Source organism: Arvicola amphibius, chromosome X (assembly GCF_903992535.2).
Source record: "Arvicola amphibius chromosome X, mArvAmp1.2, whole genome shotgun sequence".
Taxonomy (NCBI): Eukaryota; Metazoa; Chordata; class Mammalia; order Rodentia; family Cricetidae; genus Arvicola; species Arvicola amphibius.
The window spans coordinates 109788373-109860461 of NC_052065.1; the positions used below are offsets into that span (position 1 = coordinate 109788373).

Consider the following 72089-nt stretch of genomic DNA (forward strand, 5'->3'; position numbering starts at 1 on the left):
AGCTGTTGCTCCTTCCTCAGCATTTAAACAATTTAAAGAGAGCATAATAACATACAGTATCAAGATTCTCTGTGTATTTTCCATCTTTACCTCTATTTCTTTTATTTTTACTTTTAACTTTTGGCTTTTTGAGACAGGTTCTCTGTATATTTTTGTCCTGGAATTTTCCTCTGTAAACCAGGCTATCTTTGAACTCACAGAGATCCGTCTGTCTCTGCCTCGCAGGCCATTTTCTTTCTTTCTTTCTTTCTTTCTTTCTTTCTTTCTTTCTTTCTTTCTTTCTTTCTTTCTTTCTTTCTTCCTTCCTTCCTTCCTTCCTTCCTTCCTTCCTTTCTTGCTTTTTTTCTTTTTCTTTTTTGAACTTTAATCTTTAGCCTGTATATATTTTTAACATACTGTAAACAATTTAGAGGTTTTATTACTCTTTGAATCTCTCTTTATTGTATATCTCTCTTTTTGTGACCACATGGGTCTTTAATTTGCTAAGGAATATGGAGAAGTTTTCTTGCCAGGAAGCAAGCTGCAATAGTGTATTCATAAACAACAGTCAAAAGCTCCTATGGCATTTTCTTGCCAGGAAGCAAGCTGCAACAATGTATCCATAGCTCCATAGTCCAGCCCGCCTGCTTGAAAGTCAGAGTTTTCCCTGGCAGGAAGGCCCAGAAAGCCAGCATTTTAAAACAGCCCAGATTTTTTCTGGTAAGGCTGAAAACCCAAATGTTTTACTCTAGTCTTTTTTTTTTTAAGCTTTTAGGCTTTATGTGGATGTAGTTATCCACGCGGGCGCCATTCTGTAACATGAGGGGCCTGTTTGTCGCTGAGTTGTGCTGAACTGTACATCCTTCTTGCCTTGCATGGATGGTGGTATCCTGTCAAGACCCTAAAGGCATGCCAGTATAGACGCCTAAATACTAACAGATGAAACATTCTGTTGGATACTCTGCTGGCTGTGCTGTTTGTAGAGACCCCTCACAGGAACCATGACCCCTGTCTCATTATGAAAACACCTTGGACAAAAGCAAGCTCTACAAAATATCTCAACAAATTCTTCGAAGCTGTCAAATCCATCAAAATTTAGCCTATACTACTCTAGTCAACCACTACTCATGTACTGACCTGTTAGGCTTCACTTAAGGTGAGTGAGCAGAGAAGACACAGACAGCCTGGGCGGGCCTTTCCTTCATTTCTTTTATACCAGCAGTAGAGGACCTTGATGTATTTCTCTTCTGATCAAAACTGCATTGTTTTTTTACTACACTTTCTAAAGGTCCAGGTTATATTGATATCTGTTTTGTTTTGGGCCCCCCATTTTCTTTACTTTTCTTTTTTATTTATTTTATTTTATTTTTTTGGTTTTTCGAGACAGGGTTTCTCTGTATAACAGCCCTGGCTGTCCTGGAACTCACTCTGTAGACCAGGCTGGCTTTGAACTCACAGAGATGTGCCTGCCTCTGCCTCCTGAGTGCTGGGATTAAAGCTGTGCACCACCACTGCCCAGCTGTTGTTTTTACAGGAATTCTTTTACTTTGAGTCACCATTGCAGAAGTTTTCAGCATATCATGGAGAAGGAACAGAAGCAGCTCAGTTAGTTCATGGCTACAGTAGTATATGGTAGAGGCTTTTCCCATTACAGGGAGCAGAGAGAACGCCACAGGAGCAAAGTTGCTACAAAAGTCATTCCCAGTGACCCACTTACTCCAACTAGGCCCCTCATCCTACAGGTTCTACTTTTTAAACTTTTTTTTTAAATGTGTCACTATGCAGCTCTGGCAGCCTAAAACTCTCTATGCTGAACTCATAGAGGTCTGCCTGCCTTTGACCCTGGAGCTCTAGAAGTAAAGGCAGTGCAGCACCATTGCTGGCCGTGGTTCTGGGTTTGTTGTTGTTGCTGCTGTCTTGTCTGTCTGTCCGTTTTATGCATGTTTGTATGGGGAGTGCATGTACACATGTATGCATATGTGTCTGGAGGCCAGAGGACAACCTCTGATGTCATCCTCAAAAATGTTGTCCGTGTCCTTTGAGACAGGTTCTTTCATCAGACTGAAGCTTATCGATTTGGCCAGAGAGCCCCAGGGATTCTTGTGTTACCTCTTCCCGCACTGGGATTGTGGATCAACACACTAGGCATTTTAATGTCAGTTCTGAGGCTCAAACTCAAGACTTCCTGCTTGTGAGGGCAACCACATTAGCGACTGAACTGTCTACCCAGTCCTTGCTTTTGTCCTTCTAGGCTGCCACGCTTATACTAGCAACATTTGGAAGCGGGCACTTCCCTTTCTTTTATTTAGAATAACTTGAGGGGAGGAAATTAGAATAACTTGATGGGAGGAATTAGAATAACTTGAGGTGCTTACAGAGTCACCAGCTGGCCTTTCTTTTCTGAATGCAATTCTGGTTTTGTTTGTTTGTCTGTTTGGTTGGTTTTTTGAGACAGTTTCCTCTGTGTATCTATCTCTGACTCACTCTGTAGTCCAGGCTGGCCTCAAACTCACAGAGATATGCCTGCCTCTGCCTCCCTGAGTGCTGACATTAAAGGTGGCAATTCTGTTTTTAACATTTGGTTCCCATGATAAATTGTGCATAGTAATAGATGTCATTACGATGTTTTCATTTGGGAATATGTTCATCCTCTTCCACTACCTTTCTCTTGTTCCCCTCCCACTCCTGCCAAACCCCTTCTTCTCAGCTAGTCCCTCTACTTCCAAATTTAATTTTTGTTTTGTTTGGTGACTTGTTAAAAGCTGAAGCGGTCCTGTACTGTCCCGTCTTGTAAAAACTGATGGTCCTGTAGCTCCCATGCCGCTACAAGACCATATGTGAGCTGGGAACCAGACTTGAGACTTAAAAACACATAGACAGAGACACAAAGAGAGACAGAGACATGGACATGGGTCATCCTTAATACAAGAATGCCAGTGCCCCCTTTATTTGCTCAGGGGCAACTTATATAGGGATCCTTAGCCACGCCTAGCTCTCAGGATCTTTCAGCTGCTGACTCATCAGCCTGACATCAAGATCTCCTGCTCAGAGGAGCTGCAGGTAAAGAAAGTCAAGTGGCCAGGGATCTATAGTTCCCAATAGTGACTCGAGGAGCTTAATGAAGGTTACTTATAAAACAAAGAGCAGGGGTAAGGAGTTTTACGGGAATACGATCCACTCACCAATGGCTATGCTACTGAAGAAAATGTCTCCCCATTCCCCAGCAACCATTAACTGCTTATAGAGCCTCAGGGAGGGGTAAGACAAGTGAATCCCTCCCCCAGGCAACTGTTAACTGTCTTTAACTCCTTCGAAAAGGATGGGGCTTTGTGAGTTCCCCACCCCCAGGCAGGAACATGGATAGGTCCAATGTCAGGCAGGTCTTCTTCAGGTAATCACATTTGCTGAAAGTTCACGGGTGTGGTGGCCTTGTCCTGAGCAGAAGACAGCCACCATTTCGCAGCCTTTCTTCGTTCTGGTTCTTACATTGTTTCTGTCTCCTGAGACATTCCCTGCACCTTGGAGGACAGTATAGATGTCCCATTTGGGGCTGAGTGAATAAAATTATTTAATTATCCATGGGCATCCCTTGCTCTTTGTGCTTCTTCATTCTGAGATTTTATTTTCTCTGAATTTGCTCAATAAATTTTGTATTGCAGGGTTTTATTTATTTATTTGGTTTCTTGAAACAAGATCTCACTATGCAACTCTCCTCTGCCTCTGCCTCTGCCTCTGCCTCTCTGCCTCTCTGCCTCTGCCTCTCTGCCTCTGCCCCTCTGCCTCTGCCTCTCTGCCTCTGCCCCTCTGCCTCTCTGCCTCTGCCTCTCTGCCTCTCTGCCTCTGCCTCTCTGCCTCTCTGCCTCTCTGCCTCTGCCTCTGCCTCTGCCTCTGCCTCTCTGCCTCTGCCTCTGCCTCTGCCTCTGGAGTGCTGCAACTAAAGGCATGAGCTACCATGCCCAGCTCACTATTACTTTTTGCACAGTTAATCTGTTACTGTCCTTTTCCCCTAGAGCCCTGTCCTCCTACTTGAATATACTGAGTCAGATTATCTGCTTCCTGGATATCATATCTTCCTATTTCTTGTTTTAGTCTCCAAGTTTAGTGGTGTATATCCCCTGGTTGCTTCCTGATAAGGAGTGTTAGAGAAAATGTATTTATTCACCCCTAACAATTGATATTCTGGCTGAAGGCAGAATTCTATGTTGGAAATTATAGTCAATACGAATTTTAAGGCATGGATTCATTGTTTTTCATCTCTACTGATAATTTTAGAAGTTCAATGTTGATCTTACTCCTGATCTTTTGTGTGAAAGCTTTTACTCCCTTCCCCTTTTAGAAGCATGTTAAGGTCTGTTACTTACTTCTGTTATTCTTAAATTTCACAGTGTTGTGTTGTTATGGAAGTGTTTCACACTTTATGACACAGCCTTTTCTCTTATTTCTCTGAGAATGCTAATTACAGTAGAAGGATAGTGACTGTGTTTACAGGATTTTTTGTGGGTTTTTTGAGACAGGGTTTCTCTGTGTAACAGCCCTGGCTGTCCTGGAACTAGCTCTGTAGACCAGGCTGGCCTCGAACTCATAGATCTCCACCTGTCTCTGCCTCCTGAGTGCTGGGACTAAGGGTGTGTACTACCCAGTGCATTTACAGGTTTTGCTCCTGCATTGTGTCTGTTTTCTCCGTGCTCTCCCTTTCTGTTTAGCTACTTTAGCCTCTGGCTTTCACATTGGAAATGTCCTTGAACTGTTTCAAATCCTTGATGATTCATTTATATTTAGTATAAGGCCCCAAAAAGTTGACTGAATGTCCAGCCTGCTTGGAAGAGAGACTGGTCTTTGTTGTACAGAAAGACAGAGAGATGCTTTTTAATTTTTTTTAATTCTTTGATAAGTTTATACACCATACTTTGATCATATCCACCTCAAGCCCTAACCCCCAACTCCTCCCAGATCCACCTCAGCTCCCTAACCTCCAACATCATGGCCTGTCTTAATATTTGTAATTTTTTATGTGAGTGTTTTTCCCACATGTGTGTATTCCACATGCATGACATTCCCATAATAGTCAGAAGAGGGTGTCAAATCTCCCAGAATTGGAGTTACATAGGGTTGCTACTTGCCATGTATGTGCTGGGAACCAAACCTAGATCTTCTCCAAGAGCCACAAGTGCTCTTAATTGCTTGCCAACTCTCCAGCCCCAACTGTTGTTTGTTTCTTGATATGTTTTTAATAACTCATGGACTCCAATTTGTGCTGCCCATAATCTCCTGGATGCGTTTACCATCACTGGGGATTGATCAACCTTTCAGGGTCCATACCCATAAAAAAAAACTGACACCCCCTCCCCTAGAAGCTGTGAGCTGTCTGTAGGTCCTCAGTTTAGGATGCAGACTTGTTCCCACCTCATGCTTGAATGTTGACTGCATTGATCTTGTGCAGGTCTTGTGCAGGTGGCCAGAACATGGTGAGTTCCCGCGTGCCGCAGTCTCTTCATGTTCAGAAGACAGTTTCACTCCTGTCCTCCTCGACCTCTGGCTCTTCTTACAAATTTTTCCACCAACCCTCTCTGCTGCAGTGGCCCCTCAGCCTTGGGGATGTGATACCTAGGTTCCATTTGTGGCTGAATACTCTGTTGACTCTCTTTGAAGTCTGTCCAGTTGTGGGTTTCTGTGTTAACCACCATTCACTGCACAAAGAAATTTCTCTATTGAAGTCTGAGAGGAGGATTAATTTATGTGCAGAGACATGAATTTAGAGAAAGTTTTGGAATGATGCCCATTTTGTAGAATAATAATAGGTTCTCCTTTGGGACCCGTGAGTTTCCTAACTATGGGTTCTTGACTAGATTTATAGTAAGTACCACATATGTGTTTACGTAGCTTCTCCAGCTTTTCCCATTCCTACCGATCCCCTTCCTCTCTCCAAACAAATATTCCTTCTTCTACTTTCATGTTCTTTTGTTGTTGTTTGGTTGGTTGGTTGGTTTTTGCAAGACAAGGTCTCACTATGTAGCTCTGGCTGTCCTGCAACTCACAATGTAGACCAGGCTCGCCGCTGTGGCACATGCCTGTAATTCTAGCACTCAAGAGGCAGAGACAGGCAGAGGTCTCTGAGTTTGAGGCTAACCTGGTCTACATAGTGAGTTCCAGGATAGAAAAAGAAGAACACTGTTTCGAAAAACCAGGAAAATAAGGTATATGCCACTATGCCCAGCCTCATGCCTTTTTGTATGACCCAGACCTAATGAGTTTATTAGGGTTGCTTACCAGGGCATGGTGATGGGTTATTCATAGGAGCATGAGCCGCTTACAAATAACTATACCACTGAAAAAAATCTCTCCCAGCAACCATTAACTGCCAATGGCTACTCAGAAAAAGATGGTACCTTATAAGCCCTTCATCAATTTTCACTTACATGTTTTTAGTCTACTTTAAAAGCTTTTGGTAAAGAACATGCAGAAATGAACAAGTCATTAGTGTATTGTTCAACTAACTTTTACAAACAAAACCAACTGTATAATGAACATTCAAATGCCTCTGGCTCAGTTTCTACGAGTAATAAGCTTCTTTTGCTGGAGCAACCTATATAAAGCATTCACGGTAGTCTATGGAGTATAATGAATACTCTGCTGGTGCTAGGCACGCTCATTAAGTGACCTAACTTTAGAAATAGTGTTCAATGTAAGAGTTGTTTCCTGGTTTCAACGAAGGTAGAGTCTATGTTCGATTTTTTTTCCCATTTTCTATTTATTTATGTTTATGAATTTGTTTTCGGAGATAGGGTTGCACTATGTAGCCTGGATGGACTGCAAACTCATGGCAATCAACCAGAGGTATCAGCCTCCAAGTAGCAGAATAACAAGCACAAGCCACTATAGGGAACCTTTCCCTTATGCACACCAAGCAGTTATTTAATTTTGAGCCATAACTCCAGTTTAAATCTTAAGTAAAACAAACAATGCAATGGGTACCAAGTGAAAAGAAAGGATTTCCTTCCTTCCTTCCTTCCTTCCTTCCTTCCTTCCTTTCTTTTGCGTTTCTTTCTTTCTTTTGTTGTTGTTTTGTTTCTCGAGACAGGGTTTCTCAGTAGCTATGGAGCCAGTCCTGGAACTTCCTCTGTATACCAGGCTGGCCTCAAACTCACAGAGATCCGCCTGCCTCTGCCTCCAGAGTGCTGGGATTAAAGGTGTGCGCCTCCACTGCCCGGCCAGAATGGAATTTCTTAAACATCAAGAATTTCAAACAAAAGAGTAAAGAGCATCAAAAAGCCAGTGAGTGGACAGGGGATGTGAAAGGATGATTGGCAGTGGTGTGGGGGGGATAGCCATCAGCGAGTATTATAGTCAAATTGTTTCCCCTAATTATGAATGGTGGGGCATGCCTATAATTCCAGTCAGGAGGCTGAGGAAGGAATATCACAAGTTTGAGGATAGCCTGCGCTACATAGCAAAAGCCTCTCAGGAAAAGGCAAGGGGAAAAAGAGAAAGTTGTTTCCCTTAGAATTCAGGAAGAGTGACAGATTGACGTGACACAGACAGATATGCATCATTGTGTCTTGAAGGCCCTGAAATGCGTTAAAAAAAATAAAATGAAATAAGCCATACACATCTACAGGAATGAAGAAGCCAGACTTGGTAGTGCATACCTTTAATGTCAACACTTAGGAGGTAGAGACCAGCGAATCTCTGTGAGTTCAAGGCCACTCTAGTCTAAAACTTGAGTTTCAGGACAGCTAGAGCTACATAAAATTGTCCTGTCTTAAAATAAATAACAATAATAATGAATAAAAGAATGAAGAAAATGTACTTATTTGCAATGATATGATTATATGCATTCAAAATCTAAGAAGTGCAATTTAAATTTTTTTACATCCTGACCGCAGTTTCCCCTCCCTCCTTTCCTCCCAGTCCCTCCCCATCTCCTCCCTTCTGCCCCCACCCCCACCCACTCCTCAGTTTCTCTACAGAAAAGGGCAGACCTCCCATGGATATCAACCAAACATGGCATATCAAGAAGCAGTAAGACTGCACACCTCCCCTCTTATTAAGGCTGAACTCCACAGAGTAAGCGTCTATTGTTTAGATTTGCCTAGCATTTCTGCTTGCCAGCTGCCTTTGGAAATCTGCTCAGACAGGCAATTTCCTCACCCTGCACCTCACAGCAAGGCAGCTACCCCAGGATGAAATAGCCACAGTATTAAATGCTGCTAGACCCTGTAGCAACTTCAAGGAGTAGAGATAAGACCCAGACTAGAGATATGACTTTGCATTTTTCTAAATCAGAACAGAGAAGTCCTTCTCTCTCGGGTTTGAATTGCTTTGCTTTGTATTGAGACAGGGTGCTGTGCAGTCCAGCTGTGACGCCAAGGTTGACCTTGAGCTGCAGATCCTCCTCTGTCTGCTTCCCACGTTTTGGCAGGCGTCATCACACCAGCTTTTTTTTTTTTTTCAGCTTCCAACTGTAAAGTAAGGCTGCTAGAATCCCTGGCGTATCTACCAAAGACTCTTGGAGGCACATGCCTTTAATCTCAAGATCTCTGTGAGTTTGAGGCCAGCCTGGTCTGTAGAACTAATTCCAGATCAGCCAGGGCTATACAGAGAAACCCTGTCTCAAAAAAAAAAAAAAAAAAAAAAAAAAAAAAAAAAACACCAAACCAAAAGAAACAAAGACTCTTAAGAGAATAAAGCTATATAGAGAGAAACTGAGATAAGAGATGAAGAGATGGAGTGTGAACCAAGATAGTACTTGAGTTCCTGGATCTAGTTGGGACTGAGGGTTGTGGTGTCCGGATATATAAATCAATCAACTTCATTTTCTTCTTAAGCTTATTCAAATTGGGTTTCTGGCACTTGACAAAAGAGTCCCAACAAATACAAGTTAGTTGAGAGATCATCAGAATCTCATGGCTTTCCCCCTCCCCCAACTTTTAAATATGTATGTATGTATGTATATATATATATATATATATATATATATATCCATTATAAAATGCCTTCCTTTTTTAAGTTATAATGAAAAGACATTTATTCTTTGATCTTAATTCTGGTCCAAATTTGAGGGATCAAGTCTGATGCTGACCATTGCTAAGGCATTAATCTCCCCTTTGTCTTGGTTTCTAACTTTTATTATAAAGCATTTCAAACATGCTGAAAAGATTAAATTAGAGCAAACACTGATATAACCACCACCATTTCTGCTTACAATTCTATTATTCTATTGCAGTCTTTCCCTTATCCAAGCAATAATCACATTCACATATCACATTCCTGCACATGAAAGGAGTGTATGTGAGATACTAAAGGCACAGATAAAACTTTGAGAAAATTCTACTCCTTGTAGACCAAGGACCAGGCAAGAAGTATCCTTGTAACACAGAGAATTTTAGAACTGATAAACTCCAGTCAAATGCCAAGGAAAATTTTTTACATGACCTACTTGTGGATGAGTTGGAGAGCCCTAGAGTCATACCCGTGGAGGTCTATGAGAATCTCAACTTTGTGTCTTCCTCCATCCTTAGCTCTCAGTGGAGACCCTGTAGGGAGCCCAGTGTCCCCTCCCTTCTAGCTTACTGTTGTGTCAATGGAGACCTAGCCAAGAGTGAAGACACATTACTCTCCCAGTGATAATGAAGCCACCTGTCTTCTTGTCTGTCACTTTAGGAACTTTGTCAAAGCACATAACAGCTTTGTGACCTCTTGGTGTCCCCAAGGTTACAGTACTGTGAGAGCAAGTATAAATCAGTCTTTGGGAATATATCAAATTATCGCATAGTTCTGAGAGTTTTTATGTTTGCTGGGTTTTTATTTTGTTTTGGTTTTTGAGACAAGGACTATATGTAGCTGACGTATTCTAGATTGGCCTTGAGCTCAGCCTCCAGCTTCGGCTTCGCACTGAATGCTGAGATTACTTCAACCACAAAGGCAAGGCTTCATTTTGATTGGCTACGACATCACACAAACCCTTTGTTGTTCAGAAACGTGATCCTGTATGGATTGGTCAGATCTGCTGTCAGTTATCAGAGAGTACTTATTACGCAGCGGGGGTGGGTGGGTGCGTGGGTGCGTGGGTAGGTGGGGTTTGACACCAGTCTGTTCTCCATGCTGTAGTGGTTTCATTCACCGATGGATGCCTTTGCGAAGGTCTCTGTGATCACACATTCATGTGTGAGAGCTCGATCACATGAATGATAGAACAAAAGAATTTTTGCTGTTCCTCCAGTGTAAGTTAAACAAGCCTTCTGAGAGAGTGAAAATGTTTGCTTTAGAAACTAGGAAGGTGGGCCAGATTTAGGGCCTCTGAGTGGAGACTGATTTTGAGCTAACTTTTTATTCTCACTGTTGTATTGAATGTCATTATCAAATGTTTAAAGTGTTTCAAATGTTTATGTTTATGTTAAAATGTTTATGTTATATTAAAAGGGGTATGTTACTGGTGATGTGAAGAAGTTAGGGCGAAACTTCTTAGAATCAGTTAAGTGTGTTGTGTGAGGGAAAGTCCATAGCCAAGGTTCTGGCACAGAAAGATCCTCAGTCACAACAGTATCTTGGGACGGAGGACGGAGGACAGGTCAAAAGAAGCTTGGAGGACTGGAAAGAGCACAGTCAGGAAAGTGTTTTCGGTAAACCCAAATGGGAGAACCTGAGTTTGGATTGTCCCCTTCCTCAAACTCTTCCCTTGGGAAGGTGAAGATAGGAGGATGCCTGGACCTTCCCAGCCAGTAGTCCAGTCAGGGAACTCCAAGTCAAGGAGCTACCCTGACTCGGAACAGTAAGGAAGAACCTGGAACCTTACACTACCCTCCACTTAATCCTGACCCCACCCCGGTTTCCACAGGCTCCTCCCCCTCCCTCCCACCTCTCACTGTCCCTCGCGTCCCCACCCTCCCCACCTTTCCCTTCCCCTCCTCTCTCCCTCCCTCCCTCCTCTCTCTCTCTCCCCCTCCCCCCCCCCCCCCCTCCCCCCTCCCTCCCTCCTCTCTCCCTCCCTTCCCCCTCCCTTCCCCCCCCCCCCTCTTTGGTTTTCCAAGACAGGGTTTCTCTGTAGCTTTGGTGCCTGTCCTGGAACTCACTCTGTAGACCAGGCTGGCCTCGAACTCAGAGATACACCTGCCTCTGCCTCCCAAGTACTGGGATTAAAGACATACGCCACCGCTGCCCGGCTTATTTTATTTTTGGAGACAGGGTTTCTCCGTGTAACAGCCCTAGCTGTCCTGGAACTCCCTCTGTAGACCAGGCTGGCCTTGAACTCAGAGATCTGCCTGCCTCAGTCTCAAGTGCTAGGGTTAAAGGCATGTTATACAAATCTGACTAGGCATTGTAATTTAAAACAGCAGGCTAGAGTTGGAATTCCAATTTCAGATATTAAAAAGAAAACATGTTTTACTTTCAGATCATCTTTACATGGAAGAGGAAAATGAACTATATGAGTTGTAATGTAGGCATGAAGCCTGGGGTTCAGCCCCAGCATGTAAGAAAAGCCGAAGTAATGGAAGGCAATAAGGGGGAGCGGATGAATAGTCTACCCAAATCTGAGGATTTTCTTAAAACTGCCTTACAAGTGAGTTCTCTGTTTTCTCACAGCTCCCAAAGAGAGGATGTCATATCCAACTACGTCTAGAGAAAGAAGAGAGAAAGACTCCAGCTCAGAAGATAACAGTGAGTGAACTAGTAAAACCTAGTTACAGCCATATGGTTGTTACCCAAGCGGCTAAGCAGGGTGTGAATGGTAAAATGACAAAAGGAGAAGGCGGGAATGCATTTCTCCAGGGGAGGACCGTCAGAGGACACTTAGGCTTTTGTTATTTAAAGTTTAATGAAATTTTGCATTGTTTATTGTGTGAGCCAATCAACAGTCATCAGAAGATGGAGTCATATACCAACGTATTTCTGAGGGGTCATATTATAATCTCTCACAAATTCAAATACACCTTTCACTTGATCTAATTCAATTTCAAATATATCCTGTGTAATATTCATTAGACAGTGTTTTTGGTTGTTGTAAAATGTTTAAAACAGTGTACTTAAAAAAGAAATATGCAACCCTAAAAATGGTTTATCCCTAATATGAAAAAAAATTCTTAGCATGCTTTATAATCACCTTCTTTTTTTGAATCTGTGAGTTTGAGGCCATCCTAATCCAGAGTGAGTTCCAGGGCAGCCAGGACTACACAGAGAAATCCTGTCTCAAAACAACAAAGTACAACTCTGAATTCTGTTTTAACCCAAATACAGCCACAGAAAATATGCAAAGGAATGCGTATAGCCCTGATTCAATAAAACTTTATTTACACAGACAGCAAAAAGCCAGAGTTGGCACACAGCTCACAGTTTTCCAAATGATGATTTGTTCATTTGAATTTCTTTTTTTGTTTGTTTGTTTGTTTTTTTTTCCGAGACAGGGTTTCTCTGTAGCTTTGGAGCCTGTCCTGGAACTAGCTCTTGTAGACCAGGCTGGTCTCGAACTCACAGAGATCCGCCTGCCTCTGCCTCCCGAGTGCTGGGATTAAAGGCGTGCGCCACCGCCACCCAGCTTCATTTGAATTTCTTATACATTAGTAGCATAGTATTCTGGTTTTATCGGGTCCTATTTTGCATGTTATCGGGTCCTTTCTCTCCTTTGGAGGTTCTCAGCTTGATTCCTAAACCACTGCAACTCATGTAAGGCCACAGCTTCAAGAGAAAGTAGGATTTATGACTAAGCATTAGTGCTAAGGGGCCTAGGAATTACTAGCAGACAGGGGAGAGATGTGGCCTTGCTTCCCCTCTTTAGTGCTCCAGCATCTAATTAGGATGGAAAGTTGTGCCTTAGTAACTGGGCTCCTGATATTTGGCCCTGCTGAGTTCCCTCTCTTCTAAGATTTAAATGTGTCCCTTATGTTCTTCCTTGATGCTCTCAACCCCCTTTCATTCTTGCCTGGTCAGCTCCAATGTTTTCAGCTGAATTTCTTTCTCAGAAGGTGATGCTCACTTTTGCCTCTTTTCTCCACTTCATCCCATCAGTCTTCATTTCTGCCTCAGGCAGAGCCAGCAGTCTCTGGCAAAATTCCTTTCATGACTGCCTGGTAGTAATTGGCTCCCTCACCCACTAGGCCAACGGAGAAGATTTTGAGAGCAAGGGTTGTTTCTGTGTACTCTGCAACCAGACTCTAATGGGCTCTCAGGCAAGGTTTGTTTACTCAGCATTTACCTGGATTTTGCTGGGAGAAGGAGGAGGAGCTGATTTCTCCCTCTCTCTGGTTGAAGGTCTAGCCAGGGAATGAACTGATTGTCTAAAACAAAATAGCACTCTTGGCTGATAGGTGTATTTCTTGCTATGTTCCTTCTTCATAAGGATGGGAACTACATGCAAGCTTGGTCTTCATATTAGCTACTGTTCTCATTGCTGTGACAACACACATACAGCACACACAGCAGCTTAAGGAAGGAAGGGTTTGTTCTGGTTCGGACTGAGTCCATCATGGCAGAACATTTCTCTTGTGCTACCGGGGATCAAACCTAGTGCTTCATACATGCTAGGCAAGTGCTCTACCAGGTCAAGATTTAAACAACAACAGAGAACCCCCAAAACTTCCCTCAGGTGATTCTATTGTGAAATCAGAGGGAACAGCTGATTTAAATTTAAACTTGCCTTGCTTGTGAGACAAAACCCCTGAACCCATTATAAGAGCAAACATTAAAGCAGGGGGTGGGAAATTGTGGTAATCATTGATGAAGTGAGCAGAAGTATAAATGGGGCCCAGCAGCTCCATGGTAAGTGAGTGCTTGGCATCACCATAGGGAGAATTAATCTGTGACTGGTCTAGTTCCCTCCATCAAATCCTCAGAGAGAATGGCCTGGTTGTTTCAGTTTATAAATCTGCCTTTACAGCGGTCCACAGCCATGACTGATGAAGTCTCTGAGTTGAGAAGCTAAAGGTTCAAATGTTTTCAGTGCTCAGTCTCTGGTTTTATTGTTTGCATGCATTACATTTATCATCTAAAGGGCTTTACCTAAATAGTGGATCATGATCCTTCATTATCTGTCCATTTTATTTTTATAGTTCTTATTTTGTTTTCGGACAAGGTATCACAATGCCCAAGCTGACTTTAAATTTGCTGTATTGCTGAGATTGGCTTTGGACTCGTGATTCTTCTGCCTCTGGTTCCCAAATGCTGGAATTACAAATATTCACTTCTACTCCTGTGTCTCTTTATGTGTCTTGAGACAAAGGCCTATATAGCGTAGACTGGCCTCAATCACATGATTCTCCTGACGCACATATCTTTTTTTTAGGTAGAAATTTATATTTTAATGTTTATAAACAAAAAAAGACACATCAATTTGATGATGCTTACTCTTCTATCCCACAGAACTTCATACTATTGCCATACAAGCCCTTCAACTTTGCAGGATAATGAAGTGTCTACCACACTGGGTAACTCAGTAGCACAGCACCCAAATATTTGGCATAAGTCCTTAGTTATAATCACTAGCATCCAGCTTGAGTCTTGAATTCTTAACTCTGAAACTGTGGGAGTACAAGATAAGACATCTATGTAAATCATCATAGTAAACCCCAAGCACTGTGCTCACATATTCTTAAGGCTTGTTTCAGGGACATTCAGTGTCTCCTGAACAAGCAATCTCTTATTTTCAAGGAAAATCCCATTCAGTGTGTAACAAAACTTCCACAAGTGTCTCACTGATAGCAAGTATGATTTGTCTGAGAGGGCCTACAACCAAGTACCCTGGGGAATCTCCATGATCAAAAAAGGGAACAGCCAGATGTGGTAGTTCACTTCTCTAATCCCAGCCTCCAGGAGGCTGAGGTTGGCAAAGAGCTGTGAACAAGACTAGCCTGGGTCACAAAATGAAACCATCTTATCTCACAAAAACAAACCAACCAACCAAACGAAAAGCCATCAAAATGTGTGTGTTTGTGTATATATATTATAGAAATAAGGGAATGAACAGTAGAAAAATAGTCTTTGTTTATGTTTTCCTGTATGCATATAGTTACTTTTATAAAGGCTGCTTAAAAAGAATACCAATAATACATGTACCTCACTGTAATAAGTGTACATTGTAAAGTTTAATGAATGTTTCTGAGGCAATGAGTTGAACTCACAAGATACAAGCTTCTTTATGTGGAACACATTTTAAGTGTATGCTTTTTTATGTTACACATCTTGACTGTTGTGTGGTTAGTGAATTCAACCTCTTGGAGAATTTCCACAAATTTGTCACTCAACGTGTAAGCTGCTTGGGAGCCTAGGCAGGAGAATTGAAATACAGTATGAGCTACCAAATAAGTTCATCTGGCCTGAGAGACTTAGCCAGACCTTGTCCACAGTTGCTGGGGGTTGGGCTAGTGAGATTCCTTTCCTCCAAGAGGTCCTGCTAGCAGTTAATGGTTGCTAGGGAAAGAGTGACAATTAGCAAGCACTGCCCTGTGCTGAAACACAGATTTTTTTCCCCCAAGTCACCTTGCAGGTCTGGTTTTCATCTTTCATGGGCCCTTGGGGCCTAAATTCCATTAGAGCTTTTGTCAGCCACTAGCACAAAGGTGCTGGCCAGTTTTGTTTTTCATTGAGATATCTTCTCTTTAGTTCAGCCTGGGCTTGAACTCAAAGCAATCCTCCTGCCTCAGCCTCTTTAGTGCTGGAAATACAAATGTGAGCTGTCACACTCAGCTTAAGATGGCAACTTTCTGGAGAATTTGCATAGTAAGGGCTTTTCAGGACACCGAGGCCTGTGGCCTTCTGGTTAGAAAGGTGATTTACTTGCAGTGTTCATTCTTAATTACCACTCGAAGCTGTTCTTACTCTACCCAGTTCTCTCCATATGAAAGCCTCACCTTGTTGCCCACTGTTTCCTATATGATAGACCAAATGTTTGGTGTACCAGACTTTTTTTGCATAGGGTTTTAGGCTATATAGCTCAAACTGGCAAGCCTTCTGCCTCTTCTTCCAAAACAGTGGGATTACAAACATGTAGAACCACAGCGGTCCCGGACACTTTTGAAATTTCATTTTCCATATTTCAACCTGACATCCTAGCTTCTAGTCTCATTGCTCTTTACATTAGATAAACAAAAACCTTTCATAGCTGAAAACTACACTTCCTCTCTCCTCTTGCCAACTCCCATTTTGAGATCTAGCATGAACATTGTGTTTATCTTGTCTTGACTATTCCAAACGTGCATTTCCCCGCAGTAATTTCTATCCCTTAAAAAAAAAACCAATAATATTAGAGAAGTTTGAGACTTTTTCCTTCCCTGGCTTTTCAAAGGTGGGTTTCTGGGGTGGCATAGAGCATGTGAACTGTTCCATACAAGCTGCTTACTATTTCTGCACTTAAAACGCAGAAACAATACACTGGCAACTATAGTTTTCTTTGAGTTTGTCTCTCCTGCTGAGAATACCCTAAGATTAACTTTTGCTGTCTGTGAGTCTGTGTAGTCCAGCCTGGTCTCACACTAGCTGCTTCAGCCTTGGCCACCAGAATGCTGGAAAGAGAGGGATTTGTCAGTGCGCTGGCTAAGAATGCCCCCCAGATTAAGTTAGGTCCTAAGGACTTTCCAAGTTTTCTAATCCCCAGGTCCCTACCCGGATAAGTGGTATTTTTGTCTAAGCTGGTCTCTGACAGGTTTATTGCTGGCAATTTAACCAAATTCGGAGGGTTTTTTGTTTGTTTGTTTGTTTGTTGAGAAAGGGTTTCTCAGTAGTTATGGAGCCTGTCCTGGAATTTGTTCTGTAGACCAGGCTGGCCTCAAACTCACAGAGATCCGCCTGCCTCTGCCTCCTGAGAGCAGGAATTAAAGCCATGCTGTCACCACCTGGCGCGAGGTTTTGCTTTTTTTTTTCTGCCAAGAATCACTTGTAAAACTTGGTTTCATGAAACACACTGGTAAGGAAACAGACTTTTGCCAATATGAGAGTTTGTAAGTGGAGGAAGTAAGGCTTAGCTTTGGGCTACAAATTACTGAGTTACTGACTGATGGGGTGGGAGGACGGACCCTGAAATTGTGCTGGGTGGGGCTGTTACTTGGCCTTATAAGGTACCCCTCCTCTCGCCAGCCATCTTAAAAATGCTCATGGCTTTACAGCTGGTGTCATTATAGAGACAATCAAAATGCGGGCCCTCTGGGGTGTTGTGTCACAGACAAAACCCAGCCATGTGTTGCTCCACCGAGTCGAAAACTTTTCCTTCTCGCCTTTTCTGCTCTCTGAACACAGGGCTAGCCCTCTCTAGCGAAGGCAAACTTAGGCTTTCCCGATCTCGAGTTCCTTCCGTGTCTCTGCGCTCCACCTCAGTCCTGTTTCTCTTTCAAAGTTTCCCATCCACTTACTTTTTTCTTCCCACCCTCTTCTTTTCCCAGCTAGTTCAGCCCGCCCCTAGCATGCACCACCTACTCAGCCTCACGGGAGCCTTCCCGCTTCTTCGCCCGTCCCCCCCACCTATCTCCCCGCCCTCCTCAGGTTCAGAAACCTCCAATCAAGAGGGCCGAAGGTGTCTCCAGGACCCGCCCCGTCCTCCCTATCCACCTCTTTTACCCCCCGAGCTCCCTCCCCCACCCCCCCCACCTCAAGTCCAGCGGACCCCAAGGCTTCAGGATCAGAGAGCTATGAAAAGTGTCTGCCCAGGCACTTCCGGTAAGGACGCTGTGGCGCGAAGCTCCCCGCGGGACCGTTAAGGAAGGGGTGACTGGTGGTGAGGGTGCCCCGATGAGGAGGGTGCTGGCAGGGAAGGGGTGCGCGAGCCGGAGCTCGGCCGAGCTGCCCGGAGCGAGCGAGCTTCGCGGGCTCTTCAGCCGCCTCGCGGCGAGCCGGCACCCCCGCCTCCCGAGCCACTCGGGTCCTCCTCTTCACCCCCCACTCCGCGAGGGTGACGCCGCCTCTCCACGGGCGCCGCGTGACCGGAAGTGGCGCCATCTTTAGCCTCTTGTGCTATTGACAATAACAAGCCTCGGCTCGCTCCCCCTCCCCCCTTCAGCCCGGCGTCTCCCCTCCCCGAGAGGGAGAAAAGGAGGAGGAGCTGCAAGCTTCACTGGTTCCCTGAGTCTCTCCAGCAGAAAGTGGGGGAGAGAGGCCGACCAGCAGGGGAGGGGGCACGGCACAGCCGTTTACCTGTCTGCCTCCTTCGCTTCCCTCCCCCGCCTCGTTCTCACTGCCGGTGGCAGCCTATCTGCCTTCCCAAGCCCTCCCATTCCCCGCGGTGTGCCCCCCCCCACTTTCCTTCTCGTCCTCTGTGTTTCTCCTCTCTTTCTTCCCTTCCCCCTTCAGCATTGCCACTTATCCTCCACGCACGCAGGCACATAAACGTAGGTTTTTAATGCTCTGCCTGTTGACCCCGCTATTTTCATGTTTCCAACAGGTTTTTCTTCCCCCAATCCCTCTGCTGCTGCTGCTGCTGCTGCTCAGGAGGTCAGATCAGCCACTGATGGTAACACCAGCACCACTCCGCCCACCTCTGCCAAGAAGAGAAAGTTAAACAGTAACAGCAGTAACAGCAGTAGCAGCAGTAGCAGCAGTAACAGTAGTAACGAGAGAGAAGACTTTGATTCCACCTCTTCCACCCCTCCACAACCTAGAGATTCGGCGTCCCCTTCAACCTCGTCCTGCTGCCTCGGGGTTCCAGTGGCCACTTCCAGCCACGTACCGATACAGAAGAAGCTGCGTTTTGAAGACACCCTGGAGTTTGTAGGGTTTGAAACGAAAATGGCTGAGGAATCTTCCTCCTCATCTTCCTCATCATCGCCCACTGCTGCAACCTCACAGCAGCAGCAGCAGCAGCAGCAGCAGCAGCAACTTAAAAATAATAAGAGTATATTAATTTCTTCTATGGCTTCAGTGCACCATGCAAACGGCCTGTCTAAATCATCTTCCACGGTCTCTAGCTTTGCTAACAGCAAGCCTGGCTCAGCTAAGAAGTTAGTGATCAAGAACTTTAAAGGTAACCAAGGCCAAAATCCATAATCACTTGCTAAAAATTTGACACTTGAGCAGTCACGTGCGCTGTTTATGTTAATATATTAAACAGTATAGAGGTCGCCTAATGTTTTATGCATAATCAGTGAGTGGAAGGGAGGCCCTATTTTTGGTAGCGGGTTCCTTTTCTGGGGTGTTTGTGTCCTTGCTCTGAAGCACACTCTTTAATGTTTCCGTGCAATGTTTTTGAGGTCTGTTTCAATCCATTATATCTTATCTGTTGTTCCTTAAAACACAGGATGGTGCGGATTTTACAGGTGAGAAACTTGTCTAAAGAGGAACATTTTAGGTGCATAGTGAGTCTTGGTACTACTGAGATTTTTATTTTTTAGGCCAAATACTCCAGCCCCTAAAAATGCAGGTACAAGGTTGATAGTTTTATGTTCGAATGAAATTTATAGTTAGGTTCTTAGTATAGAGTACTGTGTTTGTGAAACTCACTGTGGGAAGAGTATTTGCTGAAAAACCTTTGGGTTTTTTTTTTCTGTATTTCTTCCCAAAGGTAAAGTCTGAGTGAAAACGGCTGTGTATACACAACAGCAGGGACTCGACCACAAAAGCTAGAAATAGTTAACTACATCTTTCCTCACGAAAACGTGCGTTTCAAGGGTTGACCTGCAGCTATTAGGAAATTGGAGCATGCTGTGTTTGAGATTACTGATTGGGAATGTGATGTAGGCACCAGTGAAAATATAGTCAGCATTTAAAATGTATTTGAGCTAAGTTCTTATCTGTTGAATGTATCTCTGTTTTTCTGATTTTTTTTTTAACCATCCTCAGCTAGCGTGTAATAGATGCTAGGATGTTTCTTAAAGATGGGGAAGTAAATGAATGAACTTAGGTTTTACCAGAAAGTGTCCTGTTCCTAAGTATTAGCATGGTGTGAATTGGTTACTCTGTGCCTGTGTTTGAAATGTTGCTGTGGAAAAGAGCAATGTGCTATTTATCTCGCGTAGGGGCTTATAGTATTGTCTGTTTTTAACCCTTTCTCTTTTTGTATTACCCTCTTTCCATCCTCAGGCTCTCGGGTTACATTCTTTTTGATTTACTAGTAGAGCTTTCTAAAGTGAATATGAGCTGTATCTACAAATTCATTCATTATTTCACTTAAAGATAAATGATTTAATAGGGAAGGATTTTTTCAAGAAATGAGCTGTGATCCTAATTGCATTTGCAAATTAATTTCAGAGACTTTATTTTTCTTTCTCCTGAAGGCATTAAGGCATTTGGAATCTTTAATTTGTTTCACTTATCGCTGGTGAATAAAGTTTAAAGTCTAGATTAAGATTTCTTTTCAGTCTGAAAATACCTTATTGGTTCTGGAGTCATTTGGGTGCTGGTTTGTTTTTAAATTTTCATTAAGTTCCCTCCTTTTCTGTGATTGTTGCATAATTAGGGAGTCAAACAGACCTAGATTGGAATCCCAGCTTTGCTGCTGACTAGCTATGGTGGCCAAATAAGTTCGAGACTCAGTTTCTTAAGTTGTAAAATAGAGGTGTTAATATTCACTGTGGGCATTTTATTGGGAGAATTTCTAAGAAGTTTCTAAAATACTTTTCACATATTACGTACTCAGTGTTTTAAATCTTCACTACAAGATTTATGTCAGCTTCAGTTTTACACATGCTAAAATGAGATCAGGACTGCTATTTTTATCTATCATTCTTGAATTTTTTGAAGCAATACAATCAATAGGAGAAAAAAACGTTTACCTTCAATTTTCATAGGTGAGTCAAATGACTTAATAGTATTTTGGCATCTTAAATTTTGTTTATACTGAACTTTTAATACTGAGTTACAATAAATACTCAATATTACTTTAATATTGAGGTATAATAAAGTTCCTAAAATAGCAATGCTGTTCTATTTTATAGTTCTTTAGTTACCATATCCTGAATATTTTCTAATAATTTTTTGTATATTATTTAGATAAGCCTAAATTACCAGAAAACTATACAGATGAGACATGGCAGAAGCTGAAAGAAGCAGTGGAAGCTATTCAGAATAGTACTTCAATTAAGTACAATTTAGAAGAACTCTACCAGGTATGTATTAGTGTATAAAACCAGATTTGACTAATGTCAGTCAAGATGGCATGCATTTGTATTTTCCTTCTTTAAAGATTTTTGTGTGTGTCCGTGTGTCCATGCTGAAGCATGCGTGTGCCTTGATGACCAGAGGCTTAGGATGCCTCTAGAGCTGGAATTAAGTGGTTGTGAGCTACCTGACAAGTGGGTGCTGGGAATCAAACTTGGGTCATGGAGGAGTGCTCTTAACTGCTGACCCATTCTCCATACCCTTGTGTTTTAACTTTCTGAAATATGTTCTGTAGTAGATTCTTTGTTTCATTACTAGTTAATTGGTACCTTCCGTTTTATGGTCACAGCACGTAGCCTTACTTAAACTGGGGATACATAATTGGGCAGTTCTGATAAGAACTCAGTTACATTTTGGTGTAGTAGAGGTATGAACTAAACTATAATGCTATAGCAGAGATCCTAGAAGTTTTTTCTGTGGGATGTTATTTCTGTTGTGGCATTCTTGCTTAGTTCTGTTACCCACCTTTAAGAACGGCCTCATGACATGCAGCTTTTCACATTCTCACATCCTTTGTTCTGACTTCTTTTTTTTTTTTAAATACATTTATTCTGTGTGTATGTGTATGGGTAAACCATGTGTGGAAGTCAGAGGACAACTTAGGGGATTCAGTTCTTTCCTTCCGCCCTGTGGGTCCCAGGGATTGAATGCAAGTCATTAGGCTTGATGGTAAGTGCCTTTACCTACTGAGCCATCTTGCCACTCCTCACCTCCTTTAAAGAACTTAATTTAGGGATGGAGAGATGGCTTAGTTGTTAAGAGCAGTGGCTGTGTTCTTCCAGAGGTCTTGAGTTTCCTGAGTTCAATTCCCAGCAGCCATATCGTGGCTCACTACCATCCATAATAAGATCTGGTGCCCTCTTCTGGCCATAGGCATACATGCAGACAAAATACTGTATACATAATAAGTAAATAAATCTTTTAAAAAAAGAACTTAATTTAAAGAAAAATTGTGTTTATATGAGAGAGAGTGTGTGTGGGGGTGTTAGTTGACATCTGCATCATATAACACATGTGGAAGTCAGAGGACAACTTGCAGAAATTAAACCCTTCTACCATAGGTGTCCTAGGTATTAGACTCAGGCTGGCAGGTTTGGTGGTAAGCACCTTTACCTGATGAGCCATTTCCTTGGTCCTACCTGATTCTTTTTTTCCCCTCGAGACAAAACTTTTCTATATAGCTTTGACTGTCCTGGAATGTAACATGAGGAGGCCAGGCCTGCTTGTTTGGGTTTCTGTCCTGCACGGTACCCCACAGCTGGCAAGCCCCAAAGAAATAACACAGAGATCTCTATAAGTTACAAAGCTGATTGGCCCATTAGCCCTAGCCTCTCACTGGCTAACTCACATCTTGATTAACCCATTTTTCTGATCTATGTTAGCCATGTGGCTCAGTACCTTTTTTCAGTGGGGCAGATCACATCCTGCTGCTTCGGTGATCTGGGCAGGAGTGGGGGGAATCAACTTCCTCCTTCCCAGAGTTCTCCTGTTCTCATTACATCATTTCTACTTCCTGTCTGGTTTTCCCACCTTTACCTCCTGCCTGGCCAATCAGCGTTTTTATTTAAAACATAATTGATAGAGTACAGACAATTCTCCCGCACCACTGGAACTCATACTATAGGCTGGCCTTGAACTCACAGAGATCTTTCTGCCTCTGCCTCTTGAGTGCTAGGATTAAACGTGTCTGATGCCACTGCCTGGGGCCTCATTCTTTCTTTATAATAATAATTATTGTTGGTTTTTTTTCAAGACAGTTTCTCTGTAGCTTTGGAGTCTGTCTTGGAACTCAGTTTGTAGGCCAGGCTGGCCTCGGACTCACAGAGTTTCGCCTGCCTCTGCCTTCCAAGTGCTGGGATTAAAGGTATGCCCCATCACCACCCAGTCTCATTCTTTCTTAATAGTAGCTTTTTGTACTTTTTTGAGGTTTTTCCATCTGTCAGTCTACTTCAGAAATGAGCAGCAATTATATATAGTCCAATACCTTAACTTGAGGTTCTTATTTGTTTTTCCTGATTTTCCAAGAGTTTTCCTCACTGCAACTAATTTAAGCTGTTTTTCCTTACACCATCAGCCATTTGTATTTAAAAATAACTTCTGTTTAGTAAACTTGTAAGAAATTAATGTTCAATATCTCAGCATTTGTATTTTTTGTGTTTTAGTTGTAGAGTGTGAGTCTGTTGATGACAAACTCAGGCATAGGAGTTAGAGGCCACATTTGAACCTAATTTTCACTATGACTGCCTTTCTAATCTTGAACAAAACAGTAAATAAACACCCCTCAGCTTTACTTTCCTCCACTATAAAACAGGCAAGCTACTACCTGCCTTGTCTTTTTCTCTGGGTCACTAATCTAATAATCAAATAAGATATTTGTAAAAGAAAACAACACGTTAATGAAGCACTGTGATATACAAATTGAGCTGATGTTAGTTATAGTCACATTTTACAAACCACAGTGTACCTTATTTTAAGTCTACATTATGTTAAATTGAGATAGTTGGTTTCTGTTGCTGTGAAAATTAGTCAGTGTACGCCCAACACAGCAGTCATCAGCAGGTAGAGATGCTGTATAAATATCAGCTGGTAGTGACAGTAGGGTAAGTCCTCCTCATTTGGCTCTTTTGGCACATTTTAGATGTGCCCCCCCAAATTGTAAAATAACAAAAGTAGAATTAAGAAATTAGAGTGAGAAAGGTCTTAAAGAGTCTATGGCGTCGACATACTGTGTATGGTAAAACCTGCAAAGCAGATTCATTTTCTAGTAGTTCATTTAAAGCATTATACTCTTAAATATATAAAATAATAGTTTTTATCACCACTTTAACAACAAAGAGACTGAGTCTCAGAATTTAAATAACCCACCCAAAGTTACTTATTGACTGAACAGGGAAAGTTAAACTAAGATGTTTTGTTGTTAACTCCAATTTATTTTCCACTACTGTGCTGCTTCACTAATAACACCACAGCACCTTAAATATCCACTGTACAGCGGTGTTCAAAACAGCTTTAAGGAAGAGACTATCGGAACAGACACCCTGTGCTTCCATTTGTATATGTAGTCTTTATTTGGGTATCCTGGTGCACAGTAAGGTGTTTGTATATTTCAATTCATGACATATATTCATTGTAGCTACTAATGAGCCCTATTCACCTTAAATATTTTTCCTGAGTTTCTGATTTGACAATATCTTCCTTGATACGTTGATTTTAATTACTTGCGTGCTTAAAGAACATACCTAAGTTTTTTGTGTATATTTTTGCTTTCTTTTTTTAAAGATTTATTTATTTTGTTTGCAGTGTTCTGTCTGCGTGTATACCTGCACGCCAGAAGAGGGCACCAGATCTCATTACAGATGGTTGTGAGTCACCATGTGGTTGCTGGGAATTGAACTCAGGACCTCTGAAAGAACAATCATTGTTCTTCATCTCTGAGCCATCTCTCCAGCCCCTATTTTTGCTTTCTTGTATTTAATTTTACTTGCTGTTGCATTTCTTTGTCCTAAAGTCACAAGCACATAGTAATAGTAGGACATGCCTGTACACTTCAGAGGCTAAGGCAGGAGGATTTTAAGTGCAAGGAAGACTGATTTATATAGGGAGACCTTGCCTCAAAATACAATTTTTAAGTTTTTATTTTGTGACTGTTCCTTATTCTGAGATACCGTTTAATTTTTAACACAATATTTCCATTATGTTTTCAGTAAACACATTGTCTTCTTGTTTTTTAACTTACTATTTATTTGGTTTTTTTTTTTTTTTGAGACATAGTCCTGACTGTCGTCGAACTAACTCACTCTGAAGAGTTAGGTGGCTGGGATTAAAGGTGTGTACCACCACACAGGGCTTTTTATTTTTAATTTTTTTAAGATAGAATCTCACTATTTGACAAATACCTGGCTATCCTGGCACTCACTTTGTAGACCAGGCTTGTCTCACTGACATCCACCTAACTCTGTCTCCCAAATGCTGGGATTAACACATTCCTAGCCTATTGTATTTTTTTTGCGTATTGTATTTTTAAAGCAATACTTTAAATGAGAATTGTCCCTGAATTTTAAAATTACCTTTCTTAACAGTCTTGAAATCCTTTGACAGTGAAGCTATGCTTCATACTTTGGGTGGGATTTTTGTTTGCTTGTTTGATCTTGGTTTATTATAAATAGGGCTATGTTTAAATGCACTAGTTTGGGTTGATGAGCCTGTCTTTAAATAAAGATTGGTGGTTGTTTGAGACAGAATCCCACTGTTAGGGTCTTACTGTTTGACCAGGCTGGCTTAGTCTATACTTCATTTCTGATGAAGATTGTTTCTGACATTAATAAGAATTCTGATAAAATTTTTGTGAAAAAGATCTTAAATAATGTTCCTTTCTATTCTGTTCTATAGAAGGATCACAAGACTAGAAGCAAATTATGCATCTCTCAGTATAGATTATAATTAGCTGTAAAATGCGGTTATTTCAAGCAGTCAATATTATAGGAGAAAAGTTAAAATTCTTTTTTTTGATCTTTTAGAAACTAAGAAAAGTTAAATTTCTTAACAGTTTTGATAGCTAGCTATTTGTTTTTCAAAATTTAATTGCTGTCACCTGTTTATTTTGTTGTATTTTTAAGATTTAATTTAATATATATGGGTATTTTGTCTTCTTTATTACCTGTGTACCACATGTCTACAGTGTCCTTGGAGGCCAGAAACAGGCATTAGATCCCCTTGGAACTGGAGTTGTAGGCAGTTGTGAGCTGCCTTGTGAGTGCTGAAAATGGAACCTGGGTCCTCTGCAAGAACAAGTGCTCTTTACCACTGAGCCATCTCTTCAACCCTGTTTGGATTTTTTTGAGATAGGGACTCCCTCTAACCCAGGATGACATAGAACTCCATAGCACACTATGATCTTGAACTCATGATTATCTTTTTGCTTCAGTGTAGGATTACAGGCATGAGCACCACGTCTGACTTGCCCCATTAATGACTTTTAAGAATGTACTCTGTTACATATTTCTCCTTGGATTTTTTTGTTTTTGGAGACAGGGTTTCTCTGTGTAGCCTTGACTGTCCTGGAGTTCACTCTTGTAGACCAGGTTGGTCTCCAACTCAGATCTGCCTGATTCTACCTACTGAGTGCTGGAATCAAAGGTGTACTCCACTATTGCCTGGCCTATTTCTCCCATCTTTTAATGAATCATTAGTAGTCACTGATCATTTTTAAAATGTGGAGTCACAAAATGAAGATCATTGATAATTTTCGATCTTATTGAAGCACTGTTTGCTACATGCTGTTGTGTGACAAAACTTTTCTGGGAGAGCCACAGTACGCAGGTCTACTCACCCCAGATAAGGAATTCATGATAGAAAAAAGTATGAATACCACCAAAGTCCAGCTTGGTGAACCAGTGAGTTTTATTGGGGTTACTTACAGGAGCAGAAATGTCTTATATCACCAAAGCCCAGCCCAGCATGGGTGACAGATGACTCATAAAGCTGGGAGCCTGGAGCACACTTCACAGCCTGCAGAGTCCTTACCAGAAACCTCTATTGGTTTAAATCCCAGCTGATCTGGTCTCAGAGTCTTTGCAACCCAGCTTCCTTCTGTCTTAGACTCAGCTTTTATAGTATACTTTGTCAGGGAGGGGCCTAGTAAATTGGGTCAGCTTCAGGGACTTCCAGAAGCTATTTTGAGTTGTTTACCTTTCTGCTTAAAGGAGCTTCCTGCAGGATGGATTGGGGGAAACTTACGCAACAATGTAAAAAGGATTGAACAAAAACAATCTTAAGTTTCATTTTATGGCTGATTTCCTTCCTGCAAATTCTTAGTACTTTGTTCTGTATCTTACCCTTTTTTTTTTTTACCAAATATAAAAGATATTTTGCATTTTATTGCTGTATATTGCTAAACTTTCACAGTGTTATTTCTCTCTCTCTGTGTCTCTCTGTGTGTGTCTCTCTCTCGTGTTTTTTTTTTTTGAGGCAAAATCTTACTTTGTATAGCCCAAGCTGTACTCATACTCAGACTTGAGATTTTCTGCGTCAGGCTCCTGAGTGCTGGCCTTCAAGTATATGTTACCATACCTAGTTTCTTCTCTTTTTCTAATTTTTTTTGAGACAGGGTCACACTGTATTATAGCCTTAGGTGGCCTGGAACTTATTATATAGATCAGGCTTTCCATGAGCTCCTAGAGATCTACATGCCTCTGCCTCCTTCATACTTGTCCCCTTACTCCACATCCACACCAGCATGACTTGTTTTATTGAACTTAGGTATGTGTCACCACAACCTGGTGTCTTTTTCAAAAACTTTAATTACCACAATCAGGACTTTTTTTAAAAAAAACTTTTAATTTTTAATTTGTTTATGCATCTATGTGTGATGGCGTAGGAGGAGGAACATGTCACAGAATGCTTGTAGAAGTCAGAGATAACTTTGTCAGCTCATCAGTGGAAGTCATGGCCATAGGCTTGAGCCACCTCACCAGCCAATTGTTTTTCTTTCTTTAAATATAAAAGTTTGAAAAATAATAACTAACTTAACAGGCCTATGGCAAGAGTTCAGCGCCTTGGTGGGAATTCTTTATCTTTCTTACTGTCTTTGTTTATGAAGCACATTTCATTTTCTGTGTGTATATATTATTTTCAAGCAAGTGGTTGGAGTGGGTTATTTTGTGCTTTTAATTTGATATGTGGGTTTGGGAGGATAGGGGCTAGGATTTGGAGGAATAAGGGTTGAAAGCTTGCTAAATATTTGTATTTTATGCCTGACTACCTTCAAAGACCCTGTGTTTACACCCTCATCTTTTAGGTTGCTAGGTTGTGAACCTGGGACCTCATGAATACTAAGCAAACAATCTACCACTGAGCTATACTACCCTAGCCCACTTGAAACTTACTCTACCGCCTTTCAGCTAATCATAAATGAGACTGCATGTAAAGCTCAGCTTCGTTTTTCTGTTTCTGATTATTCTCACAGGTGCTCTATCCTTTTCTCTCTGGGTGGTTGAAATTCTGCCCTAGAGACTTCTTCATATCTCTCTCTTCTAAAGACTGTGGTAGGGAGACTTATCTCTGATTATTCTTGTAACAACACTTAGCTCACACTAAAATCTTTTGATCATGTCCCTTCTAATATGCAGGATGTATTTGTATTGTAATCTCTCTCAAATACACACATACACATACTTTGAAACTCAAATTATTAAATAACTTAACGACTCTGTGATCACTCTGTGAGAAGTAAAGTCAAGGAGACAGGTATACACTTAAAAAGAAAGTTATTGATTTAGTGACGGGTCAGTGTAGTGGGATGGATGGAAGCATTAGGCAAATCTGTGGCAGTGAAAGGAGTAACTTTATTTTGAAGAAGCAGTACCCAGTTGAATAGTAACAGAAAATGTGGTATCTTATGTGAGAAGATAAATAAAGGTGTCAAGAACTGTTTCATGAGATAAAGAAGAGCACAAAAGGAAGTGGAATAAATAGGATTTATTAAAGTATCAGAAGTAGGGAAAGTAGAAAAGATGAAGTATATATTATATCATATTGACAACCTAAGCAGGGACTGAGAAATACTTGAGAAAATGAGTTAGTCATTCATAAAGAGCTTAAATACAGTAAGAAGTACTATAAAGGAAGAAGGAGGACACCCACCCCATCTAGGACCAGTGTGAATAGAGGAGCACAGGAAAGAAGCAAGTGCACCCTTAGGCATTTGTGACCTAACCCTAGGTTTACATGGACTGTACCGAGTCGTTCTCAGGGAAGACTCAGCTTTCCTGTTTCTCCTTAGCTGTTAAATCTGATGGGTCTACCCTCTCCTCCTGGGGCTTACTGATTTCTTTCTAGTGGAATAAGGTTCCTTTTTAAACTGTTTTGTTGGGTTTTGAGACAGGATTTCTGTGTGGCTCTGGCTATCCTGGAATTTTCTTTGTAGACCAGGCTGGTCTTTAACTCAAGAGATCTGCTTGCCTCTGCCTCCCAAATGCTGGAATTTAAAGATGTGCACCAACACTGCCCGGCAGTTTTTCTTTTTCTTGATTACTGGACTTGAATTCTACCAATATGACGTTTAGCTACATATTTACAAAATTCCCTTCAGAACAATAGAACTTGGACCCTCCAAGTCCCTTTTAATATGGGATTTTGTCTTCTGTTATAGTGAGAAAGGAATCTTGGTGTTACTCTTGAGCATTACCAATTATGGATTAATATCAGAGTTACCATATCTGTTGTTTTAAACTGGAAAGGCTTTTGATTTGATACACATAGTAAGAAACACAGAATCTGAACTTTTCCTGTTAAGATTTGAGGATAAATTCAAGTACTCTAATGAAGGAAAAATGCGTTCTTTTTGTTGTTGTTCGGAGTATGAACTCTTGGGCCTCAAACTGGGTAGGCAGGTATTCAACCACTAAGCCCAATTTGTAGCCCCTATATTGAAACGTTTTGTAAATTAAAACACTGGAGAAAATTTCATGGTATTTATATCATACTAATTTTAATCCTGCTAGCAATAATTTCTACTTTATTATATTCAGGAAAATCCAAGGAAGTATAAGTAAGTTTTAATTGAGTTGTAGTAATCGTTTCTGGCCCATCTCTTGCATAAGCAACAGCCAAAATTACTTTTAAATTTTAGTGATATTCTGCTTATGAAAATATTATCATTTGTAATAAGAGAGCATTTGTATGTAGTAGTCGCTCTGAATTGGATATCCTCACAAAGTAGAACTTGACTTGATTCCCTTCATTTTTAACTTTTGGTATAACAGTTATAAGCATACAAATGTGGACATTTTGGGGTAGTACCTTGGTAGTGAAAAGGTATTTTACCCACATTAGTATATTTTCTTGTTTTACTTTGTATCTATTTTGGAAGGAGTATGTGCTTGTGTGTGTATATGTGACTAAGGTTTTTCAGGCTAGCCTCAAACTTCTGATCTTCCTGCCTCAGCCTCCTGGGTTAATATCATACTTTTGTTTTTTAAAAAAGGACAAGATTTTCAATGAGCTGATGTAGCATATAACAAAATAATGACTTTATGTGATTATTGAGACCCCTTCCCCTCTATCCTGTCGTAATGAATTATGTATTCTATCTTACAGGCTGTAGAAAATCTTTGTTCTTACAAGATTTCTGCAAATTTGTATATGCAGCTAAGACAGATCTGTGAAGATCACATCAAAGCACAGATTCATCAATTCAGAGAATATCCTTTTCAAAACAAAATACCTTAAATTTGTTTCTTTTTGACTATCTCTATTGGAAGTGGAATGCCTATGTTTGGTAGACTATTTTTGTTCTGTTATTTCTAAAGGAAAAAACAAAGTTTTGAAATTTCAGTTTTAGTTAGGGTCAAAATCTACATGTGTGGTATTTATTTAAGTAAAAATTTCCTGTTGTTAATTTTTTGTTCTGGCAGATTTCCATTGAGGGAAATCTTTTTTTAAATATTTATTTATTATGTATACAATATTCTGTTTGTGTATATGCCTGCATTACAGATGGTTGTGAGCCACCATGTGGTTGCTGGGAATTGAACTCAGGACCTTTGGAAGAGCAGGCAATGCTCTTAACCACTGAGCCATCTCTCCAGCCCCATTGAGGGAAATCTTAAACAGAAAACATAATGTTCAGTTATGTTTAAGATTAGATTTAGCGGGCTGGAGAGATGGCTCAGTGGTTAAGAGCAATGGCTGCTCTTCCAGAGGTCCTGAGTTCAATTCCCAGTACAGACATGGTGGCTCACAACCATCTATAATAAGGTCTGGTGCCCTCTTCTGACCTTCAGGAGTACATGCAGGCAGAACAGTGTATACGTAATTAATTTTTTTTTTTTAAAAAAAAGACTAGATTTAAAAGCAGGTCAAGTGGGATCTAATTTTCTGCAGTTTAAGAAATAGAATTATGTTCTATAAGTTATTTAATTTCATTTGTTCTATGGGTATTATATATTTAAAACAAATAAGACAAAAGATACGCATATTGCTTGTATGAAACACTTTAAAATATCCTTGACATATGTCTCAGGGATTCATTGGATAGTGTTCTTTTTCTAAAAAAGATTGATAAATGCTGGCAAAATCATTGTAGGCAAATGGTAAGTTGTAGTACATAATTCATTGCAAACAAGTTCAAGTGCTAGAATGTTTTGACAATTTTGTTGAAGGAATTATCGTGTAGCTGAGTGGTAAAGCACTGGCTTAGCCTGAGTGATACCCTGGCATATATCATGAGCACTGTATAGTAATAGAAAAAAACCTTTATAGGCAGATGTGTCAGCACACAATTGGAGTTCTAACACCTGGGAGGCTGAGACAGAAGCATTATACATTCTAGGCCAGTCTGGGCTACATGGTAAGATGTTGCAAAAGAAATAGGTGAATAAAAAAAACCTTTGTAACCTGGAGGCGCTCTATAATTGTTCTTTTTCTAAATTGGAAGCTAATTTTGGTTAGATTTTTACTTTAAAACTACAAATTATAGGTAAACTAACATTTCAGAATGATTTCCATTCTAGAGTCTTTGTTGTTGTTGATAGCAGTTTTTGTGTTTAGGTTGGGTCTTAACTCTGTAACCAGACTAGTTTGAGCTTACTGTGTAGCTCATGCCAGTCTCAAATTCATGGCAGATCCTGCTGCCTCAACGTCTTAAGTGCTGGGAATTATGTGCAGCAGTCATCACACCTGACTTCCTTTCTTTTTTTTCTGAATTATTGACCCCAAATTAGTTCTCATTAAAGTTGCATCTTCCTCTCTTTGTCTTATTGGTAATATCCCCATAGATTATTTGGCTACTTGTAAAACGTTGGTATTTTAGTTTATTTAGATGATGCATTTCTTCATCCTCCCTAGTCTGGTATTATTCTATTTTTTTTTTTTTTTTTTTTTTTTTGGTTTTTCGAGACAGGGTTTCTCTGTAGCTTTGAAGCCTATCCTGGAACTAGCTCTTGTAGACCAGGCTGGTCTCGAACTCACAGAGATCCGCCTGCCTCTGCCTCCCGAGTGCTGGGATTAAAGGCGTGCGCCACCACCGCCTGGCTTTATTCTATTAATGTAAATAGAAGTCTTTAAGTTCACTTCCTACCCCCTAAATTCCATGGGTATAGTTTAAGACAGTTTTATCTCCTTGCACTGCTGCTAAGGAAGAACTAAGTGTACCTTGGATTCCTTTTTTTTTTCTGAGATAGACTCTCACTGTGTAGCCCAGTGCTGGCCTGAAACTCAAGATCTTCCAGCCTTAGCCTCTTGAGGGCTGGATTTGTAGGTATGCACCCCAGTACTACCTCTTGTTTCCCTTTTCAGTTACTTCTTAAGTAACAAAGACATCAGAGGGCCGTCTTAATTCTCTGTTGTCTAGATTAATACAATAGTTTAAAAATAAGTATATGAGGTATTCTCAGCTAGATGTATTTATTTGAATGTTGAATGCTAATAGTCTGTTTAGTATAAAAATCTTTCAATTCTCATTAAGAGCTACAGCTTCAAAATTTCAAAAATTGCTTGATTTTTTTGACAGATAATGATCAGGAGCATTTTTTTATTTCTGGATAGAACTTATGTTCTTCAGAATTCCATGCTACCCTCCATTTGGTAAGGATGCCAGAGAATTACTATGAAAAAAATTGTTGTATAACATTATTATAATGAAAGAGATCAAGATGTTTCAGAATATTCTCCTAAAATTTCACATTTGAGTTTTAGCTTTTATTTGTCTGTTTTAATATGGTAGAAAGCTAACTTTCAGTCATAGTGCATGAAGAAATTTCTATGTAAAGTATGAAGATTAAAGTTTACTATAGAATTTCTGCACCCAAATCTTGTTATTGCTGATCATTTAATGTTTCTTTTTACTTGGAACTATATACTGAATAGTGTGTTTGTTCGTGAAAATAAAATAATATAATGAATTGGTCCCTCATCAGGTGTTTAGCATATACCTACAGTAATGATTGAAATTCACTGACTTTCAAGTTCTGAAGCCACTTAATAAATGACCAAATAAATTACTCAAATCCAGTAGAGTGAAAATTATTTTATGTCTTTGAACTAGGTTTATCTTTGATTTGACTAAGAAAAGGTAGCCACCAGAGGAAATAAGACACTAAAAAAAAGTTATGGAGGAAGCTAGGAATTGAGTTTCAGTTCCCATTAAAGACAAAATGAGTTTCCTGTATGCTTTCATAATGTTACTCAAAATTAAATGTGGATTTTATTCTTTTATAATCACTGCTTCGAAGTCTGGGGCTCCAGTTAACATGATATAAGTTAACTAAGCCTGTTCAGACATTGTAATGCCAGTTTAGATGATGTTTTTTTCTTTTAATTTTAGGGACATGGGATTAGAGTTATTTAGGGCTCATATTATAAGTGATCAAAAAGTTCAGACGAAAACAATTGATGGCATCCTTCTCTTGATTGAGAGAGAGCGGAATGGTGAAGCAATCGATAGAAGTTTACTTCGAAGCCTTTTAAGTATGCTGTCTGATTTGCAAGTAAGTTACACTTAGCACTCAACTGTGCTGCCTATGAATCTGATTCCTATTCCTAGTTTGATGTTTGAAATCCACAGTCAGAGTGCTGTTCAAATAGAGTTCAGATGGAAGACATTCAGTACATAATTAATGACTAAACAAAGACTTTCGGTTTTTTCCCTCCTAGATTTACCAAGACTCTTTTGAACAACGATTTTTGGAAGAAACTAACCGACTTTATGCAGCTGAAGGTCAAAAGTTAATGCAAGAAAGAGAGGTATTTAAAAATCATGATTAATAAATCCACCACCTCTTACAATAGATATTATATTGTAGAACACAAACTTCCCTTTGTATTTATATTCCCAACATTGTAATGCTCTTCTCTCACTTAGGTGCTCCTTTCTTTTCTTTCTTCTTAAAGGCCAGAATTCTGGATCATAAACTCTACCTCTAATTTTACATATGATTCTACCCTGTCACATTTGACGGGGCTGATCCCCGGATCTTTTGGACTTGACATTTTCTGAGTGATTTAAGGGGAGGAAAACAATAATATAAAAAACTATCTTTGTAGGTTCCTGAGTATCTTCATCATGTTAATAAACGCCTAGAAGAAGAAGCAGACAGACTTATTACTTACTTAGATCAGACCACCCAGTAAGTATTACATGCTTAGTCTTAAAACTGTTGGTAAAGCACTTTAAGCATCTTAAACATGTTAGTAACAATTTTCAGGTCTGACTTAGTCTTTAACGATTGTTTTCATAATGCGAACTTCAAGTTATTATCTACCTTAACTAATTAGACTTAATCAAGGGTATGATTATTGGTTGGATGTGTTTAGTATGTAATTTCAAAATAGTATTAGGGGTTTATCTTTAAATTTTTTGGTATTTTTGATGCAGAGTTTCACTAAAACCCAGGCTGCTCTGGAACTTACAGTCTTCCATGCCAGCTCCTAAGTTCTGGGATTACAGGCATGCACCACCATGCCCGGCTTTTAAAATCTTTTTAGTGATTAAAACTCAGTAAGTGGGCGTTCAGAGAGAAACTGCTTCTGTACTTTTCAGTCTTACTGACCAAGTAGTTCCATTAAGCAGCATAGATAACTGTTTTACCTTAGGAAAAAGCTGAGAAACATGGAAAAAGCTAGACCCAGCAAGACCTTGAAAAACACTACTTTGAGCAAATTCTGCAATATGTATTACTTTTCTTCCTCTAGGCATAATGCAAAACAAATCTTCAGCACTATTAAATTGACACATATGATAGAAATGACAAAATTAATGTAAAATGAAATATTTGGCTTCTTTTCTCTAGAAGCGTTGAAGTTGCAGAAAGATCGTATCTCAATAATTCTGTTTTCCTTCTTTTAGGAAGTCACTAATTGCTTCTGTTGAGAAACAACTTCTAGGTGAACATTTAACAGCAATACTTCAGAAAGGTAATTGGCAATTTGTAAAAGATTACTAGGGCTGGAGAAATAGCTCAGTAGACAGGGGCATTTGTTGCTTTTGCAAAGGACTCTAGCAGTTCCCAGTACCCACATGGCAGCTCAACCTTCCAAAATTCCAGTTTTCAGGGGATCCAATACTCTCTTCTGTCCTCCATGCACCAGGCATTCCCACTGCACATACATTCAGGCAAAACATAAGAAATAACGCATAACTCTAACATATAAAATAAAAAAATAAAATCTAAATGTAAAAACTAGATAAGGTCACCACCAAGTCTGCTCAGAAAGTTCAAATAAATATTATCCCTAACATGTGCCACCCTAGTCTTTTTTTTCTGAGACAGGCTTTCTCTGTGTAGCCCTGTCTATCCTAGAACTCACTTTGTAGGCCATGCTGTCCTCCAACTTAGAGATCCACCTTCTTCTGCTTCCCTAGTCTTAATCAGTGGTGGAAGAATGGTCTCAGAACTGTTTGTCTCAGTTGGCTATTATTAGTAAAATCTGCTTATTAATAACTAACCATCAGAAGGAAAAGAGAATGTTTTGTGAATTGTTTTTTGTATAGCAGTTTTAAGTTTTTAGTGCTCAGAATCATTTTATGAAAACAGCTTGTCCAAAAGTTTAAGAATTTTGAATTTAATGAAGAAAAACCTAAAACTTGATAAGCATGTAATTCATTCCTGAAGACTGATGAGTCTTTCCCCTGTTCATTGTCCTAAACTTTCTGTTGTTGCCAGTTTCCTGACTGAAAGTGGAACTGAGAAGAGAGTTCTGCTAACTAACACCAGTCAAGAAATTGAGCTGGGTGGAGTGAGTCAGTGATAAAACATTTTAGTGTATGTGAATTGCCCTGAGTTCATCCAAAGTACTGCAAAGCAAAAAAGAAACAGTGGCAATTTGGACATGTAAGAATACAGTAAAGGAAGGTATTCCTTGCATTTCAAACTCTGTGTGTGTGTGTGTGTGTGTGTGTGTGTGTGTGTGGTATGTTTCTTAGCATTGTAGAGCCAAGAACTTCTAAAGCTTAGTGTTCTTACAGGATGTACTTAATATAGTTTAGAACAGTATATCACAGTAGTAATTTCAACTTACATTTTATTAAAGTGCATGAGAATTTTATTCACTTTTTGATTCTCTTATTTTAATGCCAAAATGTTTCAAACCAGGTTTAAATAACCTTCTTGATGAAAATCGAATTCAAGATCTGTCTCTTCTGTATCAGCTCTTCAGTAGAGTTCGAGGTGGAGTTCAGGTTCTCTTACAGCAGTGGATTGAGTATATCAAGGTATTAACCGTTTACCTGTTGAGTTTTCTCTTGAATGTTTTGTAATCTATAAACCAAGAATATCAGCACTTCTTGTTAAATGCATTTTTAAGGAAGGATTTTTTTTCTTTATTTGTTCGAAGAGGCTCATGAAGGCCACCTCTGTCTGATGTGTTATTAGTAGTTGGTAGTTTCTTGGAGAGGAAGAGTTATTTTTTTTACTGATATTTATTGAGCTGTACATTTTTCTCTGCTCCCCTCTCTGCCTCTCCCCTTCACCCTTCAACCCTCTCACAAGGTCCCCATGCTCCCAATTTACTCAGGAGATCTTGCCTTTTTCTACTTTTCTACTTCCCATGTAGATTAGATCTATGTAAGTCTCTCTTAGTGCCTGTATTGTTGTCTAAATTATCTGGGATTATGGTTTGTGGGCTGGCTTTTTTTGCTTTATGTTTAAAAACCACCTATGAGTGAGTACATATGATAATTGTCTTTCTTTGTCTTGGTTACCTCACTCAAAATAATGTTTTCTAGCTCCATCCATTTGCCTGCAAAATTCAAGCTGTTGTTATTTTTTTCTGCTGTGTAGTATTCCACTGTGTAAATGTACCACATTTTCTTTATCCATTCTTCAATTGAGGGGCATTTAGGTTGTTTCCAGATTCTGGCTATGACAAACAAAGCTGCTATGAACATAGTTGAGCACATGTCCTTGTGGCATGGATTGAGCATCCTTTGGATATATACCCAAAAGTGGTATTACTGGGTCTTGAGGAAGGTCGTTTCCTAATTTCCTGAGACATCACCACATGGACATCCAAAAAGGTTTGGTGCGGGAGAATTGTCTGTATTCTGTCAATCATGTTCTAAATAAACGCTGATTGGCCAAGCAGGAAGTATAGGCGAGTCAACCAGACAGGAAGTAGAGTCAGGGCGATGAGAACAGGAGAATTCTGGAAAGGAGGAAGCCCATTCCTCCGATTCCAGCCCAGACTCCAAAGAAACAAGATGTGAGCTGCCTGGCTGACAAAGGTCATGTGGCTAACATAGATAAGAATAATGGGTTAATGTAAGTTATAAGAGTTAGCAAGAAGCCTGAGCTAATGGGCCAATCAGTTTTATAACTTATGGAGATCTCTGTGTGATTTTCTTTGGGACTTGCCGGCTGTGGGGTACCAGGTGGGACAGAAACCCCACCAAGCCAGCCCCTCATATTACAGGGGTTATACCAGCTTGCATTCCCACTAGCAATGCAGAAGTGTTCCCTTTTCCCCACAACCTCTGCAGCATAAGTTGTCATCAGTGTTTTTGATCTTGACCATTCTTACAGGTGTAAGATAGAATCTCAGAGTTGTTTTGATTTGCATTTCTCTGATGACTAAGAATGTTGAACATTATCCTTAAGTGTCTTTCAGCCATTATAGATTCCTCTGTTGAGAGTTCTCTGTTTAGGTCTGTACTCCATTTTTTATTGGATTATGTGATCTTTTGGTGTCCAATTTCTTGAGTTCTTTGTATATTTTGGAGAGCAGACCTCTGTCTGATGTGGGCCTAATGATCCTTGAGGCTTTCGTTTTGTCTTGTTGACTGTGTCCTTTTGCTTTACAGAAGCTTTTCAGTTTCAGGAGGCCCTATTTATTAATTGTTTCTCTCAGTGTCTGTGCTGCTGGGGTTCTATTTAGGAAGTGGTTCCCTGTGCCAATGCATTTAAGTGTACTTCCCACTTTCTCTTCTGTAAGGTTGAATGTGGTTGGCTTTATGTTGAGGTCTTTGATCCATTTGGACTTGAGTTTTGTGCATGGTGATAGATATGGTTCTATTTTCATTTTTCTACATGTTGATATCCAGTTATGCCAGCACCACTTGTTAAATATGCTTTCTTTTTTCCATTTGATATTTTTTGCTTTTTCAAATATCAGGTGTTCGAAGATGTGTGGATTGATATCCAGGACTTCTATTCAGTTTTAAGGAAGGAATTTTAAAAAATAAAAAATTTGAAATATCAGCCTGAGAACGTAGCTGTGCGACATATCAGCAATAAAATTTGGGTGATATTGGTTGGGATTTCTAGCTCTAAGACTTAAATCAGTGAATATGGGATATTAAAGGATTGTTAGCATTCTGCAGTCATTTGGTTAGAATAAAGTCTAGGGCCTAACAAGCTTGAACCACACATCTTTCTTTTCTCCCTTCCTCATCACATTCCTATTTTTAAAAGTACAGATCTGACTTCCTTAACAATAAAAAAAAAAGCTTCTAGAGTCTTGTGATGACACCCCATTAGGATATCATGTGTACCCAATGGTTATTTAGTTTTGTGTTTAGGGGTGAATATTGCCTGTTTAGGTGTTTTTCCTTCAAAGACAGGTGTACCTTTTTAAGATTGTTAAATACATGTGCCAACTTAGAATATGATTTGGTGATTATCCTCATTATTACATTTTCATTTTCAGGCTTTTGGAAGTACTATTGTTATTAATCCTGAAAAAGATAAAACCATGGTTCAAGAATTGTTGGACTTTAAAGATAAAGTTGACCATATAATTGATACCTGCTTTCTGAAAAATGAAAAATTTATCAATGCTATGAAAGAAGCATTTGAAACATTCATTAATAAAAGACCGAATAAACCAGCTGAACTGATAGGTATGTTTCACAGTCTTAGAACATTTACTCTGAGGTAAAACCATATTATACCTATATCTTACATGTTTGATGTTGCTTAGGTAGTAATACCAAGTCTGAAGTTGTCTCTAAGGACGTGGGTGTAAGATATAAATTCCTTCAAGCTAAATAGATTCTCAAAGCCTTCATGTTAAACAAGATATATTTTCTTTGTGAGATAGAACATTGGACCCTGTTTACTTTTAGTGAGCAAGCTTTTAGCTTGATTCTGTGCTTTCTAAGCCTATAGTGATTTATAAATGGGGTAGAGTACTATTTTATAAAGGTCTCTAGTTACAGCTACAGGAAAAGGACCACTTGAAATTTAAGTAATGTTTAAGAATGCTGACCATCTGTGAAAAATTCTCTCTCTCTCTCTCTCTCTCTCTCTCTCTCTCTCTCTCTCTCTCTCTCTCTCTCTCTTTCTCTCTCTTTCTCTCTCTCTCTTTCTCTCTCTCTCTCTCTCTCTCTCTCTCTCTCTCCCTCTCTCTCCCTTCCTCCCCTCCCCTCTCTCTTCTCTGAAGTACTAGGGTTTGAACCCAGAGTCCTTTACATGATAGGCAAGTACTCTACCACAGAGCTACATATGTAGTCCTTCAATACCCCATTTTTATATCATTATACCACAAAGTATACTCTGTCTGTAGTCAGATTTAATGCTATTAGGTTGTGGTGTTTATTAGCCCCATGATATTGATAGTTAACTTGATCTCCCTTAATAGGAGACTTATAAAATGCATGTACATATAGCAGAAATGCTGAAGAGTATTTTATAGTCCTGTTTGGTATTGTAGTGGTCAGCACCTTTTAGACACCCATGGTCACTAAACAGCAATGTTGTTTCTCCATTTTAGCTAAATATGTAGATTCAAAACTTCGTGCTGGCAATAAAGAAGCTACAGATGAAGAGCTTGAGAAAATGCTGGATAAAATAATGATTATATTTAGATTTATCTATGGTAAGTGTTGGTTATTACTGCTTTCATGTTTTTCTTTTAAAACAAAGCTCTCTGAGCTACATAGTGGTAGATACCTGTAGTCTAGAATTCAGAAAGCTAAGGCAGCATTGCTGTATAGATTACATAGTGAGAATCAGGGCAACTGGGGCAACATAGCAAAGCCTTGTCTCAAAACAAATAGAAAAACAAAATAAATTAAGCATTCCTAGAGGATCTAGAAACATTTATATAACCTGGAGAGATTGTTAGGGGCTGGAGGTTGCATTTTATTCATTGCATATCTATAATTCCTTAAGAAGAGTTGAGGAAGCTGGACAGTGATGACACAAGCCTCTAATCCCAGCTCGCTGGAGGCTGAGGCAGGCAGATCTCTTAAGTTCAAGGCCAGTCTGATTTATAGAGCAAGTTCCAGGAAAACCATGTTACATGGAGAAACCCTGTCTCAAAAAACTGAGGAAAAAAATAGTTGAAGGATGTGACTAAATTGCCTTGTGCTTTGACCTTTGCACTATTAAAAAGCTGGGATTTTGCTGCTTGTTTTAAATCTCTTGAATTTTGGTGCTAACCAGTACCAGTGTACTAAAGTTTTTTTCTGAAGAAAAGTTATTATTTTTATTAATAGTTTTACAGTAAATAACTTTTGAAATGTCTGGCATAGACCTCCAGTATTCTTAAGTTTAATAAATTTGAATGAAATGTATAAAGTAAAATAACTCGAGGTGCTGTGATTAAGCTTTTTGAAGCCCGTTTGTTAAACTTTACTTGGCTTATCATGAGTGTTATATTTTTTATTTAATATAGGCAAAGATGTTTTTGAGGCCTTCTATAAAAAAGATTTAGCCAAACGCCTATTAGTTGGCAAGAGTGCATCTGTAGATGCTGAAAAATCAATGCTGTCTAAACTGAAACATGGTATGTTTGCCATTCTCTTTCCTTTTCTTTCAATTTTCCTTTCTTTAATATTTGAGGGAAATGCTGGATTAATTGTACTATTTTCATTGATTTCTTTCTTGTTAATCAATTCATATACATATGATAAAAACAAACTAAGGGGGTTGGGGAGGGGAAGGGTGGCTCAGTGGGTAAGAGCGCTTTCTGCACAAGCATGAGGACCTGAGTTTAAATCCCAGCAAGCCAGGTGGTGGTGGTGCATGCCTTTAATCCCAGCACTCAGGAGGCAGAAGCAGATGAATTTGAGAGTAGCCTGGTCTATAAGAGCTAGTTCCAAGACAGCTAGGACTATTACACAGAGAAACCCTGTCTTGAGAAATAATTCCCCAGCACCCAGGTAAAAAGGCCATGTGTATATGTGTAACCCCTGTGACTAGGAGTTAGGTGAGAATGGGAGATGAGGATCACTGGGGCTTCTTGGATACCAACCTAGCTCCTAGATACAATGAGAGATTCAGTTTCAGAGGACAGCCAGTCCTCTGACTGCATGAATGGGTACCTGCGCCTGTACATAAATCCCTGTCCCTCACACACACACAAACCCAGAAATGTTAAGTGAGCTTCTAAGGATCCTAGCCTCTTGTTAATGTCCAAAATTGTTGACCTTTTTTAAAGATAAAGAATTATTCTTCTGTATATGTGTATAAAATGTTCCTGAAATACCTGAAAGTGGATAAGGTTGCTTGCTATAAGATGAGTTTGTCTCTGAATTAGGGCACACACTGGGGGTAAGAATTTCTTTTCATTCTTACCAAAAGTTACAGGTCATATTTTACGCCCAAGTAAGATTTGCATTTTATTTTCTAATGTTTAAATTCTTTGTACTACCTTGAAATATTATAACTATACAAACATCTTCAATAGAATGTGGAGCTGCATTCACCAGCAAGCTTGAGGGGATGTTTAAAGACATGGAACTTTCAAAAGACATCATGATTCAGTTCAAACAGGTAAAAGTGAGTTAAAATCTTAATTCCTTGAACTTAAGGATATTTGAGTTAAGTTTTTGTGGCATTCCATATTGAAGAGGATAAATAGAAACATATATTTTTTTTACAAATAACTTTATAGCAGCTTAAACAGTACAGTAGAAGAAAAAGATCCTCAAAAAATGTAAGTACGTTTGACCTAAGTCAGGATTTAGTCTTAATAAATATCTAGAGTGCCAGACAGTGGAGGCACACGCCTTTAATTCCATCACTAGGGAGGCAGAGACAGACAAAGCTTTGTGATTTCAAGGTCAGCCTGGGCTACAGAGAAACCCTATCTCAAAACGAGAGAGAGGGAGGGAGGGAGAGAGAGAGAGAGAGAGAGAGAGAGAGAGAGAGAGAGAGAGAGAGAGAGAGAGAGAGAGAGAGAGAGAGAAATACAAGTAAAATGTATTAGACTAAAGTTAGTGTAAGAAGAACTATAGCTAGACTATAAGATTGGGCACTTTTTTGATGTCTAATCAGTTGGAGGATTTGCATGTTCAGAGCTTGTAATGGGAGAGATCCTAGGTGATAAAAGGTGGAGGTGGTATATAATACCTCTGGGGACATTTGGGGTGAGAAGCTGAAGCTATAGTTTTTGAAGACATTGAATTGATAGGTTATTTTAAAATATTTTAAGAACATAGCTAGATTTAGTTTTTATAACTGTAGCTTCAGCTGCTTTGAATTCTGAAATAGAGTGAGACCCTGTCTCAGACAGCAGCAGTAGCAACAACTAGGTAATAGTGATGGCAAATTAGATTTTATACTCTCAGAGTTTTGGTAATGGCTTCTTGCTCACTGTATTGAAGGTGGTAAATAAAACTGAAGGACTCAAGAAAGTTCAGTCAGTAGGATCAGGGATCTTATAGTATCTGCTGAATAGGATTATTTGCCTTGCCTTTCCTCTTCTTCCTTTCCCACTTCATGTCACCACATTCAAACAGGGAATGGAGCAGTTGAAAAACCAGACACGGGCTGGCTGGTGGGGTGATGAGTGGGAGTTGCTGCAAGGTGTTTCAATCCATGTAGGGGTTTCCAAATGTGGGGACTACAGGTGGCATTGGGGGAAAAGAATGGAGAAGAGATTCTGTAACAGCCTAGCTATATGTGAGAAGTTGAGTTAATAATGCCTAAGATGTTTTTATGGGATTTTTGTATGCCAGTATATCAAAGTAGCCACCTGTATATTTTCTACTCCATTTTGTGTAACCCTGAAGTCTTAATAGTTAATTGACTTTATTTTCAGGGTGGTTAGTATTCACACATTTTTAGAATAAGGAAATTCTTAAATGAATCAAACTGAGCAGTGGTGGCACACACCTTTAATCCCAGCACTTGGGAGGCAGAGAACTCTTGAGTTCAAGGACAACCTGATCTGCATTGTGAGTTCCAGGACAAACTTCAAAGCTACAAAGAAACCCTGTCTTGAAAAAAACCAAAAAAAATTCAATATTATGGTATGATATGTATACTTCTTGGTATATATGTTGATCTCAGTGTATATATTGATCTTTTTATAGTATATGCAGAACCAGAATGTACCTGGCAATATTGAATTAACTGTGAATATCCTGACAATGGGTTACTGGCCAACATATGTACCTATGGAGGTCCATTTGCCACCAGAGGTAAGATTAACTGTTTCAGACCTAAGCTATAGGTATAGAAATCACACTTTTTTCTGCTTTTCATTTGAAAATATGTGCCTTTTAAAGACTTATATTAGCAAACATATCAACAGAATAAGTGTTAATAATTTATTCCTTTACTTTAATTTCCAAATTCACTTGAGCACATTATTAATGAAGGTATGTTTCCAAATTTAGTGCTATTTTCCCCAATTCATCTATTTCTTAGTTTATGACCCCTTAATCTTCCTAGCTGTCAAAAAATGTTGCCCATATTTCACCTTAAGGCAGGACTGGTGAATATGATGGATAATTGAGTATCCCCTAATGTCTTGGAAACAGTCCCACTCGGGACCAAAACCTAAAAGGTTGAATAGAGAAAGATACTGGGAGTCCTCTATGAAAGTATCTTGGACGGCCCAGAGAGTAGATTTCCCTCAATAAGGGAAGAATATGGTGAAGATGAAGAGAAGAAAGGGAAGACCTTGAACTTTAGAAAGGCTCACATTTAGCAGATAGTTAAGAAGAGGACTTACAAAAGAAACTTGGGCAGAAGCGGCAGTGAGAGAAGGGAATCAGTAGAATCAATAGAAGCCCAAGTCACCAGAAGTGAAGGAATGATAGAGTTGAAGAGCTAAAAGAGTGTAAAGATTGCTAAGCCCTGTTACATCGGGTAGATTTTTACCTTAAAGTGATTGATACTTACTGGATAATCATGAAAGCTATCAGAAGTTATTTCAGATGGGGTTAAGAGAGGTGAGAGGAAAGTCATTGAAGTTGCCCATGGGTGAAGACACTTACTTGCCACCAAAGCTTCAGCTCTGAAGTTCAGTCCCCAGGACCTACAAAGTGGAAGAAGGGAACTGACTCCTGAAAGTTGTTTTCTGACCTTCATGATCATGGCAATAATAAATAAATTTTAAAAAGTACTGAAGGTGGTATTGCAGATGCAGCTTAAAGAAACACTTACTTTTATTTGCTTTAGATGGTAAAGCTTCAGGAAATTTTCAAGACATTTTACTTAGGCAAACACAGTGGCAGGAAACTCCAGTGGCAGTCAACTTTGGGACACTGTGTGCTAAAAGCTGAATTTAAAGAGGTAAGTGGATATTCCCAAAACTAATTTCTGCCTTCATCTTTAATATGGAAGTCATGTCCCTTGTTTGGAAGGTTCAGGCTGCTGTTTTATAAATGGGACTGTGACACCACATGGCAACAGTGATAGTTTGTTATAACTTTGTATGTTTTTTAAAATGATCACCTTTTCAACGATTGAGTTGGCTCTTCTCTAAAATTAAAAGCAATACTCTTTCTCTAGCTGAGGATGCAGAGTTCACGTTATCTTGTCAGAAATTATGTTACTGGATGCTAGAGAACAGAGTGAGAGATTAAGGCAAACAATGTCCATCTTTAAATAAAAATTTCTACAGCTGTTCATTATTGATCTTAACCAAGTCAAAATCCATTTGAAAGTGGAGCATAGTGGCACAGGGCTGTAATCTTTGGGGATAGAAGCAGGAAGATTGAGAGTTCAAACATATATTTGGCTAAAAAGCAATTAAGTCTAGCCTGGGCTGCATGAAACCTTGTCTCACAAATGCATTTAGAATAGTAATTCCTTGCTGCTTATCGTGAATATTTATAATGATTCACAGAGGACTGAGTTATTTTCATTACTTTGTTTGGTTTTAATAAGGATTATTAAAAAACCCTATTAATAGGCAAACTAATCCTTCACCTTGTTTTCTGTGGAATCATACCTAAACCTCAAAGTGCACATTTTATTGCTACCTGAAGCAGGGTTTTGGTACTGTTAATCTGTGCTTCTTAACTCACTAATTAAAAATGCTTTTCCTGTTGACTCCCCATGGGTGGCCTTGCCCTTTCTGAGGAGTGGATGGGTGTTGGGTGGGGCAAGGTGGGGAGAAGAGGAGGGAGGGAAAACTGGTTGGTATATAAAATGAAAAAAAATTTAAATCTTAAAAATGCTTTTCCTATAAAATTTTTTTGATTAATAGGCTAACTTCTGCCTTTTCTTTTAACAGGGCAAAAAAGAACTTCAGGTCTCTCTTTTTCAAACCCTGGTACTGCTAATGTTTAATGAAGGGGAGGAGTTCAGTTTAGAAGATATCAAGCAAGCTACCGGGATAGGTTTGTATTGCATCTGTCAAGTAGCAAGCAATTGTAGTTCTCTGCTCTGTGTTGTAGTCACTGTGTTCGGAGCTCAGGGAGATACCAGGAAGTAATCCTCTCCTGTAGACCTTTTTAAAATGATTCATTCATTTCTTTATGTGTGTATTGTGAGCCTGTGGGAGTATATCTATAATACACATGTGCAGGAGCCTGTTGAGGCCAGAAGGGGGCATTGTATCTCCTGGAACTTGAATTAGGTGCTTGTGAGTTACCGTGTCCATGCTGTGAGCTGACATCTATCTGGTCTTCTGAAAGACCAGAAAGTACTCTAAAACGGTGTGATGTCTCTACAGTTCCCTCCTCTGTATTGATAATTTCAAGACCAATAAGTGTCAGTATGTAGTGCTAACAAAAAGTGTGTTAAGAGAAACAAGATTGTGGAAGGCAGTGGAATTTGAGTTGGGCCTTCAAATTTTGGTTGGAGAGAAGACATGAAATAAAGGAAATAGTGTAAAAAAGACTTGGGTATTGTAGGTAGGAAACATGAAAAGTTTGTAGCTTAGAATGGTGAGCTCTAAAACTCAGTAGGTAAAATGTAGAGATAGACTGATGAATATAGCTACAGCCTATGCTGTACTGACTCAAAGTATATAACTTAGAAAAAAATAAACTATTTGGGCAACTTACCTGGCATTGTTAGGGCCAGCCATCTGGAACAGAAAAAAAGAGTCTCGTCTAGAAACTATAGAGATAATTCTGGCATACAGTCCTAAGGGGCTTCTGTTAGAAGATTCTGACAGAAATGAAATTACTAGAACCATAGCGAAATGAATGAGAAGGAAGACTTAAAAGATGATTCTAGGGTTTTCATTGGGTTATGTTAGTAATAGTATCATTAGCAATGAAACAGAGGGTTAATGGAGAATACAGCATACTGGAGTGATAATAAAATAGCCAAGTGGTGTGTCATTTTAGTCATTGACCTGAGAGAAGGGAAATATTGCATCACAAGTTGTGGTAGTTGTCCTCATAGGGTGACAGTGAATGCTTTTAGAAGACAACTAGAAAAACATGTTATTGGATAGATAGCACAAAGAGCAGGTTTTGATGACCTTGGGGGAGGGAAACAGTTTAATAAAGAATGTGTAAAATTAAATTGATGTTGAATCTAGTGTTCTACATGCTACTAACAAATAAATGACTAACCATTATTTCTTCAGAGGATGGAGAATTAAGGAGAACACTGCAGTCACTAGCCTGTGGCAAAGCTAGAGTTCTGACTAAAAATCCAAAGGGCAAAGATATCGAAGATGGTGACAAATTCATTTGTAATGACGATTTCAAACACAAACTATTCAGGATTAAGATCAATCAAATCCAAATGAAAGAAACGGTAAACTTTTTGTGCTCTTATCCTACTATATTAGGTTTATGTTTGTTTATAGAAGAAATTTACAGATTAAAAAATTATATGCTTGAGTGTTTTACCTGTCTATGTGTCTGCATCACATCAGGCCTGGGGCCCATATGTCAGAAGAGGGTATTGGATCCACTGGAGCTGGAATGGCTGGGAATGGTGCTGGGAATTTTATGGTGCAGGCCCTCTTAACTGTTTGAATCATGTTTCCAGCCCCAAGATTTACAGTTTAATTTTTTTTTTAAGATTGGTTGATTATTTATTTATTTGTATGTTTATGTGTGCAGTGTTCTGCCTGTGCACCAGAGAAGGGCACCAGATCTTTTTATAGTGATTGTGAGGCACCATATGGTTAAGGCCAGTGCTTTTACCTCTGAGCCATCTCTCAGTCCCACAGCTTAATTTTCTAATGCTGCCGTTACTATTAACTAAGGTAATACATTTCAGTATTTGATTTTATGTTTCTTTTTATTGAGGAATCAATACAATAGGGTTGGCAGTCAATATAGTTGTTTGGTTGGTTTTTAAAAGTTTGGTTTGGTTTGCTTTGGTTTTTCGAGACGGTTTCTATGTTGCTTTGGAGCCTGTCCTGGAGCTAGCTTGTAGACCAGGCTGACCTCGAACTCCGAGATCTCCCTGCCTTTGCCTCCCAAATGCTGGAATTAAAGATGTTCAACACATCTTTAATCTTTAATCTTTAAAAATGCCTGGCTTTTGTTTGTTTGTTTGTTTTTGTTTTGATCTTTTTCTTCAGATGAATTTATGGAAGTAAATTTTTTGGCTCAGTGGGTATGAATATTTTAAATTTTAGTGTAAGCCAGAGGATAACTTCCATTATCATTCCTTAGGAATTATCTTTGTTGTTTCTTATGGTGGACTCTTTGCCTGTAACTCAGTAATTAGGCTAGGCCAGCTAGGTATTGAGTTCAAGGAACTGGTTTTACATGAGTTCATGAAAATCTAAATTTAAAAATTAGGTCCTCATGCTTGTAGGCAGGTACTTGACCAACTGAGTTTTATCACCACAGTCCTGAAAGGTGGTATTTTTCTCTTAATCTGTATAGGCTTTGCTTTATTGGTACAGGGCAATATGATTAGAACAGAATGGAGCTATATTTGTCAAGGGTTTTTTCCTATTGTGTCTGTATTTATAAGGGCCCACTTAGATAAGTCAGTGCCTTTAGAACAGTAACACTGTTATGCCCCTAATGTACAGTTTGTGTTAATAATTTAAGTTTGACTTCATTTGATAATTTTTTTAGGTTGAAGAACAAGCAAGCACTACAGAAAGAGTATTTCAAGACAGACAATACCAAATTGATGCTGCGATTGTCCGAATTATGAAGATGAGGAAAACACTTAGCCACAATCTTCTTGTTTCAGAAGTCTACAATCAGCTAAAATTTCCAGTAAAAGTAGGTGTTTCTCTGTCTCCATACTGGACTTGTTATAAATAAAAGAGAATATATTTGATTCTAGACCCCAATCTTGCAAATATAGATAAAAAGCTTAAAGCCATTTGGAATGACCATACGTGTGATTCACAAAAGAACTTTTGTTGATATATGTATACAACTGATAAATTGGGGAAACAATTTACAACCCCACCCCACCTCCGGTACTTGAAAGTTTAGTGAGTAAATGTGCCTTTGAAAGTTTTGAAGTTAATTTATTATGTATCTTTTGAATCTTCTTTTCTGAAGATACCTTGGCATTTGACATATTTGGTTATTAGATTGAGTTATATCTTGTTTAGTTTACCTTATATAAATGTTTTCTCAAATTTGTAAGAGGCTGCTGGGTGTATCTTAGTGGTAAAGTACTTTTAGTGTCTTTTGAAAATGTCTAATAATAGTTCTAGTAAGCTGAAATTGGTCTGTACATTGGTACGTTCCAATGCAAATGTCCAGTAGTAATAAAGGTGTTTAGACAATGAGGTGTTGTACTATTTTCCAAATTTTAAAAGATTTCTAGACTGGGTGGTGATAGTGCAGGCCTTTAGCCCCAACACTTGGGAGGCAAGAGGCAGGATCTCTGTGAGTTTGAGACCAGCTTGGTCTACAGAGCAAGTTCCAGGAAAGGCTCCAAAACTACAGAGAAACCCTCTCTCAAAAAGCAAAATAAAAAAAATTTCTAAACTTTTGTAATAATAATAGGCTCCTGGCTATTAAGATTCCTTGCAACTTAGGTCATTTAATATTGCTGAACTTGTTTGGAATTGATAATTAAACTTAACTCGTACTATTACATTGAGCTTAAATGGGATGGGAAGTATAAAACTGTCAGTATTAAGTTTGGTATGCATGTAGGTATGTATAGTAGCTATTACTTCTAAGAAAGTAGGATGCTGCTTCAAACCTCAAACTGCCGCCTCATTAGTACACTTATATACACATGCTCGCCTAATCATTTTACCTCAAGCAAGAGCACTTACTGATATTAGAATGGAGGAGATCATTTACTCTATAACTTAGGTCATAACTAAGCCAAAGCCATTTGATATTTAAATCTCGGTGTTACTAAATGGAATTTTATGTACCTATTTTTCTCATTTGTTTTCTGTTTTGTTTTGTTCTTGAGTTAGAGTCTTGCTGTGTTCCAAGGCTGACTTGGAAGTTAGCCCTTCGTACCCATCAATTCTATATCTGTGACTTCAACAAATCAAATGTTAAAAACATCCTTTAAGAATGCATTAGCTAAGCCAAGTGGTAGTGGTACACACCTTTAATCCCAGCACTCGGGAGACAGAGGCAGGTGAATCTCTGTGAGTTCGAGGCCAGCTTGTTCCAGGACAGCCAAGACTATTATATGGAGAAGCCTTATCTTGAAAAGTCAAAACAAACAAAAGAATACATTAGCTGGCTGGGTATAGTAGTGTGAATACCTTTAATACCAGCACTGGGGAGGTAAAGATAGGCGGATCTCTTGAGTTTGAGGACAGCAAGAATTACAAAGAGCGACACTGTCTCAAAAAACACACAAAACCAAAAGCCAAACAGATGCATTAGCTGTGTGCAGTGGCATGTACTCATAGCTAACAGCTATGAGTATTATTTGAGCCCATGAGTTTGAGATCAGCCTCAGTAATGTAATAAGATTCTCATCTTAAGAAAAAATTGCACCAATATTGAATATTCATTTTTTCCTCTTCAGTATTTGAACTATAAATAACAGTATAATAAAATTCTATATGTTTATATTGAATTTTGGATATTGTAAGTGATGTGAAAATATTTGTGTGTTTATATCAGGGTCTGACTGTAACTCAGACTGACCTCAAAAAACATGATCCTCTTACCTCAACTTCTCCAGTGCTAGGATTGTGTGTGTGTGTCAGTACACCTGGCTGAAAGCATTGTAAATTGTACTGGATGATAGCAGTAAGTTATATGCAAATACTGAACATTAGCAAATTTGGGTATGTCAGGGTTCTAGAACCAGTCAATCACCTGTTCATACGAAAGAATGCCATACACACACACACACACACACACACACACACACACACACACAGTAGCTTTTTTATTCAAGTGATGAGTATAATCATCAATGCATATAATTATCAATGCATGGTTATAATTTTTTTTGGTTTTTCGAGACAGAGTTTCTCTGTGGCTTTGGAGCCTGTCCTGGAACTAGCTCTTGTAGACCAGGCTGGCCTCGAACTCACAGAGATCCGTCTGCCTCTGCCTGGTTAAAGGATTTTATTTTCAATTATGTGTCTCTGTGGGTGTTTACTTGTGTACAGAAGTGTCAGCTCCATTTGGAGCTGGAGTTACAGGCAGTTGTGAACCACCTGGCATGGGTGCTGGAACCAAATTTGGGTCCTCTTCAAGAACAGTGTACACTACTATTCCCTGCAACCATTTCTCTAGCCCTATAATTTTATTGTTGCTGTTGTTGTTTGTGAGAGAATTTGATACATCCCAGGTGAGACTCGAATTCCCTTTGTAGCTGAGGCTAAGAATATATGCATGCTCCATCGTGCCCAGCTCTAAATTGTCATAAATTTTAAACTAACTACAAGATTCAGAAATCCAAATCACTTGTATATGTAGTTAAAATTTATAGTTAGCCAGAAATATATAGGTGTGAGTTAATGTGATATTTTATCAAATTTCATGTAGTTATATGGATGTTTGGTTCTGGGTAATATAACTTAGGACCCTTGCATATGCTAGACAAGTGCTATACCATCAAGAAAAAGTCTCATCCACCCCCACTTTTCTTTTGTTTTTGCCAACCTTCTTGAACTCACAGTCTTTCTCAGTCAGCCTAGTAGCTGGGATTATAGGCCTATGCTTCTAGGTCTAGTATTTCATTTAGTTTATGTAATAAATTCTCTTATACATTTTTAAATTTGTTTGTATTGTTTAGTTACTTAATTTCAGTGTTTTTGTTGTTTGTCTTTTTGAGACAGTGTCTTACTATGTACCCCAAGCAGGTCTTACTCTCAATCCTGTTGCTTCTGCCTTCCCACTTGCTGGGATTATAGAAGTACACTACAGTGCTCCAGCTGCATTTAATTAAATTTAACTTAATTTGAGACTTGGGTCTTAATTTGGATCTTGCTATGATACTCTCTGGCTGGCCTAGAACTCATTATGTAGACCAGGCTGGCTTTAGGCTCACACACATCTGTCTGCCTTTGTTTGCCTCCTGAGTTCTTGGACTTAAAGTGTACCATCATTCCCAGCTTAGTAATGTTTTAAACTTCAATTTATAAAAATAAAAACTGGAGAACTGGCTTTTACCTTGAGTTAATAATAATGTACTTGTCATTTCAAGGTATCTTTATTGAACTAAATAATGTTGTTTCTCTAACTTATAATGTGTTCCTGTGTGAAATTAATGAGTTGAGTTTTTTGTATTATAGAAATTATCTGGTTCTCAGAATATATTTTTAAAATAAAAGTGGGGGGCTGGAGATGGTTCAATAAAAGTAGGACTGGGAGAGGTGATTCAGCAGTAAAGCACACTGACTGCCAGGCAGCAGTGGTGCGTGCCTTTAGTCCCAGCACTTGGGAGGCAAAGACAGGCAGATTTCTGTGAGTTTGAGGCCAGCCTGGTGTACAGAGCGAGTTCCAGGACAGCTAGGGCTCTTACTCAGAGAAAAAAAAAAGAAAGGAAGTAAGAACGAGCACACTGATTGTACTTTCAGAGCACCTGGGTTTGATTTCTAGTATCCATGGTGGCTAATACATCTTTTTTAACTCCATCTTCAGAGGATCTGACACCCTCTTCTGGCGTCCATGGATACTGCACACATGTGGTGCATAAACAAACATGCAAGCAAAACATAAAAATAAATCTAAAAAACGTAGTAAAATTAAAGTAGTAGGAAATATTATATAATGATATAAGTATGATATTATAATATTTATATAGTATATAAATAAACACCTTGGTGGGGGATTAAGACAGGATCTGACTGACAAGCTCCAGACCACCCTCAAGCTTGTGACTCTCCTGCCTCAGCCTCCTGAGCAGGGTTACAGGCAGGTGTCACCATACCTGCTTTTGTTCTTGCTCCCCCCTCATTTTTTTTTAAAGACCATGTTTCTCTGTGTAGCTCTGGCTGTCCTAGAACTTGCTCTGTAGACCAGACTGGCCTCAAACTCATAGCAATCTGCCTGCCTCTGTTCAATTACTCCTAGCCCTTGTTCTCTTTTTTGATGGGATGTTGGTAGATGGGCTTATACTGGTGATTATGAGCTTTGCATTGAAAATACGTTTTCTCTTACAGCCTGCAGATCTAAAGAAGAGAATAGAATCCCTAATTGATCGGGACTACATGGAAAGAGATAAAGAAAACCCAAACCAGTACAACTATATCGCATAGAATGTTGGCCTTGGAACATTTGTTGTCATATGCCGTAGCCATTGGATAAACTAACTTGTTGAATCTCATGTTATTTGACTTTTTTTATACTTCCGATGACCAAATGAAGCAGTGTAATGGGAATAGTTGCGTGGACTTTTCTCAGTGGTTAACATGCCCATTTTAAAGAGTAATACTTAATCTTTGAGAAGAATGTTGATGACTCTTTGCATGTTATTTAGTATGATGTGCAGAAAACTCTTTAAGAAAGTTCCTGGTCTTCATGATTCCTTTTGGAACTGGGGAAGAGACCCTTATGGCCATTAAAAGCAGGGAGGGAGATTCTTATACATCGTCAATGAAGCAAAAGGTTTATTTGCTTAAAAGTCACTTAAAGATACTTAAACTGCATGCAAACTTTATTTACTGTACAGAGTTCTGGATGTATTTATCAAATAGAAAAACCACCCTGGACTTGTTTGTTCACCCATTTTGTGGTTTCCCTTGAAAAGAAAAATAAGTTGTTATTGCTGTTGGCATTCTGTTACACTGAAGGGATTGGTTAAGAAACCTTATTTGGAAACAAAATTTTCAAGTAGGGTGACAGTTACTTCCATAATACCTTACATAGTCACATCCTAAAGGTTTCCATTTATGAGTATGGGATGTGTACACATGACTTAGCCCCAAATTTACTGAGCTGATTAACAGGTACTTATTAAATAGATAAAATAGAAAAGTTGCTGACCACCTTGCCCTAGAAGAGCATAGTAAGAGGGGGAAATCCAGTTCTCTTTATTAAAAATGAATACAGTATGAAAATCACAGGAGACCAAAATCAACTGTTTTGTAGACTACAGGAACAAAAATCACCAGCTACTTTTCATTATGCTTCAATCTTTAAATGTTGTTTGGATCGTTTGTCTTTAACTTGGGCCAATTGTCAGTTATTAGAGGCTTCCTAGGATTTGCATTCCATTTTTTTCTACTGAAGTGGGATTTTTTTGGAAGCATCTCTTGTCTGTTGGTAAACAAAGCTTTAACTTTCATCCACCTCCTGACTTGCAGAAACTCTACATATGCTTCTCCCTTGTCTCCCTTATACACTCCCTATTTGAAAATGTCAAGTCCTGGATTCTTTTTTTTAATTGCTTGAATTTAAGAGTTCTCATAGCCACTAGACACCTGCTTTTCAGGGAAATGTCCCCAAATTGTTCACACACACAAAATAACAAAAGTATTGCTCTTCAGATTCAAAATGTGAGTAAAAGACTTCTCTTTATTACCAGAGGGTTTTGCTTTTCCTTCTGGTTTCCATTTCTATGAAGGGAATTAATTACTGGAGAGAAGCAGACAGTTTTAGTGTTTGCTTTTAAATCATAACTTCTTCAGTGCTTCATTCACCAGCATATGTCCTTGTCTTTCTGAAGCCATTAGGGGAGCTGCTTAGATCTGAACCTTCAACTTGGTTCAGAACTTATGAACCAAGATCTTATGTCTACTATTGATGGTTTTCTTGAATTCTCAGAGACCTGTGGCCAGATGTCTGTACTTTTTTAAGTTGCCCATTTCTCTTTAATGCATCAACTTGCACACTGTTTGACTATATATAGTATTTAGAATTAACTTCCCAATTCTTTTTGAGCAGCTATTTCGTATATTTTTATTCAGCTCCTCCCTGATTTCCTTACAGGAGCTCTTCTGACAAGGAAATGTGGCTGTTCTGTTTACTGGACCATCAACATCAGTGTTGTAATTCATCCCTGTTGGTCTCTGGGGTATGGAGACTATTACACCACTCACTAGTTAACTTTTACAGAATTTTTAGGTGGAGTTGTTTTCTACTAGGAGGCTCTTGATAACCACCTTCATTATCTTGAAGATGGGTCACTTTTCTGAGGTTCTTAATTCTTTGAAAATTTGATGCTGTCTCAGCTGAAAAACTAGCCAGACTATTAAGGGAAGCTGGTTAAGACACTGAAAAATGACGGCAAACTATGTTGGATAATTGTGAATTTCAGTTGTTCTGTATCACTTGAATTTTTGTGCTTTTTTTCTCCCCTGTGTATGTGGTGGTTCTATTTTTCTCCAATAAAACTTTTATTTAAAAAAAAGTTTCTGAGGGAAGATTTTTAAACTCCAAATATTGAGAAAATTGTAAAGCTAGAAAACAAAGTCTTCCTAAGGACTTCCTTAATTCACATTTGACGGTTCACATTCAGTTATTTTTATACTTTCTCTTTGTTATTTTGTTGGTAGCTTTGAGATACTATGGAGGAGGTTATAGTCAAAGGATAGTAGAATTCCCAGCATTCTTAAAGTAGACAATTAGTGCCACTTTAGTGGCAATCAAGCACAAGTATAAACATTTTTTTCAGTCAGATTGTCAAAGTGAGCAGTTTCATAATGTCAGTATGAAGGTAGTTTAGATGGGACTTGGGAAGAGAAGAAGAGATGGTGTTTATTTTGTTACAGTGCTTGATATGTTTTTTTAATCGTTTCTGTTCTGAACAACTTATCACAGATATTACTCAGTATTTTCCTAACTAAGTTCCTGAGTCTGCTGAATGGTCTTAACATGCCATCTTTCCATAGACTTGAAATTCCTATTACATGTGTGTTTGTACAGTTTATTCCATGTAGTCATGTATATCTAAAGGATTGACAAGTTTATATTTTATCCTAATAGCCATAAATCTTTTTTTCTCTCTTTTTTGAGACAGTCTTCCTGCATTTCCCAGGCTGGCCTTTAGTTTATGATCTTCATTCCTTGGGCTCTTAGGTGCTGAGATTACAGCTGTGGACTACTGTGTTTTGTTTCACATCATTAGTTGTATTTGTTTTAATGACCACATTGTTTAATATTGTACATGACAAAAATGCTGCATATTTCAATGTCTCATTTACATAAAACTGCCAAAACCGTTTAAGAAGGACCCAAAGGTAATGGAACTTTGTGTAATTATACTTTATAAAATGTCCTTTTCTAATGCTTCACTAAAGAATTTTTGCCACTTGCTTATAGAAACCTTGGTTTAGGTCAAGTGTAGGTGATGCCCACCAGTAATCCCAGCACTTGGAAGGCAGAGGCAGGTGATCTCTTTATCAGTTCCAGGCCAGCCAGGGCTGCATAGTGAAACACTGTTTAAAAAAAAAACAGGAAAGAAAACAATCCCCCTGTTTTACATTGGAATAGTTATCTGGTTCAAATATTATACTTTGTTCTAGTATTTTTTTCTTCCTACTATTAGAATAAAGTATATTACTTCTTTTGAATGAATACATTGTCCACTTAGAGCTAATATTTAGAAGTAATGTCTAGCACAGTAAAGCCCAACTTATTTTATAAGATTTTTTTCTATAGAATATAAAGATGTATGCTAATAGACACATTAGAACTTAATACTTTTGCAAGCTACAAAATCATCTTTTTACCCTCTAATTCCTGTAATAACATCTCTCTTAACTTTCTGTTTTTAATTTTCTATTGTGGTAAAAGCTACCGTATTAACCATTTAGAAATATCCAACTGGGACATTTAGTGTATTCATTGTTGTGCATTTATCATCACTCTGTAGTTTCAGAACATTTTCATCACCCCAGAAGAAGCTCAGTACCCATTATGGAGCTGTTATTTTCCATTACTCTTCTACCTAGCCCCCAGAAACCACTAACCCCTTTCATCTGGATTTGCCTACTCTAGATATTTTACACCACTGGAAGTATGACTTACGTTGGATTTCTTTCATTTAACATGTTTTTCAAGGTTCATCCATGTACATGTCAGGTATTCCTTTTTATAACTGAATTTTACATATATGTGTATGGGCATTCACATGTACATACACACACACACATATATATATAATATGTATATATATAAATATATACATATATACCATACTTTTTATAGAAAATAATTCCTTTTTTTTCTACATTTTTTTATTAAAAATTTCCATCTCCTCCCCTCCTCCTCCCCCATCCCTCCCCTCCCTTCCACCCATACCCCCTCTCCACCCCTCTCCAAGACAAAGAGCCATCAGGGTTCCCTTCACTATGTTAAGTCCAAGGTCCTCCCAACTCCCCCTATGTCCAGGAAGGTGAGCAACCAAACTGACAAGGCTCACAGTGAGCCCGTCCATGCTGTAGAGTTCATGCTCATCGCCGTTGTTTTTGGTTTCTCAGTCCTCCTCCACTGTCAGCCACATTCAGAGAGTCCAGTTTGGTCCCCTGTTCCACCAGTCCCATTCCAACTGGACTTGGTGGTCTCCCGTTAGTTCTGTCCCACCGTCTCAATGGGTGAACGCACCCCTCACGGTCCTGACTTCCTTGCTCATGATCTCCCTCCTTTTGCTCCTCATCAGGACCTTGGGAGCTCAGTCCGGTGCTCCTATGTGGGGCTCTGTCATTTTCTCCATCCAATGCCAGGTGAAGGTAGAAAGTAATTCTTAAGAGTGGGTTGTTTCCACTTTTTTGGGATTGTGTACACACTTGTTTAATTCCGTTTCACAATCTTTTGAGACTATACACAGAACAACACTGCTGAGATATGTGGTGAATCTGTTCTTCAAATTACCATGCTGCCAGTAGCATCTGAGTTCCTGTTTTCTCTGCAGCCTCATCAATGTATGCCGATTTCTACTGTCTTATGGCCGTCCTAGTTGGTGTGAAGTGGGTTCATGACAGTTGGGATTCTATTTCCTTAATAACTAATAATTTTGCATATCTTCTGTTTGTTATCTGTAGCTTTTCTCTTAAATGTCTCTACACTGGCCATTTTCAAATAGGGTGTCTCTCTTTTGTTACTGAATTATAAGACTTGTTCATATATTCAGATACTAGATTCTTATCAAATAGAATAGTTTACCAACATTTTGTCAAGTTAAAAGTTTTCTTCTCTATCCTTTGCACAAAAATATTTAACTTTTTCTCACATTTGTGTTTGTATGTATGTGTGCATGTGCACATGTGGCATGGCACATAGGATTCTCACCATGCAGTGGTGGTACATGCCCGCACACCTTTAATCCCAGCACTCAGAAGGCAGAGGCAAGTGGATCTCTGTGAGTTTGAGGCCAGCCTGTTCTATAGAACAAGCTCCAGGGCAGCTAAGACTGTTACAAAGAGAGAAGTCCTGCCTCAAAACAAAAACATAGAAAGAGTTCGTACTCTTCCTTCCACTGTGGAGATAGCAGGGATGGAACTGACATTGTCAGGCTTGGCAAGTGCCTCAAGCCTACTGAGCCATCTCACCATTCCAAAAGTATTTAATGAAGTGTACTTAAGCTATTTTTTTTTATTCTTTTGTTGCTTTTGCTTTTGGTATCCCAAAAAAATAGCTGGCAAATTCTCATTCATTCAGGATTTTGTTTTGTTTTGAGACAGGGTTTCTCTGTAGTCCTGGCTGCCCTGTAGCTCTCTCTGTAGGTCAAGCTAGCCTTGGACTCAGAGATCTACCTGCCTCTGCCTCCCAAATACTGGGATTAGAGGCATGTGCCACCACTACCCAGCTTATTTTATTATTTTTGATGTATTGTTTTTGGATTGGTGTTTGTCTAAAGTTTTTCATTTTTTGAGTCTCACTATGTAACCCTGTCTCACCTGCCTATGCCTCCCAAGTACTGGGATTAAAGGTGCATCACTACAGCCAGCTGAGTCTATATGTTGAATTATTATACTAATACTACACTGCTTTGACTACTGTAGCTCTGTAATAGATTTCGTCAGGTTGTGTGAGTTCCAACTTTGTTCTTTTCGAGATGATTTAGCAGGAGTGATTCCATTTCTGTAAAAAGGTTCTTGGTAGGAATGTCTTGAAGAGTATTGTCATCTTAGTATTTTTTGAGTCTCCTAATGATTAGAAGATAAATATTTTAGGGCTTTAAATTTTTAGTTAGATTTGTACTTCCCATGTGAAGTTTTGTATTACTCCCTAAACACCTAAATATTTTACTCTAATGGTCTTACGAATGCAATTGTCTTCTGAACTTACTTGCCAGTCTATATAGCCATCTACAACTGATTTTTTTTACATACTAGTTTGCATCTTCCATTTTTTGTTGATTTGTTGGTGCTAATATATTTTGATGGTTTTTATTTCTAGCATGTTAACCATCTACAAAGAGTTTCTAGTTTGGGTGCTTTTTTTTCTCTTGCTTGTTTATGTAAGACTAGTGTGTAACTGGATCTTCTCAAACAGCTTTCAATAGAGTCATGTAAAATGGATAAATTTGTGGGACCTTCATAAATACCCATTATGAGAATAGGAAGTTTCTTTTTAGTAGTCCTAGTTTTTGGAGTTTGGTTTTATAAACAATTTATTCATATTTATGTGTGTATTTGCTGGCATATGCTCCATGTACTTTCATTTTACCTGCAGAGGCTAGAGAAGGGTATTAGATCTCCTGGAACTGGAGTTACAGTTGTGAGCTGCCATGTGTGTACTGGGAATTGAACCCAATGTCCTCTGCAAGAGCAGCCAGTGCTTTTACCCATCAAACCATCTCTCTAACCCCTGGGGTTTGATTTTGGTTTTTCCAGACAGGATTTCTCTCTGTAACTCAAAGATCTGTCTGCCTCTGCCTCCCAAGTACTGGGATTAAAGGTGTGTACCACCACTGCCTAGCCTGGAGTTGATTTTTAATCATTACACCACATGGACCTTTATCAACTAGCTTTCTGTATTAGTTGAGATAATTGTGATATTTTCTTTCACGTGCTAATGTGTACTACATTGGATTCCTTTTCATATGTGTGACAATCCTTCTAGCCTTAGTAAAATGCCACCTAGGATATATAATCTTTTCTGGTGGTATGGATTTGCTTATTAGTGTTAGGAATTTTTGCTAAGTGTTCATAAGAAATATTTGTAGTATTCTTTCTAAAAATATTTTGTAGTATTTGCTGGGGCTTATGTGTGTGCCAGGGTGCTTAGATGGACCTTAGATGACAGCTTGCAGGAGTCCCTTTTTTTCCAATATGAGAGTCTCAGGGATTGAACTTCACCAGATTTGTACCTTTGTCTGCTGAGCCATCTCACGAGCCCTGAAGTGTGCTTACTGCAATGTTGATGCCAGGTAATACTGGCTTCATAATAGGAGCTTCTGTTTGTTCTTCTAATATTTGGAAGATAAAGAGAAAAATTGGCCATTAAATATTAATACCTTCCTTTAAATAGAATTCATTGAGAAACAGTGTGATTCTGGACTTTTCTTTTGGTAAATAGATTCAATTTATATTTTTTCTTTTTCTTTCTTTTTTTGGAGGGGTGTTTTTCTTTGTTTTTATAGTTTCACAGAGCTAGCCTAGAACTCACTCTGTAGCCCAGACTAACCTCAAACTTGAGGTAGTCCAGCCTCTGCCTCCCTCCTGAGTGGTGAGGTTACATAAGTGAGTCACTTATGGTTTTACTTCAGCTACTTGCCACTCTGTATTTAAAAAATCCTTTAACACTTATTTATTCGTTGTGTGTGCATGCACACGTGTTTTTGCATGCAACATTTTGCTTGTGGAGATTGAAGGACAACTTGTCAATGTTGGTTCTCCACCATGTAGACTCTGGGGATCATACATGGGTCGTCAGGTTTGGTAGCTAGAGCCTTTGCATTTTCTACTGTATTAATTTTTCATTTATTTTATATCTTTGGCTTTGGGTTTAATTTGTTCCTTCTGTTTTTGTTTCTTGGGGTGTGCATACCATGTATGTGTTCTTGTGTGTGCCAGTGGCATGTGTGTGTGTTCACATGTGGAAAACAGAAGTCAATGTTGGATCTCTTCCTCTATTGCTCTTGGTTTCTGGGACAGGGTCTCACTGCACCTGGAGCTCACTAATTCAGCAAGCTTCAGAGCTCCTCCTGGCTCTACCTGGCCAGCACTGGAATCATATGCATTCTCTGCCGTATCTAGCTTTGTACATGAGTTCAGGGGATTCAAACTCAGGTCTTCATGCTTGAGCAGTAAGCACTTTACTGACTGAAACATCTCTCTACCTCACCCCCATTGTTTTGGATTTTATATAAAACTAAGTTATTGATTTGAAATCTTGTGTAGTATAGGTATTTACAGTTAACAAATGTCTCTCAACACTCCTTACTGCATCCCATCAGTTTGCTATGTTGGTTTTTGTTTGCATTTATCTTAAATTAATTTATCTTAATTTAACCAATTTCATTGGTTGAAAAAAATTGTTTAATTTCCATATAGTGTGAATTTTCTAGTTAACTTATTTCTAATTTCAAATTCTTAATTTTTTTTTGCAAGAGGAAGTGTGTATGTAGCCTTGGTTGACTTGGAACTTATGTAGTTCAGGCTGGCATTAAAACCTCACAGAGATCTGTCTACCTCTTCCTCCAATTGCTGGGATTGAAGGTGTGTGTACTACCTTACGTTACATTTTTTAATTTATTATTGATTTTATCTGTATATGTGTGGGCATGCATGTGCCATGCCCCATGTGTGGAGGTCTGAGGACAACTTGCAGGAGTTGGTTCTCTCCACCAGGTGGATTCTGAGGCTCCAATTCAGGTTGTCAGTCTTGGCAGCAAACATTCATCTTCTGAGTCATCCTGCTTGCCTTAATTTCTAATTCTACCTTGTGACAGAAGAAGTACTGTAGTGAGGAGCTCGGCGGGCAGGCCTGCTTTTCATCCCGCCAGGCTCCCGGCTGCCGGCTAGCCTATGCCCCGAAATAATTACATGGAAACTGTATTCTTTTAAATACTGCCTGGCCCATTATTTTCAGCCTCTTACTCACATCTTGCTTTAACCCATTTCTAATAATCTGTGTAGCACCACGAAGTGGTGTCCTACCGGAAAGATTCTAGCGTATGTCCATCTTGGGCTGGAGCTTCATCGTGTCTGGCATCTCTCTGAGGAGAGGCACGGTGGTCTGACTAACTTAGGAGAGGCGTGGCATCTGACTGAGCCATCTACCTCACTTCCTTCTTCCTGTTCTGTCAACTCCACCCACCTAAGGGCTGGCCAAGGCAGTTTCTTTATTAAAACAGAAGACCCTCCCACATCAAAGTACTATGTTTGATTTCATTCTTTGTAACCTTGAAACTTGTATGCCCTAACAAATGAGCTAGCATGGGAATGTTCTGCAGATATGTAAGTAGCAAGCGTGCTTGAGTGTCCTGTTTTGGGTGGAGTGTATGTATAGTAAGGCAGATAGATTTGAATCATTTACATTCACTGTTGTCCCTGTTATCTTCCATCTGTAGGGCATTAAAGTCTTGGGATATCTTTAGCTGTGGGTGCATACCATTTCTCCCTTCAGTTCTACCAATTCTTGCTTTATGTATTTTGGGATAGGTGTATATGTTTATAAGAATTCCATCCTTTTGATGTATTTACTCCTCACCTTATGATGTCATTCCTTATGTCATATAATGTATAGTTTTCACTCACACATTTTATCTGAAGTTGCTAGAGATAGCCTAGCTCTCGTCGGTTTACAGTTTATATGTTGTCTCTGCACCTACACTTTCTTTTCACGTTTGTGTCTATAGACAGTCGATAGTTACATCATATTTTAAAATCCAGTTTCATAGTCTCTACCTTTGCAAATGAAAGTGTTTAATTCTTTTACATTTAAAATAATTACCAATATGATAAGGACTTCAGTCATTTTTCATTTTCCGTCATGTCTTTTTTGTTCATTACCACCTTTAGCAGTACCTTTCATGTGTGTGTGTGTGTGTGTGTGTGTGTGTGTGTGTGTGTGTGTGTGCATGTACAGACATTTAACACCTTTAGCAGTTCCTTTTGTGTGTGTGTGTGTGTGCATGTACAGACATTTAATAGATTTTGTTTGACTACTGAAGAAATGGATACTGAATTTTTACATTATACATTTGTTTTTAGGTTGAATGTATACTTTAAATCTTAAACATCTAGAGGTAACAATATATAAGTTCTTTATAAGAAGTAAGAAAATGGTTTATTCTGAGCAAAATAGAAATGACCATGGCCAGGGGATATGAGTACATTATTCCCAGGAACTTCTTCCACTGTGGAAGAGGTTGTGTGACCTTTGTGTGAACAAAAGAAATGTTATAAATGAACGCACTTACTGAGTCCACTGGTGAAGGCATCCAGTAGGTGGGCTACAGCTGAGCAGGGAAGTCACCTTTTTAATAGGTTTCAGATGCCACAGCATTCTAAACTTTGGTTTGATGAAATGAGAGGTCACTATGCTTAGTGACACATTCCAAGAATTTTGCTTAGTCACTAGAGTGTTAAGTTAGATGTGGAGGTTAGTAGTAAATGGCTATTAAAAGGGCCTAATGAGCTGGGGAGACTCAGTAAAGTGCTTGTCTTGCAAATGTGAGCACCCAAATCCCAAATTTGATCCCTAATAGCCCTTTTAGAAAACTGGGTATGGTATTGCACTCCCAGCACTGGGATGGTAAAGTGGTGGCCAGCCGGCCTAATCTATTTGGTGAACTCCAGTCCAGTGAGAGACTCTGTCTCATTAAGGTTTGTAACCCCTGAGGAAAACCACCCAAGATGCCCAGTCTTCACATGCGTATGGACATATGTGCAATGCATTGTGCACATGCAAATAAAGCGAAACTGAAGGCGGTTCCAGAGGTTAGCTCTCAAGGCGCAGTCTTGTATCTCTCCACGGTCCTAGTGTTGTAGTCAGACAAAATAGTCTGCAGGTCTTCAGAGAACTTACACTCACACCTGTAAACCCAGGTAGAACGAAAGTGGTGGGATCTGTATCACTTTGATACAGATAACCCTACAGCAAATGCAACAGAGCCGTGCACCGAGGCATGCCTGCCACACTTACAGGGTTCCATTGATCAGGCTAAATAAAGCAACAGAACTTATTTTCAATGAGGACTACTAAAGCCATGTGAACTTGAAAAGCATTTGGGTTCTTTCCTGTAGTTTTCTGAGAAAATAGTGTGTTTGTTTTGCTTTGAGACAATTGAGTAGGATTCATTTACAAATTACTTTTGACAGTACCAGTCCAAGGTAGAAAATCCATGCATATAACACATGCAGATGCAGAGATCAGACAAGGTTTCCACAGTGGTTAGGGAAAAAAATAGCAGAATTTAAATTGCTTCTAGCATACAGAAGCTCAGGGCTAATGCTTTTTACCTATGTTTGTGAGAAATGACTTGCTTAGTTTTCAAAAAAAATGCATTGCCCTTCTGAGGAGTATATCCCTTATAAGGAGTTTAGGGTCCTGGCTGTGTGCTGCTCATGGTAAGTCTTAGGAAGGATCTGAACCAGATTTTCCAGGAGTGACCAAGGAGCTCTAAGAGCTGTCAGAATGGATCCGCACACTGTCAGGTGAATTAGCATGTATTGTCTGTTTCTGATTGGTTTTTTATTTACAGCTTCAGGTAGTTTTCATGGTATCCAAGTCCTTTATGAGCAAAAGAGCCTAAAGTTAGTGACTGGGGAGTTGTAGTGGGGAGGAAAACATTTTGAGATGAGTAGCAAGAGGGATGGAGGAGGTATTGGAGATTCAGAGGGGAGTACATGGGGATCCAATTGAACAGATTTGAAGATTGAGACTTGCAGAAAGAGTGAGGAGAATCGGAATTAGGCTAAAGGAAAAGCTCTCATGTGAATTAATTTTGGTGAGAGCTCAAATTTCCTGAAAGAGTTGCTGATGTTTCTCATAAAAGTGTGCCCACAAAATTTGTGGCAGTGTTGGCAGAGCAAACAGTATATAGTGGTCCAATAAGAATGTGGAGCCCTAGGGTATATGGAATTTGCTGGTACTTAATGTGGCACATATTAGCTCCTGAGTTTGATCCCCAGTATGGAGGGCGGTTTCAGCTAATTGATAATCTTCTCAGGGGAGGGACACTCAGTATGAAGTTGCTAGGCATGATTACACCTGTAATCTCTGTACTTGGAGAATGAGGTAAAAACTCAGGAGTGAATGCCAACCCAAGCTGCAGAATGAGACCCTGTCTCAGAGGAACAACAAAAACCTATCTAGCAATAGTGAACTTGTTTTAAAAGTAGATAGGCAACTACAGAGAAACCCTGCCTCAAAAAAGAAAAAAACACCATATGCTCTGGGTGATGGTGGTGTACACTTTTAATCCCAGCACTTGGGAGGCAGAGGCAGGTGGATCTCTGAGTTTGAGACCAGCCTCATCTACAAAACGAGTTCTAGAACAGGCTCCAAAGCTACACAAAGAAACTCTGTCTCGAAAAGCCAAAAAAGTAAAGAAAACAAAAGAAACAAAAACCAGAAATACCTGTCAACTGGCTCATAAACCAAACAACATTTCAGAATGCAAGAGGACTCTCCACAGAGGGTACAAAAATATAGCCCTGCCAAACTTCTTGCACTTCTTCCAAAGAAGGAAAGAGACTTCGAGGCTCAGTGGTAAATAGGATGCTGGCTGAAAGTGGTCATGACTCATAGTTCTGACTGGCCTTTTAGTCCTAACACATGCCTGATAACCTGTGTGCCCTGACACAAAGCCAAGTAAGCGCTCAGGACACAAAAAATAAGAAAAAAAGAAAAGGAATAGTTGGGGTTTTTTTTTGGGGGGGGGGACAATTAATCTCATGGTTTCTCTTTCTTTTTTATGAGACAGGGTTTCTCTGTGTAACAGTCCTGGCCATCCTGGAATTTGCTCTGTAGACCAGGCTGGCCTCAAAGTCACTGAGATCTGCCTGTCTCTGTCTCCCAAGTGCTGGGATTAAAGGTGTGTGCCACGACAGACTGGCTAGTCTAATGGTTTCTCCCAAACCAAGGAATTAACTTTTACAAATGTTTTTTTCCTGATAATCTAAAATTGTAAAGGAAGAAGCAATATGTTTTTGCTGCTCTTTTTTTAATGGTATCACTGTGGCTCTGACTGGCCTGGAATTTAGTATATATACCAGACTAGCCTCAAAATCGGAGATTCACCTGCCTCTGCTTCCTGAGTGCTGGTAGCTGTTTTGGCCTTTTATTTATCTATTCATTCATTATTCTCTCTTACATGGCATTCCAACCCCCCAATTTCCCTTTAGAAAAGAGCAGGCCTCCCAGGGATAGCAAGCAAACATGGCATAACGTGTTACAATATAGCTAGATACCCTCATATCAAGGCCGAAAGAAGCAACCTGGTAGAAGGAAAATGGTCCCAAGTCCAGGTAAAAGAGTCAGAGACACCCTCACTTCCCATGTTGGGAGTCCCGCAAGAACACCAAGCTACACAACAATAAGGTATATGCAGAGGACCATACAGGGTCCATGATAGTCATGCCGGTCTCTCTGAGCCCCATCAACCCAGTCATATAACCTTGGACCTGCAAATTGTCCTGAATGCAAGATATGCTGGGGAACACTTGTGGGAGTGGTCAACCAATGACTGGTCCTACTTAATGTGACCAGAGGGAGCCCACACCTGACACTGCCTGAATGGCCAGAAACCAGAGTCTGGATAGCCCAGAGACCCAGGATAAAACCAATCATGGCTGCTCTCCTGCCAAAGATCAATTGAAATGATTCCTAATGATAGTCTGATTTTGCTTCTTAACCACTCACAGTAAGCAGAGTCTAAGTGGGAAGTGTTTAGTATTAATTTTGACCCCTTGACACCTGCCAGTATTTTTAGGACTCTGGCAACCTCCACAGTGAATGGGATGCCCTAAAGATGCCATTGTTATCACCCAAAACTTTAAAGGAATAAAAATAGTGTTCCCTGTATTCTTCATAGACTGTGCCTTGCTATGCAGTCCTGGTTAGCCTGAAGCTATGTAGACCAGGCTGGACTGAAGGTTGTGATCCTCCTCACTCTGCCTGGGAATAAAGGAGTGCACCCCCATGCCTGGCTCGCCTTTTATACTTCATATTTGGGTGGATTCTTATAACAAACAGCTGACTTGCAAGGGAAAAGTATATAACTTGTTGCATACCTGAGAGATACCTAGGGAAAGATGAGGAAATTTTCCTCCCTTTTCGTTCACTAGCTTTGTTTCTAGAATACTATTTTGATTCGTTTATGTTCCTGTGTATATCCTAGTTATCTTTTAAAAAAACAAGGCTTAGTTCACTTTATAAAAACCCCACAGCTGGTAGCCACAGCAGGTGCCCGGGACTTCTGAATTGAGACTCTGGTGTGGATTTTCACAAAATGGTCAGTGAATTCCTGGTAAGGAGACTTAACGAATACGGTCTCTTTCCAGAGATTGGGGGTCAAGTAGTAGTAGTAGGTCTTGGAGATAGTATCAAAGGTGACTGTATTAGTCAGGGTTCTCCAGAGGGACATAACTGACATGCATATTGATTCTATATTTAAGTATTTAATAGAATACTTCCAGGCTATGATCCAGCTAGTCTGTGTTAGTAGACATTCTTCCTTTTCAAAGTTATTTTTACAAACTACATTTGTTAAAACTGTGTCTGGATGTTGCCCAGGCTAGACTCCTATAATCGCACCTGCATCTACCTTATAAGTGCTAGAATTACAGATGTGCACCACCAAAGCTAGCAGTCAAACTATATCTGTATGCATCATGTGCCAGTTAATATATAGAGAAAACCTTTCTCGCAGTTTAGTATTTTATTTTTTGGGGTGGTTGTGTAGACAGGCTCTCTGTAGCTTAGATTGGCCTTGAACTTGCAGCAGTCTTGCCTCAGCCTCTAGAGTGGTGGCATTGCAATTATGAACTATCATATTTGGTTTATGGTATGTGTATGTTGTGTAAGAGTGTTTTGCCTGCATGTATGTCTGTGTAAACTGTGCATGTCTGGTGTCCCTGGTGCCCACAGAGGCCTGAAGAAGGCTTCAAATTCTCTGGGACTGGAGTTATAGGCAGTAGTTAGTCATCATGTGGTGCTAGAATTCAAACTCAGGTCCTCCAGAAGAGCAACCAGTGCTTTTCACTGCTGAGCCAACTCTCCAGCCACAAGAAGCGTGTTTCTTAGTCAATCTGAAACATAACAAGGTGCTCTTAAGTTGGAAGTAGTATAAATATCAAAGTGAGTTGATTTTAGGCACCTAATTTTTTTATTGATTAACACCCTTTCTCCCCCGTGTGTGTGTGTGTGTGTGTTCTAGTCCATTGTTATATATCAGAACTTTTGTTTTTAGAGAAGGCATGAATAGCATGGTGACATACACTGTAATCTCAACATACAGGAGGTGAAGGACGACCAGGAATATGAAGTCATCTGTAGGCAAAGACTGCTTGTTCATTTCCCAGCCGCCCAGACCCTAAATAATCACACAGAAACTATTAATCAAAACACTCCTTGGCCTATTAGCTCAGGATTCTTATTAACTAACTCTTACATCTCAAATTAACCCATTCCTATTATTTTGTATTTTACCACGAGGCTTATGGTTTACTGGTATGGTTCCGAGGCCTCTGTCTCCTTTGGCAGCTACATGGCATCTCCTTGACTCTGCCTTCTTTTCTACTCTATCTCTGCTTGGAATTCCCACCTTGCTCTATTCTGCCCTGCCAGAGGCCCAAGCAGCTTCTTTATTCATTAACCAATAAAAGTAACACATATACAGACGGGCCTCCCACGCCAGTCATCCTCAGCTACATAGTGTTTGAGGCCAGCCTGGCCTCCATGAAACCCTGCTTCAGAAAACAAAAACCTTTGGCCAGTTTTTTTATTTGGCCCTGTGTAAATAGGGCCAAGGACTGCATGTTGGGAGGAATTCACTGAGTTTATTGTTGTGTTAAGGATGTGGATCATCAAAAGGTATTTGTCCTGCCTCTCGAATTCAAGATATTCCAGTAGCAGTCTTCAGAGAGTGAGTTTAAATAATTGCAGAGACTGCTGCCTGGGTGTGGTGGCACATGTCTTTAATCCCAGCACCAGGGACTCAGAAGCAGGCAGAAGTTGAGAACAGAGGCAGAGGAGAGTTCAAGGCCAGCCTGGTCTACATAGTTCCAGGCTAGCCAAAGCTACATAGTGAGACCCTGTCTCAAGAGAATAAAAAAGAAATGTCTCAAAGTGGGTTGGAATATATCCCAGAGCTAGACCACAAGGTTGGGGCAGGGAGAGAAGAAAAAAGATTTGAATATTCATGCCAGCTACACAGCTAGGGCCTGGGGGGTGGGGACAGTGGGAACAAGTCTGAGCTAGTCTCCGCTCCACTCCAACTCGCAGCTTGGAGGGCACAAATGAGAGGATGGGCAGTGTGGTGCAATGATGGGGAGCTAGGGACACTTGAAGGAAGTCCACGCAGCCCAGAGACTTCCCGGAGGAGCAGACGCCAAGGACAAGTGGGAACGGTCCTGTACAGTTGCGGCTGACTCTCCTACTTGGAACTAGTAAGAACTTAACCAAATCATCTGTGATTTTAAAACTCGGTTTACAGTAAAAATGAGGACTGAACTCTAAGAACGCCAGTATTATAGGTTTGTGTTAAATAGGGGATATAAAATACCTAACGTATGTGTTCAATAAGTAATTATTTTTACATTATTTCTTCTTATATGAAGCTGACATTTTCACGGTTAGACTCTTGGTCTCACATATAATATGTGTGCATATATTTATAATATACCATTGTTTACATGTTATGTAAAACCATGTGCCACTACACTAACTGTTGTGTTGACCTTTTTACTCTTATGCATTTAAGACTTTTTCATTTTTTTCTTTTTAATATTAGTTTGTTGGCTAAGAAAGAGACATTTTATATATTGTTATAATCCTAGTTGGCCTTGCTTTATCTTCACCATTTGTTACCCGCAGCTTTAATACATTAAACACTACCATGCCGCCACAGAGACATTCTTCCCTCTTCTCCAATCTCTTTGAAATTTGTTATTTCTTGTGCCTTTCTGCTCAGACTCGAAATTGGGGAATGCGCCCTCTGGCGGTGATTTCAAGTCACTACAAGCAAGATACCATGCTTTCATTTCTGCAGTCCCTTCCTAAAGCTTTTATTTTTAAATGTGTGTGAGAGTTTTGCCTGCATGTCCTCTGGATAGCCAGTGCTCCTAATGGCTAAGCCAGCTCTCCCTAGTCCTGACTACAGCGTTTAAGCAGACAGCCTTATCTTTAATATATATATATATATATATATATATATATATATATATATATATATATATATGTTATTTTTAAACAAAGGGTTTCCGTTTTGAAAAGAGGCTTTATATAACAATATAGTAAAATCCAACCTGGGTCCAAAAAAATATTTCAAAATTTATGGGCCAATGAGAAATAAATCAAGAGGTAGACGCGCTTGTTGCCGAGCTTGCCGACCTGAGTTTGACCAGTCCCGGGTCCCACATGCTAGAATGAGAACCGACTTCTTCAAATTGCCCTCTGACCTTCACACATGCACTGTGGCATACACGTCCCCCCCACGCACAATAATTTTACAATCAGCCAAATGGCAGTTGCGCACACCTTTAATCCCAGCACTCGGGAGGCAGAGGCAGGTGGATCTCTCTGAGTTTGAGGCCAGCCTGGTCTACAGAGTGAATTCCAGGACAGCCAGGGACACGTGCTCACATGTGCATGCATGCACACGGGAGTGGGGGAGACCCTCTTACGTAGCCTAGGCTGGGCCTTGAACCCATTATTCTGCCTCAGTTCTTTTTATAAAGATTTTATTTATTTATTATATACACAGTGCCTGTGTGTATGTCTGCACACCAGAAGAGGTCACCAAATCTTATTATGGATGGTCATGAGCCACCATGTGGGTGCTGGGAATTGAACTCAGGACCTTTGGAAGAGCAGTCAGTGCTCTTAACCTCTGAGCCATCTCTCCAGCCCCATGCCTCAGTTTTTCTGAATGCTGGGACTACAGGTGTGTGCCAGCACACCCAGCGAAGATATGCCATGTGGACTAATTACCTGCATATGCACTGTTGATCAGCTTCCTAGGCCTATCTTTGATAATGTATCCCTGGTGTTTTGGGTCTCAGAGAAGTGTCCGATGTATGAGCATGGGGCTCTGAGTTTGATCTTCACTTTAAGAGAGTGGGCATGGTGGTGCACACGTGCTGTCACAGTGTGGGAAAGGAGAAACAGAAAGGTCTCGGGGGCTCACTGGCCAGCCCAGCCTGGCCTAATTGTCAAGCCCCACATCTCAGTGAGAGAGCCTGTCTCAAAGAAATGACATGGCTAGCTCCTGACAAAACCCATGGTTGGTCTCTGGCCTCTACATGCATACACATGTACATGAACCTGTTTGTGTGTGATTGCCAGGTTTGAGGCCAACCAACCTGAGCTGTGTAGTGAGACCCATTCTCAATAAATGGAGCAGGAGAAGATGGACGCTTGCTCAGTGTATGGATGGTCCTGCCTCCGATCCTGCAACCACACACACACGACAATGGAGTCGTTTACAGTTTCCCTTGCCTTATATCTGTAAACTGTACCATTTAAAACATCCATTCTACCATTTTAAATGACAATTAGTGGCCATAGTTATGAAGTACAACATACCATTTCAGAACATGTATACGGCATACTTTAATGGAGTGGATTGTCTTCAAACTCTCCCCTGCACCTCTACCCCCCGGCCCAGGCTGGTTTAACTGCACCCCTTCCACTCTGTGAGATCCACTTTTAGCCTCTACATTAATGGGAGTGTGCAATATTTGTCTTTCTATACTTGACTTATTTTAATTACCATAATGTCCTTTAGTACCATCCATGTTGCTGCAAATGCTAGTATTTTATTATTTTATTGCTGAATTATGTTTCATAGGGCAGATGGACCACATTTTCTTTATCTGTTTATCCGTCAGTGGACTCTTGTTTGTTGTGAATGTGCTTTAATGAGCACAAGCGTTGTGGGCCACCACACCAGGCTTTGTTTTTCTATTGGTGCTGAGGATTGAACCTAGGCCCTCATGCATAGGAAGGCAGGAACCATCAGATGCCCACAAAGTTTCTATGTTCCAATGTCCACAGTGTTGAGGTACCCTACAAGTTGTAAATTATGTAAAAGAGAAGTTGTTATCAATTACGTCTTTAAATGTTAAACTGTATAAATATTAGATCCCAAATAGCCTTTTTTAACTTTTTTTTTTTTTTGAGACAGGGTTTCACTGTGTTTCCCTGGCTGTTCTAGAACTCACTCTGTGGACCATGCTGGCCTCAAACTCACAGAAATCCACCTGCCTCTGTCTCCCAAGTGGGATCCCAAATATTCTTACTGGGATGTGCTATTTAAAGCATCATCTTTCAACAAGTATTTTCATGCAACTCCGTTTATTTACTTATTTTTAAGTATTTTATGTGCATGCATGTGTGCCTGCATGTATCTATGTACACCATGTGTGTGCCTGGAGGCCACAGGAGTCAAAAAGAGATGTGTCATTCCCTGGAAGTGGAGTTACAAATGGTG

The 72089-nt window shown here is 39.6% G+C and overlaps 1 protein-coding gene across 1 annotated transcript; it reads left to right on the forward strand.

The window, feature by feature from the left end:
* The first annotated feature begins 11559 nt into the window (after positions 1–11559).
* Positions 11560–52868, forward strand: Cul4b (cullin 4B). Its single transcript, XM_038316469.1, has 22 exons — positions 11560–11634; positions 17440–17613; positions 18335–18913; positions 20878–20993; positions 30142–30245; positions 31067–31136; positions 32555–32628; positions 33368–33530; positions 33697–33786; positions 34087–34169; positions 34889–34956; positions 36135–36253; positions 38686–38878; positions 39751–39855; positions 40657–40767; positions 41671–41756; positions 43301–43408; positions 44394–44507; positions 45454–45559; positions 46762–46934; positions 48221–48373; positions 52705–52868. Exons 1-22 carry the CDS (start codon positions 11574–11576, stop codon positions 52798–52800), a joined length of 2946 nt encoding a protein of 981 aa, XP_038172397.1. The 5' UTR covers positions 11560–11573; the 3' UTR covers positions 52801–52868.
* The last annotated feature ends 19221 nt before the right edge of the window (positions 52869–72089 follow it).

Coding starts and splice junctions, on each gene's coding strand:
- Cul4b (XM_038316469.1), top strand. CDS start 11,574: ATGTCATATCCAACTACGTCTAGAGAAAGAAGAGAGAAAGACTCCAGC. Junction 32,629..33,367: donor TCCATGCTACCCTCCATTTG/GTAAGGATGCCA, acceptor TTTTAATTTTAG/GGACATGGGATTAGAGTTAT. Junction 33,531..33,696: donor GTATGCTGTCTGATTTGCAA/GTAAGTTACACT, acceptor TTTCCCTCCTAG/ATTTACCAAGACTCTTTTGA.